The 72,089-nt window shown below is 38.2% G+C and overlaps 1 protein-coding gene across 2 annotated transcripts; it reads right to left on the reverse strand.

Annotated features, from left to right (window-relative positions):
* Nucleotides 1–25,144: 25,144 nt before the first annotated feature.
* LOC111920239 (uncharacterized) lies at nt 25,145–30,952 on the reverse strand. 2 transcript variants are annotated; one of them, XM_023915826.3, is made up of 7 exons: nt 29,759–30,952; nt 28,988–29,180; nt 28,519–28,583; nt 27,264–28,341; nt 26,840–26,994; nt 26,269–26,422; nt 25,145–26,028 (listed from the first exon to the last, which is right to left on the reverse strand). In XM_023915826.3, the coding sequence occupies exons 2-7, from the start codon at nt 29,136–29,138 to the stop codon at nt 25,472–25,474; spliced, it is 2,160 nt and encodes a 719-aa protein (XP_023771594.1). In that variant the 5' UTR covers nt 29,139–29,180; nt 29,759–30,952; the 3' UTR covers nt 25,145–25,471. The 2 variants fall into 2 exon arrangements, with proteins under 2 accessions (XP_023771594.1, XP_023771593.1); XM_023915825.3 differs by having other exon boundaries at nt 26,840–26,997; nt 29,759–30,951.
* Between the last annotated feature and the right edge of the window lie 41,137 nt (nt 30,953–72,089).

Below are 72,089 nucleotides of genomic sequence, written 5' to 3' on the forward strand. Positions count from 1 at the left end.
ACTGTCAGGAGGAAGGGATAGATTACGAAGAGACATTCGCTCCAGTAGCTAGGTTAGAATCGGTTAGAATATTTCTGGCCTATGCTGCTCACAAAAACTTTGAGGTTTTCCAAATGGACGTCAAGTGTGCATTTCTAAATGGAGAACTCGAAGAAACTGTGTATGTGGAGTAACCTCCTGGGTTTGTAAACGAAAAGTATCCAAATCATTGCTATATTCTGGATAAAGCTGTGTACGGCCTCAAACAAGCTCCGAGAGCCTGGTATGAAACGCTTACAAAATTTTTAAAGATGTCCAAATTCAAACAAGGTTCGGTTGACCCAACCTTCTTTCGTAAAAAGGAAGGTAACCACCTTATGATAGTTCAAATTTATGTCGATGACATCATCTTTGGCTCTACGAATCCCAGCTTAACAGCTGAATTCAGAAAGTTGATGGAGACTAAGTTTGAAATGAGCTCAATGGGTCCTATTAATTTTTTCCTTGGTTTAAATATAAGACAGGGACCCGAAGGCATCTTTATCAATCAGGAAGCTTACACGAAGACTCTCCTAGCGAAGTTTGGCATGATGGGAGACTCAAAAGTCAAAGTCCCAATGGCATTCGGCACCAAACTTACCCCTTCACTAGATAAACCGGCTGTCGACATCACGCTCTATCGTCAAATGATCGGCTCGTTGATGTATTTAACTGCTAGCAGGCCTGATATCATGTTTTCTGTGTGCTATTGTGCTCGATTTCAGGCTAACCCACGCGAACCTCACATGCTGGAAGTGAAGAACATCCTACGCTATCTCAAGCGAACCGCCTCCTTAGGTCTATGGTATACATCCAATCCAGGCTTCTTCGTTCAAGCCTATTCTGATGCTGACCTTGGAGGATGTGGGCTCGACCGCAAAAGCACAACAGGTGGCTGTCAATTTCTTGATGGGAAGTTAGTCAGCTGGCAATCCAAGAAACAAACATGTGTATCGCTGTCTACTGCTGAAGCGGAATACATTGCCGCTGCATCCTGCACATCTCAAGTGATTTGGATCCAGAGTCAACTTCGAGACTATGGACTCAATATGAAGAAGATCCCTCTATATTGTGACTCTGAAAGTGCAATTAGGATCTGTCATAACCCAGTGCAACACTCTAAAACCAAACACATAGCACTGAGGTATCACTTCATCAAAGATCATGTGGAAGATGGAAATGTCGAAGTTCACTTCGTAAGAACCACTGATCAACTGGCTGACGTCTTCACCAAAGCTCTTCCAGAAGCATCGTTCAATAAAATATTGCAAGGGCTAGGAATGATGGAATCAGAGTCAGTACCTCACACTACCTCTCAACCTCAAACATAAGAAGCGAAACCAACCGAACGTTCGGGTTCGGTTCAACCATCTCACTTGCTCATTACTTCAAAGGTAGTTTCTCAGTGCTGTATATTTCGTGTGCAAACTTTGTTTTTCTTTAAGTACAAAGTTTTTCCATATTACATTTCTAAACTCCTTGGTTTCATAAAAATTTTTCCAAAACCGAAACCTCCTGAAGGTTCGGGTTCGGTTTTTCAAAATTTTCCAGAACCGAAACCAACCGAAGGTTCGGGTTCGGTTTTTCAAAATTTTCTAGAACCGAAACCAACCGAAGGTTCGGGTTCGGTTTTTCAACTTTCTCCAACCAAAACCAACCGAACGTTCGGGTTCGGTTTTTCAATTTTTCCAAAGTTTTTTTTGAATCTTTTATATTATTTTTTTCTTTTTATATATCAAAACTCCAAAAATATTTTTTTCGTGTGCTCATTTGTTTAAGGGATTATATTTCATATCTTACTTAAGTGTCCCTAGAAGCATGCTGCTGTATGTGTCCCAAGCCTCATCAGATTTTGAATAATAGCCTTCATGACCTGGTATACACAAATCTTGTCTTCCCAATAAGGCTGACTCATTTATTCTAATCATGAGCTACCTCACTCTCTTCTCATATGAGTTCAGAGTCTCCTGCTTGGTCCTTATGTTCGCAGCAGAGGTACTGTGTCTTCTTTCACCATCCCCATAACACTTCTCCATAACATTCGTTTCATCACTGTAACCCTTGAGACTCTCAGAAACTACCACTGAGGTTTATGGTTACACAACATCTGTGTTTATGATCTTAGTTTCGTGCCACTACGAACTGAGTGAAACCCAAAATTCAACACCAACGAATTGACGGTGACCAATTAACTTGATCAAGTTTTCACCAATGAATTGACGAATGTGCCTTCATGGAATCTCAATTTTTTTTTTGCGTGATTCCAATGAAACTGTTACACACCATAACATTTCTTCCCATGGGATCCAACTTTATATTTTTATCTGAGATTTCTTATTAATCCAAACCACTACAAAATCAACTCAAACCTACTTGTTCAACAGACTACACTGGTCTCACAAGTACTTTGTTCATATTCGTTCTTATATCAAGAATTGAATTGATGAATCAAAGCGAAACCACCCTTAATTTGCCTTATTAAAAGAAGCCTTTCAACATTTATTAATAAATGTTTGATCGTAATTCAACGGGATTCCACACTAACACTTTGAGGTCTCTCTTGACCTTGAAGGAAGAGATTCGTGCCCGGGATCATCAGTTTCGTGTCATTATTGACATCACAGATTATCCTAAAAAGAGTTGCTTTATTTCTTTAATTTTTTTTACACTCTTTGCACGAAAATCCTAGATTTTCAAAAATTCCGTTACTAATTATTTTACAGGCTGGATATTTACTGGATGGTTACAAATGAGGTTGTGGTCGAAAATTAGCCACGTGGATCATAAATTGGAAACAGCCGTTTAAAAGGGGATAAGACAAAACGTTGCTGACTCGGCGGGAGTTAAATGGATAGAAATTCAAACGACGGTAAAAAGGAGGGCGCGTGAATTCGAAGCGGCCGCGCTTTTTCTGACACCTATTGGACGCGTGTGCAGTATTGAAGCGTCATCCATTTGGCATTAATGGCGCGTGTGGAAATGGAAACGGTTCCTCTCTCTGAACCGGCGCTTTTTGGGCGGCGTGATCCTAGGATTCTGACACTATCTCTCCTACGTGATCATCGCACGTCCCAACTGTCCCCGATCAGTCATTCCGAAAATCCGTTTCGTATTTCTATAAGAGATTTGAAACAATTTTTCTCTCTCCTATCACCTACTATAAAAACCCATCAACACCACCTTTTACCTCTTTACTGCCCCCATAATTTCCAAAGCAAAAATACTTCCAAAACTCTCTCCCGGTTATCTTCTTCTCCCAACCTACAACAATGGCTGAATCCTCTTCCATCCATGCTACCTCTCAGATTCTTCCAATCCGTCCTCAGCAATGCCTTGTGATTGATCTCAACCCACTGGCGTATGATTCTTATATGTCGCCGGTCATCGAGTGTCTCAAATACTCCCAGCTTGCTCCTGCATTATCACGGATTGAAACGGTGCCCATGGTGGCCTTATCTCAGGTCTACGCGACGGCTTACTACGACAAGGCTGTCGACAGGGTATTTTTCGAAGTGGCGGAACACAAGACGTCGATTTCTCGTCCCCGCTTCTGCACCATGCTTGGGTTTGCTGCTGACCCATCACGAGTTCACCTGGAGACGATTCCGGTTGGTATGCTCTACAACATGTTCTACAACATGGGCTACACGGAAGTTCTCACCTCCGTCGTCAGGTTCAAGAAGTCCTGCCTACCGCCCCAGTGGAATGGGTTATTTACAGTTCTCTTCAAGGGACTGTCAGAAAGGAGCTCAGGATCGGACGGGGCCAGTCGTCTTTTCCTGTCAATCATGTATGGGGTGTACAACGGGATCAATCTGGACTATGGGTTTGTCCTTTGGCAACAACTGATTCAGAGCCTCTCTTCGTCTTCCCGACACTCTGAGGTGTCGCTGGCCCGGTTCTGGATCTTGATCACAAGATGGGCCATGGACAAGTTTAACGTTCCCACAGCCGATGGGGTACCGATGTCTTCTATTGGTACGTTTCATACCAAGAAGATCATCGTATCCGATGCTTCCAAATTTTCCTTCATTGGCTCTATCCCAGAGTCGATGTATGCAGATGTGCCAACTGATAGCAGATTGATCAGAACGATCAAGGAGTTTCGCCAAACTGGTCCGAGGGAACTGACACCGGACATGCTGCGATCGATTCATGATGCCGACAAACCGGCGGCCAGGGGCAAAAAGGGTGACAAGGGGAAGCAAGTGTCCAAAGCTCCAAAGGGACCTTCTCCAAAGAAGCGTAAACAACAGAAACCTGCTTCAACCCCACAACCGAAAAAGAGGAAGACCCAACCGAAGCGAAAGCTCCTCATACCCTCCTCTTCAAGCGAATCCGAAGGTGGGAGTTTGGACTCTGAGGGCTCACAAGGAGACGAATCTCCACAACGAGGCAACACACCCCCTCGGTCCCCAACCCCGGAGATGGAACTTCACCAATCACCAGTTCCTTCCCCTCCACCCACAATACCTATTTCCATTCCCACCATAAACCCCACTATACCCCCAACCTCATTTCCTATACCCCCACCCATATTCACCACATCAACCGAAACACCACCTGTAACCAAAACCCCTCCTGTAACCGAATCTCCACAAACCGAAACCCATACACCACCACCACCCGAAACTAATCCCCCACCCACTCAACCTGAACCGACCAAACCCATAACACCCCCATCTTCACCACCACCTCAATCTCCAGAGGACGCCTCCGATGGCGATGATCAATACCTTGGTGGTGATCACATGAACTTTGATTCGGTCTATTATAGTCCGTTTCAAGTTCAAAGTGATGAGGAGGATGATGCTCCAGTGACAAAGAAGCATCTTCGCGAGCTCAACGAGAAGGTTGATCAACTTCTCGCCTCCTCTTCCAACCAGCAGTCCTCTTTATCTGAAGTTGCCCTTCAGAAGATAGTTGATGCCTTCTCCAGGGCTCAACATGATTCAATGGCCTCAGTCACTGCTGCGATAGACGCCTCCACCCGAGCCTGTGAGGCTGCGACCGAAAAAGTCGATAAACTATTCTCCGACGCTTCTGACCTGTTGAAGTCCCTGCAGGAAAGCGCCGATGCCACAAAGACAACTCTGGAACCGATTTTTCAGCAATTGGCCAAGTTCGTCTCGACGGAGTTGACTTCGTTCGCTACCCTCCGACAACATATCAGCGACGACAACTCGGCACTCTGTGCCTCCATTGATGCCCGCCTGGCAAAGCTACAAGAGGATCTTGCAGCTGAGAACTCTCTAATGGACGTTTTGGCAAGTAAGACAACTGCCCTAAAGGTGAAGAGCACGCAGCTTTCCAACTCTCAAGAACAACTGGAAGCTCTTCGATCCGAGAGGGAAGTCATAAAGACGTGTGTTTCGGATGTCCACGCTGCTCTATCCAACATCCTGGAAGCACACGATCCCATCCTTAATCATTCGGTGAGGCGCACCCTCGCTGAAAAGCTCTCCCCGGCCATGGACCTCTTAAGCAAGATTGAAGGCCTGCCGAGTTTCGTGTCCATTCCGAAACAAGGGGAGAGGAGAAGAAAGGATCGAGACCACCTCCTTCCTCCAAAACTACTCACACCACCGAACCACCCCCAACTGGTCATGCCTCGGGTTCGGGTGTGAAGAACAAGGGTAAAAACATAGCAGAGGGAGGAGATGAAGATGAAGATGAAGATGAAGACAAGGAGACCATTGCCGACATGTTGAAACGGAAAAACAGTCGCAATGCTGAAGATGATGCCAGTCGTGTGGCGCGTGAGGCTGAAGAAGCCGAACGGAAGCAAAAAGAAGCCCACGATCTCCTTGAGAGCCGAAAGCTGCTCTTCCCTGCCTGGACCAGGGATCGTTTGATAAAAGAGGCCATAGAAACTCCAAGCATACTATGGCTCGAGCCGGTGATATCGTTCGACTGCAACAACACCATCGATTCGCAGTTCGATATGCCACTAACTCGAAAGGCGTTCGTCTTCCACGTCTTCTCCAACATTTTTGAAGTCCCGCATCCGAACGATGAGCTTGACAGGGAGCTCATTGACTTCTACCTGGAGGCTGCTCGACCTCAATACCTTACATGGAGCGCCCAGAAGATTGTCAATGTTCGGGTGATGAAGCCTTTTGCCGTGGGGAAATTCACGAATGTTAAGTTCAAGCTTATTCGTGGATCTGCAAGAACTGCTCACATCATCACCCTGGCGGATCTGCCGAATCTGAATCCTCATGACTGGATAGTCTTGTACAATATCCTGCTGACAAACGAAGCCGAATATGGTCCCATCTTAGACCATGTCAAAAGGATGTTGGCTTGCTACATCATGGAGGTTGCCCAAATGGATCAGGAGGTCGCCACTGTTTTCAAGAAGAAACCGAAAGTAGCACCAGTGGGATCGGCCAGTGATCTAAACACAATGAAAATGGGCAAGATAGATCCAAGGCGAAACTCAGTGATGTTCACCAGAGCCGAAGGACAGAAATGTCTATTCGCTTTAGCTAACAAGCATCTTTACACCACTACCTGCTTGGAACACGTCTTATCAATCATCAAGCGGTGTAAAGACAATTCGGCTGATGACATCAAGTACTTCAATGATATGATCAATTGGTACATCCGGTTTAGACAGACCATCCTTTCAATAACCAAGTGTCTGTTTAGCACCGTGAAGAAGAAGGTACCAGCTTCAGCTGCCGGCCCAAGTAAGAAGTGAAGGTCTCGCTCCAAATTGACGCAAAGGGGGGGATTGTTAGGCTGGAGACAGTTTTTGATGTTGCGTCTTTTGGGCTCGTTAGATTAGCCTTGTATTCTCCGGTTTGGGCTTGTCCAACCGAGAGCCTTTTATGTATAGTATTTAAGTTAATGCTGCATGCATATCAGGTTAAGATTCAAGCTTTCAGATTTATGATTCCAGAGCTTCACGATATAGCTTTCTTGTAATCTTCCAATCCTTTACAGTTGATGTTCTTAATCGAGCTCTTCTAAGGATTTTTATTTAATCATTCGACACCATTGATTCAAGCTGTTTTGTTCTTAATATTGTTTTCTGCTTTGTTATTAATATTGCGTTCTTACTGTTTCATATTCATGTACTTGTTCAAGATCTAATCGATCTTCTTAGATTAAAGGTTGTTTAATCCCATCAATTTTGATTAAATTGGTAATTATCTTGCAAGAAATCTTGAATAAATCAAACATGGATAATTATGGAATTAATTGTTAATTAAAATTATTTGTTATTTGATCCTCCATGTATTAAATGTTTAAAACTTGTCCTCAAGTTGTGAAATTTATGTTTTGTGATTAAAAGTTTTAATTTAGACAATTTGAAATTCAAACCCTAGCTTTTTTTTTTAAAAAAAAGTTTAGAATACAACCCTATACTAATATAATATTACAAGATTAATATATATATATATATATATATATATATATATATATATATATATATATATATATGTATGTATGTATAACTAAAATGCTAGTCTTACCGTTAGTAGGCCTCATTCACGAAGCCGATCTATAAGGTGGGTATAAGGTTGCGGCCTATAAAATGACGCTTAATGGGTGTACACTCACACCCACCGCTTGCTTGATCGGTGGAGGGTCGTTAGCCGAACGGGTAGGATAGGACAGCCTCATCCTCTCATTAAAAGTATAATATGAAATACAAAGTAACTACATTTTTTAAATTTCCCAATCTTAGTTACTTTCGGAAAAGTGAATTGATGCAATCCCATGAAATTACACTTTGCACCCTTGCTAAGAAGTTAGTGGAGCGTGTGTGGTTTACCGGCACACTAATTGGTTCTAAGCAAATGTGGCAAAGGGTGATTCATTGTTTATCATAGTTCGATGGAGCGTGTGTGGTTTACTGGCACATCGAATAGGTGATCGTTACAATGAAGGCACCATGTCAATTTGCATGGTAATTCACACCCGCTTTGTGATCCTCGGTATCCCAGTCACAAACAAGAGGGGCATATCGAGATTTAAACATGCCATTGAATAGTGGCAATGAATCTCATCCAAACCTAGGAATTCTCAATACATTTAGGACTTAAAGTTATGGTTTATATGCTGGAGAATTAGTGAATCGTCATTCACTTACCTTCATATTATTTGCATGTTGGATTACGGCATCCCTTTTCTAATATGTAAATATTGTTGTTGGATCCTAGCCCTAATTTTTCTTATTGGGTGATAATTAGGGATTCATATTCTAATCTATCTTTGTCCTTTCTATTTGTAGATGTCGAACGCAAACAACGCTGCTGCTAGTTCTTTCACATTGATGAGCCTTTGTCAAAAGGTCACTTTCGATGGGACGAACTTTAGCGAATGGATAAGATACATTCGCACCATTGCTCGCTATGAGGATAAGGAGTATGTCCTCGATGAGAAGCTCAAGAAAATTAACCCTGAAATCGCTACTCCGGCTGAAATGACCGCTTTTGAAACTCACGTGCGCGATGCAACGAAGGTACATTGCATCATGATAGCCACCATGAACTCTAAATTCCAAAAGTCCTATGAGGACATGTACCCGTACGAGATGCATCAAGACTTATTGGAGAGATACCACCAAAACGCGAGACAAGAGCGTTATGAGATTTTCACTAACATGATTTCCGCTAAGATGGGTCATGGAGAGTCTCTTACCGTGCACCTGCAAAAGATGCAAAGGTATGTCGACCACTTTTGCAAGTTGAATGTTGACTTTGGGGAAGACCTGGCGATCGACATGGTGCTTCACTCTTTGCCTCCAAGCTATAATCAATTTAGGATGACCTACCACATGAACAAAGAAGAGGTCACCCTAAGCAAACTCCAAGGTCTCTTGAGGGTCGCTGAGAGCAACTTCAAGGACAAGTCTGTTGCACCAACTCCCAATCCACCCGCTGCTCCTGTCTTGGCCATTGGACAAGGAAAGGGAAAGAAGAGGAAGGATTCATCTAAGAACTATCGTAAGGTTAAAGCCCGAGATGGTGCCTCTTCTAGTGGGACCAAAGTTGATCCCGCTAAGCCCTGCCCTAACCCAAAGGAGGCAGAATGCCACCACTGCCACAAGATAGGACATTGGAAGAGAAGCTGCCCAGAGTACCTGCAAGCCATCAAGGAAGGAAAGATCAAACCATCTTTCGTAGGTATATACACAATTAAATCTAATGATTCGTCTCATGCTATTTCTTGGGTTCTTGATACCGGTTGTGGTTACCACATTTGTTCTAATGTGCAGGGACTAAGAAGAAATAGGGATGTGGAGGCTGGAAGAATAAATCTAATCATGGGGAACAGAAGATCGTCGCCTGTGACCAAGATTGGAGTGTATTCTTTAGTGCTTAGGAATGGTTTAAGTTTAGATTTGAACAATTGTTGCTATTCGCCAGAAATGGCTAGAAACATCATTTCATTTCATGGTTTGTTTAGACAAGGTTTTAGATTTTCTTTTAATAATGAGAATGGTTCTATTTTGGCTTATCTAAATGGTGTCTTTTATTTTGAAGCTATGCCATGTAATGGAATTTATGAAACTGTAATGATTGTTGATAACTTAGGAAATGATGTTTTGAACATTGATTCTTCCAATAGTATGGATAAATCATCCTTATGGCATTGTCGTCTTGGACATGTCAACAAGAAACGCATAGCCCAACTCCAAAAGGATGGAGTGTTGGAGTCATTTGACCTTAGGGAAGATTACACATGCGAATCTTGTTTGCTTGGAAAGATGACTAAGTCACCCTTCGCTGGCTCTTGCGAAAGGGGTGAGGGTCTATTGGACCTAATACATACCGATGTATGTGGACCGTTTAGATCAACCACGAAGGATGGGAACCGCTTCTACGTGACTTTTACCGATGACTATAGTAGATATGGGTATATCTATTTAATCAATCAAAAGTCAGATACTTTTGAAAAGTTCAAAGAGTTCAAGAATGAAGTGGAGAATCAACTGGGCAGGAAAATCAAGATGCTTCGATCCGATCGAGGAGGAGAGTACCTAAGTCTTGAATTCCACGATTATCTCAAGGAGTGTGGAATAGTTTCACAATTGACGCCACCTAGGACACCACAATTGAATGGTGTGGCAGAAAGGCGTAATCGAACCTTGTTGGACATGGTTCGCTCTATGATGAGTCGTGCTTCACTATCAATCTCTTTTTGGGGGTATGCCTTAGAGACTGCCGCCCATATCCTTAACCGAGTCCCTACTAAGAAGGTTGCCAAAACACCTCACGAGATGTGGACATCGAAAGCTCCCTCGTTGGCACATATCAAGGTTTGGGGTTGCGAGGCTTTCGTAAGACGAGATACTCACGACAAGCTCGAACCTCATAGTGAGCGCTGTATTTTCATCGGCTACCCGCAAAAATCCTTTGGATATATCTTCTATAGACCGAAGGACAATATTGTCTTCGTTGCGAGGAGAGGAGTTTTCCGAGAGTGAGAACTCATAGGCCAAGGAGCAAAGTGGGAGGTAAATCGAGCTTGAAGAGATTCAAGAGTCGATAGATGAAGGAACCTCCACCGCTGGCACTCAACCCGAGGAGGAAACTCCGGTTGAACCGATTGACGAATCCTTACCTCTTAGATGTTCCGAAAGAGTTAGAGTTCAACCCCAGTTTTATGGTTTTCATATTACTACCGAAGGGGACACGTATATTAGTGATGGTACACTAATAAATCTTGATGAACCTAATAGCTATAAGGAAGCCATGGCAGGCCTGGAGTCTGCGAAATGGAAAGAGGCAATGGATAGCGAGATCCAATCCATGTATGATAACCAAGTTTGGAATTTGGTTGATAATGTACCCGGACGTAAGACCGTTGGGTGCAAATGGATCTTCAAGAAGAAGACCGACGTGGATGGAAACATACACACATATAAGGCGCGATTGGTCGCGAAGGGCTTTACTCAAACTCCCGGAGTTGACTATGATGAGACCTTCTCACCAGTTGTGAAGATAAAATCTATTAGGGTGATGCTAGCGATTGCCGCATTTCATGATTATGAGATTTGGTAAATGGATGTCAAGACCGCTTTCCTTAATGGAAAGTTGGCTAAGGATGTTTACATGGCTCAGCCAGAGGGGTTTATGGATCCGAAGCATCCGAATAGAGTGTCTAAGCTTGAGAAGTCCATTTATGGACTTAAGCAAGCATCTCGCAGATGGAATCTTTGCTTCGATGAGAAAGTCAAAGAGTTTGGATTTGTACGAAGCGAAGATGAATCATGTGTATATGTCAAAGCCAGTGGGAGTATAGTAAACTTCCTTGTTTTGTATGTCGATGACATATTACTCATAGGAAACGACATCCCGACTCCGCAGGAGGTTAAGTCCTGGCTCGGGAAGTGCTTCGCTATGAAGGACCTCGGAGAAGCTTCTTACATTTTGGGAATAAGGATAGTAAGAGAGAGAAGTAAGAGACTGATAGGACTTAGTCAGAACACTTACTTAGAGAAAGTACTAAAACGTTTTAGTATGAAAAACTCGAAGAAGGTAGAATTACCGATACAAAGTAATGCCAAGTTGAGTAAGACTCAAAGTCCGAGTACCGAAGCTGAAATAGCAGAAATGAGCCGAGTACCATACGCTTCCGCAGTTGGCTCAATCATGTACGCTATGACTTGTACTCACCCTGATGTAGCCCTTGCTTTGAGCATGGTTAGCAGATATCAAGGGAATCCTGGCAGAGCCCATTGGATTGCGGTGAAGAATATCCTTAAGTACCTTCGGAGGACGAAGGAATGGTTCTTATTCCTCGGAGGGAGTGATGACTTGAAGGTGCGAGGGTATAGTGACGCCAGCTTTCAGACCGACTGGGACAACTACCGTTCACAGTCGGGCTGGGTCTTTACCCTGAATGGAGGAGCAGTGACTTGGAAAAGTTCCAAGCAGGAAACTATAGCTGATTCAACGTGCGAATCAGAGTACATTGCAGCGAGCGAAGCGTCGAAGGAGGCAATATGGCTGAAGAACTTCATCGGTGATCTTGGAGTTGTACCTGCCATAAAGGAGCCCATGGAGATTTTCTGTGATAATGAAGGAGCGGTTGCCTTGACCAAGGAACCGAGGGATCATGGTAGATCTAGACATATTGACAGAAAATATCACTTTATTAGACATCTTGTAGAAGAAGGACAACTCGTAGTGAAGAGGATATCATCGGAAGATAACCCAGCAGATCCGCTTACGAAGGGACTGAGTAGGGTTAAGCACTTGCAGCATGCTAGGAGTATTGGGCTAAAGGATGATATTAGCATAGATTAGATAGTATTAGAAACATGTAATAGATAAATGTAATTAACATTTGATGATTAAATAAAGGAGTTTTATTTATGAGTAATGTTACTGTCTTATGTTAATTGTTTAACTATTGTTTCATTTTGCATGTTTTGACTTCCAGAATAATTGAGTTTATTAAGAATAACCGAATTATTCAAATTGTCCACAATCGTTCATATGTTGGAAGTAGAGATGAATGAAGATTGTCGTGAATTGGTGTGTGGATTGTCTAAATGGTATTAGACATAGCAAAAGATTGATGCGACGTTCATGAGTGCTTATGAACTGGTTTTGAGCATTGGAACAAACTCGTGCTTGCTGGAATCACCTTATGGAATAAGATATAAAAGGGTGATCGCAAGACGATAATATCATATAGTCTTAAAACCTAGATATATGGTTTGTTATTTTTTAATTGATTGTACATTGATAATGCGAAAATGCATCAGTAACTCGGTGTTATAAAACGCATTGTTGTATATAGTTGATTAATGAATAAGTAAATGCATATAAGTCGAAGTTTATCTGTAACTTTTATCCTAAGAAGGTAAAAGCGATATCTCAGCCGCTCGATGATTTGATTTGACTTATGTGTCGGGCCCAGTCAGAACTGAATTGATGTGTTCGATTAAGTTCTATGTCGAATAAATCAGAGATCGAGAAACCTAAATGCTTGACTAATCATTCCATAGAATTGTCAGCATGATATCTAACAGAGGACTGTACGATCCCTTATCTAAAGGACAAGATTGATTAGATCAGAGTTTGACAGCGTCTTTGAGAGCTAAGATTGCAAATCGAATAGTACTTGTGCATATAGTTACTAGACTTATCCAAGTGGGAGACTGTTGGAATAGTGTCTAAGGCTGCAACTATATTAGGCAAGTATTTGACCCGATTGTGCATGGTCCTTTTGGGTTGCCTTCACCATAGCAACTTGATAGGATGATTTATTATGAGAGCATAAATATTATTAATATATTATAAGAATAATATAATGAATAATAATATTGTTATTTGATTAATATAAGTTATAAATTAATTAGTATTAATTTGGTGACTTAAAGAGATTAATTAAATAAGAGGGTATGAACTGTCAATTGTTTATTAGTTACACTTTAGACTGTAAATTCTTAAGGGATAAGGGATGGACGGATTCTAGGGCTTAGGATAGCTCAAAATCGTCCAAATCTTATCTAAGGCAAGGATTTGGATTGCTTTAAGGAAAGATTATCCAGGTAGGGTTTAAAGGTGAAACCCTAGGAGTCTACAAGTATAAATAGACCCCTTGAGCAAGGGAAATCGGCAGCTCTTCTAAAGAAAGAAAACCCTGGCCGAATTTCTTCCCTCTCCTCTCTCTCAAATCATCCTCTTTGCTAGTTGGTGTTTGTAAGCCATTAGAGGAGTGACAATTGTGACTCTAGAGCTCCAAGACAACAAGATCAAACAAGAGATTCAAAGGTAAACTTCTAGATCTGATTTTGTATTGTTCTTATACCTAATTAGTTATTAGAAGTCTTGGATTCAAAACATGTTTAATTAGAAAACCTAGATCCAAGCATTAGGGTTTTGCATGCGCACATAGGAAAGTTCTTATGGCTAAAACCCATCACCTCTTGCTTCTTGGTGTTTGTAAGCCATTAGAGGAGTGACAATTGTGACTCTAAGCTCCAACGATAACAAGATTCAAGCTTCCAAGAAAGAGGTAATCATCTAGATCTGTTTTGTCTTGTCAATTTCGAATTGTATATCATAGATCTAGGATTAGCAAGTGTTGGATGAAAAGCATGTTCACTAGAGAAACCTAGATCCAAGAAATAGGGTTTGCATGTGCACATACGAATGTTCTTATGGCTCAAACCCATAACATTTGGATCCCAGTGCTCTGGCTTGGGGTCGTTCATCGAAAATGCTATGTTGAGGATGTCTTGATGGTATACCGTCGTGCCCGTGTGCTGGCACTGGCGATTGCTACATGAGTGGGGCCCTGTGATGGTAAGTATCTCGACACTTTTTTCACGATCATTTCCCCCATCCTTTTGATTTTTGGGTTGGTGTTTATGATGGGTTTTATGCATAAGAACAATCCTATGTGCTCATACAAACCCTAATGGTTGGATCTAGGTTCCTCTATTGTACATGCAATATATCCAAGACTTACAATCTTAGATCTAACATATTATAAACTGAAATTAGGGTTTGGAACATACCTTTGATTGTTATATGGCAATAACAATCAATTCCTTGCTTTGATTGGCCTTAGAAAGCTTAGTGCCTCAAGTGTTGCACCTCTAATGGAGTCACAAACACCACTAAGCAACTTGGATGAAGAGGAGAAGAGAGGAGGCTGCCCAAAACGTCTAGAAACACTAAAGGAACTCTTTTCCACGTTTTTGGGGCATAGGGGCCCTTTATATACATGTAGACTATTAGGGTTTTCAACTAGGAAACCCTAATCTGGTTGCTTAAGCCCTAAGCAGCCCATGGACTCCTTTAACATATCCCTTGGATGATTTCTAATGGGCTTCCCATAGAATTCGTCCAACCTATATTTTATTAGGTGATCCATAGCCCAATTATAATTATCTTATAATTACAACTCCAGTCCCCTAAGTTTAATTCATCTCTTTTAGCCACAAAATTAATTATCAATCAATTCTTGACTAATATTAATTAAACAATATGATTTCTCCTTTAATATATTATTCTTATAATATATTAATAAATCATAATTAAACCTTTCTCTCCTTAATTCATCCTACATATTGCTATGGTGAAGGCAACCCAAAAGGACCATGCTCATAATCGGGTCAAGTACATACCAAAATAGTTATGGACTTAGACACTAATCCAACAGTTTATCCCCACCGAATTTCACCATGAGGTCTTTTTCTATGTTGACTATATTTCCCACTAGTTGTTTCTCATCAATCTTCCGCTTCAATACTGTGCACTCGTTGGTGTCATGCGTTTTACTTCGATGATACTCATAGAACTTGGTCTTTTCTTTGTTCTCCTTTACTGGAGTCTTATTGATTGCGTGGACATCATTGTGACTACTCATTCTATCATCCCTGTTGAATGGTCTATACTGCCGTGACGTGTGCCTGGAATGGCAGTTATGTCTCTGTTGGTTTCCATCTTGCCTTTCTTGCTAGGCTGAGCTTGGCAGGGATCTTGGAACTGTTCCTTGCATCTTCGTCAATAGGGGTCCAGGGAGCAGACCTTGGGCAAAGGTGCTTGTCACCAGGAACTCTTCATGTCCTAGGACATTCAAGGTAGCTAGCGTGAATTGCTCGTAATAGTCACAGATCGATTCTCCTTCTTTTAGCTTGCATGCCATAACGGAGTTGGCGTCTCCTTTTCCTTTCCTCAATTTCATGAAATTGTTGAGGAAAAGGTATATCAGCTGCTCAAAACTCGAGATACCGCCTGGCCTTAGAGACTTGAACCACTTGCCTGCGTTTCCTATTAAGGTGCAGGGGAAATATGTGCAGGTGAAGCGGCAATCCATCTTAAGAGATGTCATCGTCCATTCGTAGTTGTCGATGTGTTCGTCTGGGTCTATAGTGTCGTTGTACTTTGGCATGTTCGGTATCGTTGTAATGCGCAGGATCTCGTACTATAGCAGTTCATGACTAAAATTGGAGCTTGCGCTTCGCGGGGGGGGGGGGGGGGTGTCCTTGTATAGATACGACATACCACCATAAGCCATGTGTTTTTGCATCTGATATGGGCTCGCGTACACCTGGTTATGCATGGCTACATGCGAGATGTACAGTTGATGCTGCTGTAGGTTTGGTGGCAATCCAAAATGTTGGGTTGCGTATGGCCCTACTGGTGGGGCATGTACGTGCTTGCTCCGGCATACTGTTGTGTACGGGCTGAACGGTTGAACAACTGTCATGAGGGGGTTGAATTCAGGTGTTACCGAGAACTGAACACCGGATCCATAAGATCCGGATCCATGACTGGTCGAGGTCTTCATGCTTGTTACTTACGGCTAGGCCTGGCAATTGGGTTGGGTTCGGGTTGGCGGGTCACGGGTTGACGGGTTGGTGGGTCAGAAAACATAAACTCAACCTAACCCATATAGTATATGGGTTGACGGGTTGGCGGGTCATGGGTTGGTGGGTTGGAAACCTCAACCCAACCCAACCCATATAACCTGTTTAAGTATATGGGTTCGCGGGTTCACAAGTTAATGGGTCAAACCCAACCCATATAACCCGTTTAATAAATAAGCAATACATTTTAAAAAATGAGGTTTTTTCAACATAAATTCATAAAATGATTAAAGTAATTAACATAAAAATAAGGTTTTCAACATAAATACATAAAGTCAATAACATCCAAATAAAAATGAAAAATGAAAACATTCATAGAAAGCGGTTGTGTTCTTTGTTCGTGACTTGTGAAAATAACGAAATGTACTTTTTCTTTTTCTGATTAACGTACCCCAAATGCAAATTAGTCACATACAAATACGGAAGGAATACAATGATACGAAATGTTACGAATACGGATGGAAATCAACTTTCATTAATAATTAAATGTATCATATTTTTTTAAATGTAATATATATATATATATATATATATATATATATATATATATATATATATATATATATATATATATATATACGGGTTGGCGGGTTGACCCGCGAACCCAAATAGATAACCCAACCCAACCCATGAAATAAACGGGTTGGTGGGTTGACGGGTCAAAAATCTCAACCCAAACCTGTCTATTTTCGGGTTGGATCAGTGTCAGGTTACGGGTTGGGTCGAGATTCGCCACCCCTACTTACGGCTGAGACAATGTAGGGATTGAACTTGGTGTCTGTTGTACAAGTTGGTTGAAGATCGATGATTGTTGTGCGAATAGCGGCACATGAGATAGCCCTTCCATGGTGGTGTGTGGGTGGACCATCGGGGGATATTGTGGCTGCAGTTGAATGGTGCCGGAAGTTTGCGGGAAGGATTGTTTTTGCGAGATAGGGATCTCTGTTTGTTGCGTTGCGATGATCTATGAAGTTGTGGTTACGATTGCTACTTGTGGAGTTGTGCTGGCTGTTGGGCGCCATAGACTAGCTATGTAAGTTGTCGCCGTTTTAGCTGCAGAACTGGATTGTGTCTATGAGACCGGTGTGCAGTTTGAGGCATGTTCCTCCTGAACGGAAGTTTTCCCGCCATCAAGTGACTGCATTGGACGCAACGGGCTTCTTTCTGCTGTTCCTGATCTCACTAGAATGTCACCTGCCATCGTTGCTTTCTGGGTTTGCATCGTGGATGTATCGTTCTAGAGATACGCATGGATGGCGCGAAATGTTGTGATATTTTGGAGAGCAGTGAATTGGGACTGTAGGTAAGATCCGTGCGGGTATCTTCTCCTGATATCATAGTACAAAAGAGAGAAGTGATCGTTAGTCGATGTCCGGGAGGAGTTCCCAGGACGAAGCTCCGACGATCAAGTTAGTATGAGATCTGAGAGAGATTATAGTAGATCACAACAAAAAGAGAATTCCATCCCCTTCTTCGTGAGGAAGAAGGGTCCTTTTATACATGTTCGAGAAGCGTGTCCCTCAACTGATTATGTTGAGCATTCTTTCGTGAAGTGCGACGTGGCAGACCCATATTGGAGGGTCCTCCGTCACGTATTTTGCCTCATTCCCTCATTGGCTGGAAGGAGATCTTTTAATTGTTATGAAGATCGTCGCTATCGTCTAATGGGCAAGTGGGACTCTTTTATTGGTCCCACGTTTTCCAAGATAGAACCTCCAGGGAAAGGGGTTATGGCGTGGTTCTGCACCTTAACCGCCATATCAGTGATCTTTGCGTTGGCGAAGGCCTGAACTTGGCTTTAGACTAGGTTCTAACCAGGCCAAGCCCGGTGTTAGTTTTATTTCTTCTTTTTTGAGGTTCTTTGAGGGATACGTTAATAAGCAGCAAGCTCCGCATGCGAGGTTCAACACCTTTACCTTGAGTCACCTGGCTTCTCATCCCGACTCCATTATAGCAGCAAGCACCGCATGCAAGGTTCAACACCCTTTCCTTGAGTGCTTGGCTTCTAAGCCATGCTCCATCAGCGGCATTCTCCACCAACAAGGCTCAAAGGATTGCAACCTTCTCCTACATGATTCCACGCGATGCTCTCCCGTGTGATGTATCTACGATGGCTGGATGCTATTCTCGATCTGCATGCGATGCTATCCCATGTAACATCTCCATGATTGTTGACTGCTATACCCAAGCTATTTCTTCTAAGCCGCACAACATAAGTCACGTATTGTCGCGCATTGTAAGTCGCGCATCATAAGCTTATACCACTCTTAACACCATGCTCTTGGTGTTTCTTCTCTCATAATTATCATGGTTCTCTCGTGATAGGATGATCGATAAAGCATTTTCCATATTACATTCTGACCTAATGAGGTTATTCTCCAGCAAGAAGGTTATCACGATAGCAGCGCTGCTACCTACAACCCTTCAACATCTCTGTTGCCTGGCCCCCAACGACGACCTTGTTGCGCATTCCCTACCTATGGCCTCGCTGCTTATACCTCAACATCTCAATTACCTGGCCCTCGGAAACGGTCTTGCTACGCAACCGCTACATGTAGCCTCGCCGCATATCCCTCAGCATCTCTGTTGCCTGGCTCTCGGCAACGGTCTTGATGTGCAACCCCGACTAATAGCCTCACCGCTTATCCCTCAGCATCCCTGTTGCCTGACCCTCAGCAAAAAGCTCATTGCATATTTCCTACGAATACCCTCACTACCTATCCCTCAATAATTCTATTGTCTGGCTATCGGCAATAGTCTCACTGCGTGACCCTCGCTAGCAACCTAATTGCCCAGCTCTCAGCACATTTACCACCTATTATATGGTCAACAACCTTACGGATTATCGGTTTGACAGCATCCATCTCGTACAAAGATTTTTGCTACTTTATCGTGCATTGACATAACAACCTTGCCTTATTCGTCATAATTTGATCCGGCTACTTACATTACCTACATCAAACTGGGGGGAATCCAAATAGGTGTATCCTAAGCAAGAAATACCTTCAGGACGGTAATCAATGTTTACGTAAAGCATACTATGTAGATGGTTATCAGTGACATCCCATTTACACATGAATATATCAACAACTGTGTCGGATAACAGTCTCAGGGACTAAATGGTGAGCTTACGCTTTTTAGTTACCTTGGCCTGAAGCCTTATTGACATCATTGTCGCATAGTAGCCCCACTCTGCATAACATCATCAGCAGCCTTGCTCTGCATAATGGCAGCAATGGTTACGTTGCGTCACACCAACCATACCACACTCCACTCAATGAAAGAATATCAAGTTTGCTCAAGCTACATAAGCAATGCTTGGCTCATTGCACAACACCACGATCTCTCATAGATGAGGTTCGGTTTTTCCTTTTACTCTTTGATGCGTTAGTGCTTTGTCTAGTCCGATCTGATTGTCAGCAATCCAATCGCATCAGACTATGGGGACTTAACGACGCACAATTTATTTGACCAAATCTAGTCCAATGTCATTGTCCGTGTACCAATCACATCAGACTAGGAGGACTTGATGATATATGGTCCACTAGCATGGCCTAAACATCTCTGGTGCGCCAGCCTTGCCTAGCGCTCCCTTGCTAGCCTTATTGGGGACTCCCTTGCCTGGCGCTCCTTTGCTAGCCTTGATTTCCAACCTTGCCTGATACTCTCCTGCCGGCCCAACCTGGCACTCCCTTGCTTGGCGCTCTTGGTGCGTGCCCTCTAGCCTTGCGTGGGGCATGCCCGTCGGCCCCTCCCGACGCCTCTGGGCGGCCTTGTTCAGCTCCTTGCTAGTTGGGCCTGAATTGGGTTGGACCAAGGCCTGACCTAATTCCCTTTGACCTAATTGTCCCATATAAAGTGAACAGTATCTCCTCCATGGAGGGAGACTCTCTCCTCGGTGGCTCGGCCGCTTCCGTAGTCTCCGACCGGGTGGCTCAGCCGCCACCATCCGCCGTCAGTAACCATACACTACCCCAACACCAATATGGTTCTCTCTAGCTAAATAGAACCATCTCAAGTCTACCAGATGACCTTGTCTATTGTGACCTCGCATAGTACGAGCATATAATTCGAAGTTTATCCATTCCTTTTGCCCTAACGGGAAAAGCGATATCACTAGGCCCCTCAATGATTTGATGATGACATCTAAAGCGGTTAGCCAAGCCTGGACTGAATTGATGTGTTCAATTGATAGTCTGATTTCAGTCGTTATAAATCGGAAATCGAGAAACAAATTTTGGACAGAGAGATTGATTATAATCTATGTCTGTAGAATGGAGGAATATTTGATCACTTATCTTAAGACTCATATCTGACTAGGTCAGAGTTCGACAATGGCTTTGAGAGCTACAATTTGCTAATCAAAATTTGAAGTTATACTGGCAACTATAGTTATTAGACTTATCCAAATGGGAAACTGTTGGATTAGGTATCTAAGCCCATAACTATAATTGGTATATACTTGAATTGATAATAGCACAGTCCTTTTAGGTTGCCTTCATACTAGCAACTAGACAGGATAACCTATTGGGAAAGAGGAAGAATTTATTATTTGATTAATAAATTGAAGTGTATGATTTATTAATGTATTATGTAAATAATATATCAAATAGAAATCATATTATTTAATTAATAGTTAATTAGAAATTAATTGGAATTAATTTTGGGATTAATTAAATTAATTAAATGTTTAGGGGCTATTTGGTTATTGATTGATAGTTGAGGAAAGAAGATCTAGAACCCTTCCAATGAGGCTTGGACGAAAATCTTCTAGAGAAGCCCTAGAATTTTCGTCCAAGGGCTTTGGAAGGAAGGGATTAGGGCTTGCTTGGTCCTAAGCAAAGCAATTAGGGTTTCCTACTCTTAACCCTAGTTCTGGCTCTAAGTCACCTTATTATATAAAGACCTATAACCCTTGTTATTTTTAGCCACTAGAAACCCTAGAGAGTAATAGCCGAAAATTGGAGCTTCCTCCCCCTCTCATATCTCATCCTCTTGCTAAGTGTGTTTGTGATCCATTAGAGGTATTACACTTGTTATACTTGCTCTCAAGCTTTAAGATCTACAAGGTTTTAGATTGTTGTTACTACATAACAATCAAAAGGTATGTATCATAATTCTTTATTATGTGAATTTCGATTATATATCATAGATCTAGGGTTTGCATGTTGTTGTTCATATTGAGGCTTGAGACTTAGCTATTAGTGACCGTCTATGAAGATGGAGATAGCATGGTATGTAAATAGATGCTTGAACCGTTGGATGGTCAAGATTGAGCACTAGAGACCGCACAACAAGTTACAACCCTTAGAGGTTCCCATGTAGAAATGTTAACATATCACCATGGTTTTCATCACCAAGTTGCCGAGGGCGTCCAAGGGATTTGACACTATTTGGTTCATTGTTGATCGTCTGACCAAGAGTGCCCATTTTCTCGCTATTTGGGAGAGTTCTTTAGCTAGGAAAATGGCCGATGTGTATGTACACAAGATTGTTGCTCACCATGGTGTGTTAGTTTCCATTGTATCTGATCGTGATGCCCGATTTACTTCTCGATTTTGGCAGTGATTTCATGAGGAGTTAGGTACGAGACTACATTTCATCACGACTTATCACCCCCAGACTAATGGTTAGAGTGAGTGGACCATTCATATGCTCAAGGATATGCTGAGGGCTTATGTTATTGATTTCGTAGGGAGTTGGGATTCCTACGTTCCCCTAGCTGATTTTCTTACAACAACTATCACTCCAGTATTTGTGCACCATCGTACAAGCTTCTCTATAGGAGGAATTGTCGTACACCAGTTTGTTAGAGAGATGTCGACCACAAGTTTATGGGGAGGACTGAGGTGTTCCTCCAAACGACATAGCTCATCCATAAAATCAAATATATATTACAAACGGCCTAGAGCCCACATAAGAGTTATTCCAAAAAATGACGATCTGAATTAGAGTTTCATGTGGGAGATATGGTTTTGCTAAAGGTATCACCCTGGAAGGGTGTTATATGCTTCAGGAAGAATGGAAATTTGGGTCCCTAATTTATCAGACCGTTCTGAGTAGTGGCCAGAGTAGACAAGGTGGCCTATCGATTGAATCTGCCAAAGAAACTTAGTCAGACTGACAACACTTTCCATGTTTCTCAGCTTCTGAAGTGTATGGATGACGATTCAGTGGTGGTTCCATTGTGAGAGCTTGCAATACCTTTTGTCAAGATCCAGTGACAGTATCGGAAGGGTTTCGAGTGGACGTGTGAACTTGAGGCGGAGATGCATGAGTATTATCCAGATTTATTCGCAGCATTGGACTTCGAGGACGAAGTCTGATTCAAGTAGGGAGAATCGTAACACCCAGTTCAAGTAATCATTTGTTAATTCATTAAACTAATTTTTGGCTTAAACCTAGGTCACAATGTGAGAGCTTGCATGTCACGTCGTGACGTGGCGTCTTAAAAGCACACATGACTTTAGGACTCACAATGTAACCACTTATGGGTCACGCCATTAATTTTGCTGCGAGCCAAACCCTAATTTCGAGGATTTTTCCCGTATTTAAAGGAAGTGAGAGCTAGGGTTAGCCCACCTTCAGCCTCCATCACCTCTTAACACTCCCTCTTGAAACCTTAATCCTCCATAGCTGATTTTGAGATCCATTTGGGTGTTTTCTAGCCAAGAAGAAGGAGGGATAGATATTTGTGCATCAAGTCAACATTCAAGCTTCACCATTATCCATTTTCATACCTTCTGGACCCTTGTAAGCTTCCAAGTTCAATGCTTTATGAGTCTATAAGCTTAGATCTAGGTTTTGATGCACCATCTTTCATGTCTAGGATTGATTTAGTGATGGGGATCCATAAAGTTGCCAACTTTGTGGATCTGTAGTGTCCCTTTGATGAAATAAGTGTTGGATTTGAAGTATGGTTAGGTTTTAGGACCCTTGCATGAGATCCTAATCGCATTCTTCCCTTGTTTTGCCCTTGCTTGTGTTTGGACATGCATGTCCAAAAAGCTACGATTTTATGGTGTTCTAGGATAGACGAAGCCTTCTAGAAGGTCTAAACTGTAAGGCTTAATGTATTAAGATCTTATAGCTCATTTCTGTCTAGAGTGTCATCACGACGTAAGCACTCGGGTGTCACGACATGACTCTGGAAGATCGTGACTATTTTTTTTTATTAAGGTCATGACGTGACCAATAAATAGTCATGACGTGATGACTAGCTGGGTGAATTTTGGATGTTGACTTTGATCGTTGGCTTTTGACTTTGACTAAGTTTGACTTTAGGTCAAATGGAGTGATTTGAGTAGTAGATTGAGGCTCGGTCACTGTTTATTATATAGGCGACTTGTAGAGCCGGTGCTTGGAGCTGTGATCAGTTCAACTATCTTCCAGACTTTGAGGTGAGTTTTTCTCACTGTACTCGTGGGTCGAAGGCACCAATACCAATCCACTAGGTTGTGTTATGTATCCTGGTATATAGGATGTTGCTATACTGTAGTGATCTATTAGCATGGTAGATCCATATGAATACCTATACTTGTTATATGTTTATCTGTTACATATGTCAACATAGTGTAGTTGAGTTGAAGCTTTACTGCTCCGTGCTATAAACCAACAAACCAAGGGCAATCCAGTATGATGACTATGGACCTGAGGGTAATCTAGTACGATGACCTAGTGTGCAGGGCTATCCAATCTTATAACTGTCGGCCCGAGGGTAATCCAGTCCGATGATTGAGGGCCCAACATGAACGTTTGTATATGTTTTATTGTGTGAGGTATTTTGGGGTAACTCACTAAGACTTACCTTACAATTTGATTTCATGGTTTCAAGTACATCACATGATACGGGCAAGGCGAATGCGTGATTGTGCACATCATCCTTGGATATTTTGTTGATTGATGATTTTGGGAAACTCTGATTCTGACTATGTTCTTGAAAACAATGTTTTTATATGATTTATGGATTATTAAAGGGTTTTAAAAATGAAAGTTTTTATTATGATTTTTGAGATGTTACACTCTAACTCATTAAAATTTTCAAATATCTATATTCGGTTTGAGCTTTCTTTATACCATTTCCCCCCTCAAGAACTCTCCTTTTGAACACACGCATTCAAGCCTCTTCGAAAAAAATGCTTAGTCTGTTCATTGTTCATAACCTTGATTCACATAATTGCCACATAACTTTCACTCCATTTACATAATTGTCATCCCTTCAACTTGATTTCTACAATATACCATTTAGTTTACAAACATATTGAAATTGTAGGATTTCCAAAATAAAAGAACACTTAAGATTTCATCAAAAACTGTTTGTATAGTTTTAACAAACATATTTATCCAATAAGAACATCATAAAATAATAGTTTTATAAATCGTAGAAAAATACAAATATCACGTTAACGATCCAACCAATTTCCCTTTACCTCGATTTCCACTGACCCATAACGATATTCCCACTTAAAGTCGTCACAACCAAATTTTTAATACAATCATTTCAAATATAAAAATCACCATATACATCATATCCAATTTATTTACACTTCCACTGTTAAGGTTCCCAAGACACAATATCTAACTAAAATCAAACCATATACAAAACATTATGTTTGCTTGCTTTTATAAAATTATTTGCCGATTCAAAAAAAAATATACAAAACATTGTATAACAATTTTTTTAAACAACGTTCTACCTAAGGTTGAAACCTGCAAAATTCGACATGAGAAGGTTATTTTGGTTATATTTATACAAACTTACAAGAGAATCAGAGGTAAAATTCATAACAAAACAAATTATACATTCAAATCGTTTCATATCAACATACTAGTTTCATTTTCCTTTTCCTTCATGAATATAAAAATAAAAACTCTCAAGCATTATTTAGTTGGCATGGGAAATCCCATTTATATAGTTTATAACTACAAACTATCATGTCAAAGTAACCAATAAGAAAATATATATCAACAAACAAAAAAACCAAAACACACACACACACTCAAACACACCAAACTCTACATGATCACTAATGTCATTCTAGTAGTTAGAAAAACACCAATAACAAACCTTTTCATGATTTTATCCCAAATTTTTTCGTGGTGTCAACTTTCATAATCGATATAATCATCAATTAAGTCCAAAAGGGTATCGTCCATAATTTCTTCAAAGATTGAATCATCGATTTCAAACACTATTTCTCGAGAATAGGGTCGAAGATCCATCCATGTTCTTGAAATCCCCAAATCTTTCTTTACAATATGATCCAAAGATAGTGGATAGTTGCTTCTTTGATTCAATTCAATTCTTTCCCATATTTCATTTATCAAATCCGCGCCTTTGGGAACCGATTGAATTCTTATTTTGATGAAATCGAGGTAACAGTCGCACACCTCCTGGAGAATTTCATTGGTTGAATCGAAGAGGAGTAATTGGTCATGAGAGGGTCGATTGGAAAAGATTTCTACTTCGTGGAATAAAGATGAATCAAGTATTTGGAGTGATGAAAGCCATCTTTTTTCAAATTCATCCCAGTTGAGATCGGAAGCTAATAGAACGGCTTCAATGTATTCAAATGTGGATTCTTGATTCTCAAGACAATTTCTTGAACACGTTTCTTGATCTTGAAATTGAATGCAGAGTGGTTTGATTGCAACATCGACTGTAAAAGTTTATACCAATGTTAGTTTAGCAAAGAAAGTTTGGTAACTCAATGTTTCTTTCAATAGGGAATGAACTTTAGTCATAATAACAACATATTTACGTTTATTTACTCATAATCTCAACATATTTACATTTTCTTTAGTCATAATACTATTATAGGTAAATAAATGTAAGGTAAAAATAAAGTACACTGCTTATATTAGTAGCAAGAGCAAAGTAAAAAAAGGTGGTTGCTTACCATATCTAGAGGTGGTGTTTGCAGGGCTGATTTCATCGTCTAAAAATAGTGGCTCAAGAACAGATACAGGACTTGGTCTCAATTTTTCTTCTGTTGAAAACTCATTTTCTTTAATCTTCATTGGAGTTGAAAACTCATTTTCTTCAAGTGAATTCTAGAAATTAATAGAAAGAGCGTTTAATTAATGGTGGAAATTGATGATATAATGGTGTCGAATTTTATAAAATAATTGCGTAGTGTTGGTCAAAGCGGACCGGGTTGACCCGTCAATACTTTATTGTCCATTGTTTTTCCAGATTTTATAATGATTTATTCGTTAAAAGTAGGGCTAAATATATGAAATGTCAAACTACTTGCATTTATTGGTGTATTACAACATCATATCTTTATTTTTTTTCAATTACACCATTGTACTTTCAACTTTTTTCTTATTACTACAATATAGTTTGAAACATCTACCCATATGTTTAACGTTTTCATTTTGTGGGGCCCATTTATAAAGCAGAGACAAATACCATGAAATCAGGGATAAATTTTGAACTATAAACATAAGTGGAAATCAAAATATTACCGATGTCGAAAATTCAGGAGATCTTTCTTCATCCAATACTTCAACATTCTCACTATGTTGTTCATCATTTGCACTTTCTGAAGAACTACATTGTTCACAAAAAACATCCATGACTTCCATTTCTTCTTGGGTTTGTGGTTTTTCAATCTCTATGGCTTCTACAAAAGAACCAAAACCAAATGTCAACGCCATAATTCTTTCTAATTTTAGCAATGTGATGAAGTTTTCATATACTTATTGGCAACAAAATTTATTTATTTTACCCATAATAACAATGTATTTACATTTCTTTACCCGTAATAGCAAGGTATAGACAATATATTTTAGTTTTTTACTCATAATAACGTCATATTAAATATTGCTATTATGATATAGAAATCAAACTACTTTGTTATTATGTGTACGTTGCTAATTTCCACATTACCTTCTGGATTTGAATCTTCTATTATAGAACACGGGTCACCTTCCACAAATGTATCAAGATTAAGTTCATCATGAACTTTCAAATTTTCATCAAGATTGGAACTATTCACGCATGGTTGACTCTTCTCATTGACTTCAGTATCCGAAAGAATCTTCCCAAGAGTTCTTGGTAGCCTCTCCATCATCAACTCTGCATCATCATCACCATTGCTTAGCATCTCTGATAGATGTTTTTTGGCCTCAAAATAGATCTTTGATATATGACTCCTGACATCATCATTTTCACTCAACTTTGAAACCCTTTTTTCTACTCTTTTAGCAAATCTTTCGGTATAAAAATGGTCTCGATTTGGAGAACTCCATCCACTACTTGCTTCAACACTTCTTTCACCACATCCCGGTTTTGATTGCTCTTTTCCCATCGCATTTTTAAACCGTTTTTTAATTTCCATAAACGAAAAATGGGAAATGATTCTTTCACTATGAACATTATTATCAGCTTTTAATCGGTTTTCTAGAGAATTCGGCTTCAAAACCACAATTCTACTTGAACTCAAAGGGTTATTAACATCATGTGACTTGCTCCTCCTTCTAAAGAAGTTTTTGTGTTTACGATTGCTCGGCTCGTTTTCTAATGAGATTGACCTCGTCATTGACTTTGACTTTGACTTTGACTCTTGGTCTTGGTTTAGCAAAAGTGGGTTTTGATCTTGAAGGAGTTTTAAGAACAATTCTTTGTTTGAGGTTAACATTTGAAACGTATCCATCAAATCTTTTGAACTTTTGGTTTTCTCGTGATCTTCACTAGATTTTTCATTCATGAACACTTCAATTGCTGCACTTAGTTTCTCTTCAACAAATGAAAAATTACGATTTTGCCCTTCATCAAGATCATTGTGGCGAGTCTGATAAATCATCAAGATTTCTTTCATTATAGCTTCAAGATCATTTAAAGATATGTCTGATGCTTTTTCTGTTTGATCTGTGGAATCTTGCTCACTGATCATTTCTTCTTCCATGAGTTCCTTCACACTTGTCTTTGTAGCATCAAGTGTTGAATTCTTGCTTTCCCCAGTGTCCTAAAGTTTAGACAATAAACCGAGCTCATTGCATGTAAGAATTGTATGGATAATCAAAAACCAAAGAAAACGAAAATAAAAACAAAAAACATAATATAAACATGGATTAATAATGTGCCGATATCAAGAATCATCGTAATTTTGCAAACATTCAAGAATATTATATTATATCCTCACCTCAATGCTTACATGACTTTCTTTAGAATCCGTGATCAAATTCACTTCAGAGGTAGATTCAGAAGCTATGAAAAAACACAAGAATCATTAGTAATATAACAAGAAAAAGTGTGTTTGGTCGTAACTAGAAATAAATTTCGAAAAAGTTAAATGCACATTTATCAAAATCGTTCCTAATTTATGATACAAAGTAGCTTTTTATACAAAATATGCAATGAAGCTTCATTTTAGAACCAAAAAATGCAATAATTAACTGGTAGCCTCCGGTTGAAACATGGTTGCATAATTAGTAGAAATTCAAACATTTTTGCATAATAAATAATTTATAGAATGACACTTGATTGTTTTGCATATTTCATCTAAAAAACCACTTTGTTGCATAAATTGGGGAAAAAATGAAACGTTATTGCATAAATTATAGAATACAATAGTGTGTGTGTGTTTTTTTCTAACTAAACAAGATGCTTACCAACATTATCTTTGATCACGAGCTTTCTATCTGAAAGTAACCTTCTAGTGGTTCGACCATGGCGGAAGTCAAGGAGACCAATTAATCCCCACATACACCCTGCTTGATCTTTATTTTGTTGTGTGTGAAGTCTTTTTGATCTTTTTGCCATTATTAAATGGGAGTTCTTCAACTTTGGCTAATGACACTCAGCCTGATATATATAAAAAATAAAAAATGCATCGAATACATGAGGATGTGAAATTAAAGCCTTAATGCTATGATGGTATTTACTATTTGTATTTTTTTCCTTATTAGTACATAATACTTTGAAAAATCCACCGTATTATAGTAGTGAAATTAGTTTTTGTTTTTGGATGACATGCTACAAGCCTATGATCTTTTTTTTTCTTTTTGCATACAATATGTTGAATAGGAAAAAAATGAAAGTAATAAACAAATAAATGGATGTACATTAGTATTTGAGAAAATGATGGCATACTTAGGGATATGGAAGGAAACACAAAAAATGAGGGCAAATTCGTGTTTTTTTTTTTGTTTTTTTTCATTAAGTAAAAAAGAAACACTCATATATAATTATATATCTTATCGGATTAATCTATAGCATACCTATTGGCTCTTTCTTAAATTTCCGATTGCATTATCATCTTTGTCTTAAATTTCACAATTAATCAAATAAACATGTACTATATAATGAAGGCAACATACAACATGACAAATGAAATAATGAAATCATTAATTTACAGAAGGCAAGATTTTGATTGAAAGTACCTGAGATTTAGAGGTCTTTGATGATAACAAGAAGAGCCAAACAAGAACTATGCAGCTGGCAAATGCTCTTTAGAGAAAATCAAGAAATTCTAATTTGAAACACAAGCTTTACAACAGAGTAAAGTTCAAGGAAGTGTAGAATTCTTTAGGTGGCAAGGAATCATAACTTTTTTTCCACTTTTTTTTTTCTTCTTCTCTTTTTCTCTTTACACCCTCAAATAAAAAGATTCATATTCTTTGTTGTCAATTTCACTCTAAACTTTTGAGAAAATTACAAACTGGTTTTCTTCATCAAGGTGATTGGGTGCCGAATTACTTGAAGAATTTGATCATCAACACCTTAGAAGACATGCAATCTTGCCTTTCAAGAATTTGAAACCCCCCAATTTTTACCAAAACCCAAAAATCTTGAAACTTAATTCAATTTGGGTATTTTAGTAAAACCCAATCACATCAATGTGATTGGAAGTCAAATTACTTGAAGAAAGTGATCACCAACACCTTAGAAAACATGCAATCTTTCCTTTCAAGATTCCGAAACCCTCAAAAAGTCAGCAAAACACAGGGTTTAAAAAGTCAACATTTTCTAACGAACCCATGAACTCTGAAACATAATTCCATCTGGGTATCTCTTATTTTCAATCTTTTTTCATAAATTTTCAATACCCAATCGAAGTTTTCTGTAAATGTGAGGAAAGACACAATCTTTATGCTTCAATAAACCTTATAATATGATGAAGATAGCAAAAACGTGAGAGACCCATATCACCATATGGATTAAACACGAAATCCACTCATTATATACACAAATTCGGAAGAAATTTGTAATGGCGATGTGACTATGAACAAACAAAAACGTTAAGAAGAAGGAAGAACAACAGGCTACCTCACTTTTTTTTTTGCCATTTTGTTTCAAGGTAAAGAAGGTGATGGTGATGGAAATAGAGTGAGGTTTGGAAGAGGAAAGTAGACACCTAGTTTTTGCATTGATGAAGTGGGGTCATAATTGATTCATCACCCTCATATAGACACTGAATACACGCTGAAAATACACACATGGAAGTTTATGAAAGAGAAAGGAAGCTTTGTACTAAAGTTTCCTATGCTTTTTTCTCTTGTTGTTTCTGCAGTTATTCCATGTTTGATCATCATCAACACCCCACCTGTAACTCTGCCATATATCACAGTTCACAAACAACCACGCTCATATTGTTTTATGTATACAGGGGGGGGGGGGGGGGGGGGGGGGGGGGGGGGGGGGGGGGGGGATTGACCAGAGTTGTTTGGTACTATCTTTTTGTGAGGGTGGTGGGGCAGAAATGGCCCGTTGGTGTTCTTTAATAATATAAAGGTTTTATAAAAAAAATATATGTTTGTCTAAAAACATATTAAATTGTAGACAGTCCAACTACCGATTTATCTCATCTTCATTTGTCTTACTCATTCTTTCTTTAGATTTTTATATGTTGGAAAAATATAGATATAATATATTCGGGATTTTTTTTTCTAATGTAAAGTTATATGTTTTGGGGGGTAAAAATTAGATCAATGGTTATATTAGGTTGTATGATGAGAATAAATAATAATGACATTAGGTTGATAACTTGATGTGTAAGCATTTGGTATTTTATTTTCTAATGTAAAACATTAAAAGCTTTTATTGGTAGTCAAACGTTATCATTAAATTATAGTTCAAATCAGACTTTATTTTAATTAACTTTAAGTTAATGCAACAAGTAACTTAAAACATTTAATAACAAGTAACTTATAATCAAATTATTAAATATTTTTCAATTAAAACAAATGTAGAAATCATACTAACCAAATTTGTAGGATTTATTGATAAAAGAAAGTTGAATAGAAATGGAAAGTGTAAGTAAAACACATTCTATTTTTTGGTAAACTTTTGTTGTACTCGTTTAAAACGAATGATGTTGTTCTTTTTAAAAAACGGATTAAAGTTAAACTACATAGAATACTGAATTAGTGTTATCTTGCAGCAAAAAAAAAAAAAAAAAGAAAAAAAAAAAAAAAAAAAAAAAACTTAGTGTTAATGATTTGAGAGGGAACAGATTATGTTTAGTGTACATATTTAGCTATTTTAATTTTTATAGGCAGTTTATCATTGAACTTTCATATCGTGTTAAAAGAATAGAATTATGACCGACTATTGTACGTTTAGTTTGTTTTCGACAACCGTTACATCTCCGGTCATATTTTCGGTCGAAAACAATTTTCGGTCATCTTCTTAGGTCATTCTTAACCTGTAAAACTTTAAATATGGGTTCCCAAAATGGCGATGAACACAATGTAGATTTGAGGTTCTTGTGTCCGATTTTTCTAGAAACGATTTTTGATTTTTCATTTTCGGTCATTTTCGTGGAAACAAGTTCTTGCTCTATACTTCGTGAGTTCTTGGGTTTGTTTTTCTCGAAAGAAGTTCTTGGTCTGTGTTTCTTATATTTCTTCTTGAATTCTTGAGTTTCAAAAAAAATGATATCGCTTTGAGTTTTTGGCGGAAGAAGATGACCACATGTAAGAAAAAACGAACAACAAATGGATTCCAAGCTTTCTTCATCTATCCTTCCTGGTTTAAAAGATTTCAATTCATAATGGCCACAAGCTTAAAATAGGTTTCTATCCTTTTTTATCACACTTTTTTCCTCCTTTTATCAAAGTAAAAAGACGAGAAAACAAAAGTTGTCCCTAACACGAGCTCCCTTCAAACAGAGCTCCTCAGTTTGAGAATCAAAACTTTGAAAGTCCTTCACCCTTACAAGTGATATAATAAAATAATTAATCAATAAATTGTAAGCACAAACAATATGTTATACCAATAAAAATCACATGAAAGCATAACAATAATTTAGTCAAACACATAATGCTTTAAAAACATGCAAATGAATATAAAATATTAAATACGCCAATTGAAAGAACATGATACCAATTGAAATCATATAAAGTTGAGAGTATACCAATTAGTAGAACCTATGCAGTTATCGCGGTAAAAAATTCAATAGCGGTCACAAGCCGCTATTTGAGATCGCGGTTATCGCGGTGGTATAGCGGTGATATAGCGGTTTTTAATATTACTTATAATTTATAATTTTATATTATATTTATATAGAATTTATATATTTGAGTATTAATACTATAAGTCTATATAGAATTAATATCATCAAACCTAAAAATTTATAAAAAAACACAACATAATATTCTATTATAGTAATATGGAAACTAGGTAGTGTCAAAGTGTCAAATAGAGTTTAACTGCATTGCATGGGTTCAATATCATATTACTAGGTCTTGGTTGATTTAAGGAGTTAAGTCCCAAGTCGTAGCGTCATAGGTGTGAGTCGATTTACAAAAAACATTAATGAAGTTTGACCATAGCACCTCAAGTCTTCATGAGTACAGAAAAAGATGAGAAAGAGAGTTATTGGTAGACGTGGTTGGTTTGAATGCATTTAATTATGTTAGTTGTTCGGGATTTCTAAAATGAAATTGTAATGAGATCATTGAAACTAGCTTTTCATTTGACAAAGTAACCAAATGGCCCAAAATGTGAACGAAAATGGAATAGCGCCCGTAGCGCCGCTATAGCGGTTATTGAAATTGCGGTAAATAGCGGTGAATAGCGCCGCTAATAGCGGTACCGCGAAATGAAAACGCTAAACTGAAAATAGCAGTTCCCGACCTCCGCAAAACGCTATAGCGCCGCTATAGCACCGCTATAGCGCGCAATTGATAGCTTAGAGTAGAACAATATTATATTGAAATTGTTACAGATATAGCATAAGAAGTTAAGGACATTACTAATATAGATAAGAGGAGATTTAGAAGACTCAATCCGCTCCATGAATGGTGCACACATAATACACATAAAGCACAGTTCAATCACAAAATAGCAAGAACACATTTAAGATGGACTAATTTGTTAATGTGTCACACGATGATTGAATTAATTAGAAACTAGTAATTAAGAGAGGGGTTAATATGTAACTGTTTGGACTGGATAGTTAGGATAATTATCTAGTAATCTAAAAAATTATTATTATAAAAATAATGGATTGTTTGATAGTTGTTGATTGAGTCATATCTGATTGAATCAAAGTCGGATCAAGTCAGATCTAGTAAGAAGCATATTAGGAGCTATAGCACTGAGCCAGACCCAACTAATTGTACTATCAAACAGTTTGAATCTGACCGAGTCACACCCAACCTTTACTGTATCAAATAAGAGGCATATCAAACATTCCTTAAAACTTAATGGATAAGGTTTATGTGACAACTCGAAATTTTCATTCGGTCAAACCCTAAAAGTCAACCACTTCGTATCATAAGTTAATGTCATCATTTCTTATTTTTAAGAAAAATAAAGTTCGTTTGATTATTTTAATATTATTTTTAAACGAACATGTGAAAGAAAGTGTCGTCTCGGGTTTTGAAATTAAAAACCGCAAACACCTCGTGTTTTAGAAGTTCGCGGCCAAACTTTTAAGTTTGGGTCGAAAAATCATCCAAAAATCGTAAACTCATGCATAAACATGAGTTTACTCCCCAAGACTAATCATTCTTGAGTTTACTCCCCAAACACCAAAAGAGTAAACTCCAAAATATCCTTTCAAGTATCATCCTTGATTTTGTTCTAGATCTTCAAACTAGTAAGTGTTCTAACCATTTCAAGTTGGTTTAATACTTAATCTAGTGATTGTATATCCTTTAATCCATTCATTTATGTGTTTTGACTAGTTTTTCCAAAACACCAAGAACACACACTAGTGTTCTTGGACTTTTAGCTCAATTCAAGCTTCCACAATGTAAGTACTTCTATCCTAGAGTCATTTAAAGCTAGCTATACATGTTTATACCAAGGAAAAGTCCCAAGAACACCAAGTTAAAGGTGTTCACGGTTTTGGGTGGTCCCAAAACCGTAAACACCAAGAATAGGGCCAAAGTGGTGTGTTAGGGTGCCTAGATGCTTCACAGTGCCTTAGGGACTTGTCTAGATTCATCCTTGATGAGTTTATCACACAAAAAGCACCAAAATCATACATTTTTATGTGTTTACGGTTTAGGGATCTCCCAAAACCGTAAACACCCCAAATGATGTGTAAAAGTCCCATAAATGTCCCATGGTTGTTCCTTATGCCTAGAATCTAACCTAGACTAGTGCCATGATTGAGCTAAGGACTTGAAAACCCCCAAATACCAAACTTGTGAGTTTAAGGTAGTAAACTCATGAGTTTAAGGTAGTAAACTCATGGAGAAATGGTCCTTAGACCGTAAACTCCATTTAGGAGTGTTTTGATGCCACACAACACTTCCTAAGGCTAAATCATGAAGTAGGAATGCTTGGAATAGCTTACAAGACTCCAAACCAACAAATGGTCAAAAGGTTAGGAGTTTACGACCGTAAATTCAAGGGGTGTTGGTCCTTAGGGAGTAAACTCATTTTAAGAGTGTTCCTTGAACCCCAATCATACTAGCCTTTCCCTACAACACTTAGATGCACTCCTTAGCACTTATAACACTTATACAAAGTGTTTGTCATGTCCTAGAGTGTCTTGACTTGTTTATTAGTTGTTTAAAGACTAATTGTTTATATACATATGTCCTCATATGTAATTAGGATCTTTGTGCGTGTCTAAGTCTTCACTTGACACCAAGCACTTATCCGACACTTCCTTCCGATCCACTCGCAACAGGTGAGTTCATACCCCTTAATCAATGTTTTAACTGTTTTTAAATGTTTTATGGGGGGATACAAGTAGAATCATGATAGTTATTATATCAATTACATGTGATTGATAAGCAGGATTCAAATGATTGGCTACTCATTAGCCGTTTTACCAAACAGTTTCCTTCAAATGATTTTTATAAACACTTTATGTGTTTAAAACCCCTTATTACACTGTACATTTTACTCTGTATGTTTCATTTCAAACTTATTTACAATTGTGTTTCAAATAAATGTTTATTTATACTTAAACTGTTTTATCAAACCCATGCTTCCAAACCGTTTTATAGATTGACATCAAGTCGATCTTTTCTTAGATAATAGTTATGTTCAAAGGTTTTACAAAACTTATTTTATGCTTTTATATTATCAATTTCATGCCTATATATGTATAGATATATAAGAAATGTTTAAAAGACTTAGGAAGGCTATCCACCCTATTTCCTTTTCGCGCTTGAGATGTGGTCTGGTGGTACATCGGGTACCCGTCCGAAGGTTGTTTAAATATTAGTTATATATCCTATGTACATATATAGTCATAAAGGTCCTTCCAGTTCATCCAATGCCCTTGGGTAGCAAGGGTATACATCGATGTTCATACGTACCAGTTACATTACTAGTAAGCTACCATATGGGTAGTTTAGGAAGATACTAGAACTATTACTAGAACGCGATATCATACAATGAGTCAGTTTATTCATGAGTCAATACTTGCTAGATAGAGAGAACATACATTACATCTAGTACTCACAGTACATTACTATACCGGCTAGATAGAGAGAGAACACACACATTACAGCTAGCACACATAGAACGATTAACAATACATTACATATACATGAATACGTTGACAAAATTGTGATCCACTGTATCGGAGCATGCCTTCAATGTCATGGCCTGAGTTGTAGCCAGAGTCTCTTGGAGGGAGAGCGTGAGTTTGCGTATAGATCTATACTGGATTGACTGTCCTACACCTTGCTGCTAGCTACAGCCGGACCTGCAGGTCTGCGGGTGCCAGACGTCATACCTTTTTACGACCTACATTTGTCGTTGTTACCCAGTCGATAGTATGGTACAATTAATCACATGATGCCTTAATATAAATCCAGTTTAAGGTAGTTAGTACAGCAGTAGTTCCTATAGCACTACACTACAATACTACATTAATTTGCCCTTTACATATATTTAGTGATCTTTTCACTTAAACATTAAATGTAAAAACTATATTTTGTTAATGATAGTTACACTTGGGAAAATTACACACTTTTACAAGAAACGAACATTTAGAACAGTTAAGTCTTGGTAGAAGACTACATTCAGAACATTCGGGTCTTGGTAGAAGACTACATTCAGAACAGTCGGGTCTTGGTAGAAGGCTACATTCAGAGCATTTCGGTCTTGGTAGAAGGCTACATTTAGAACAGTTAGGTCTTGGTAGAAGACATCCTTATATAATAGTAGGAATCATAGGGATTTCTAGGGTTTTTCAAACATTTACAGTTGTTTTACAAAACATTTTTATACTTACAGTTCATATACATTTTCAATACTTACAATTCGTATACATACAAATACTTACATACAAATTAAGACACTAAAATACTTATGATCTCACCAGCTTTAAAGCTGATACTCTCTTTCAAAATAAATTGTATCCTCAGGTCAACCATAAGCAGGTACCGATGCAAGGTTCAGAGAAGATGGTGTTCGTTCAAGACTCATCTTTCATTTTGTTTATACTTTATTGTCTATTATAATTTGACAGAACACTTTATTAAAATTATATTATTAATGCAATGGATGATGTTGTTGCTTGTTTACTACTTTTCATTGTTGTGATACTGTACATGACGTCCTCCGCCCCAGAACGTTTCCGCCGTTCTTGGTTTTGGGGTGTGACAGTTTAATATTTTGAATATATCAAACTTATCTCTTAAAATCTCTCTCTCTCTCTCTCTCTCTCTCTATATATATATATATATATATATATATATATATATATATATATATATATATATATATATATGACTGTTCATTTGAGATTCTATAAAAATAGAGATATTGAGATTCAATCTCAGTCATATATTTCTCATTTGCTACTCTAACGCTCCAGCGCACCAACAACAGTGGGGTATCCCTAATCATAAATAATTATATGACAAAGATATAAAATTATATATGATTATACATGTTTATACATATATGCTTATATCTATATATATATATATATATATATATATATATATATATATATATATATATATATATATATATATATATGTGTGTGTGTGTGTGTGTGTGTGTGTGTGTTCACAGATTGAGTAATCATATATGATTATGATGGTTGGTGGAAAAGGTTGCGGCGATATAGGCGACGAAGATGGCAGTAGAGGGGTCAGTTGGTGGTAGTGGTGGTGGTGGTGAAGGTGAAGGTTGTGGTGGTAGGGAAGGTGGCAGAGAAAAAAGGAACGGACGACGCTGAATAATCATTTATGATTATAACTCTCCCGCCACGCTAGAGCAGCAAATGAGAAATATGTCGTTGAGATTTAATCTCAAGATCTCTATTTTTTTGGAATCTTAACAGAACCTATATATATATATATATATATATATATATATATATATATATATATATATATATATATATATATATATATATATATATATATATATATAGAGAGAGAGAGAGAGAGAGAGAGGTTCAGGTGTTTTAAGTAAGTATTGTGTTATTGTATGCATAAATGTGGGCCAATCAAAATTTAAAATAAAAATAATAATTAAATAATTAAATAAGGGTAAATAGTTAATTTGATAATTAGTTTCCACAAATAATATCCTATAATTATGGTAATCATCACAGTTGCCTGTATCCTATACAATCAAAGCACTCATAGTTTTATTGTTAGCAGCTGACTTTCTTTTCTTGATTTCCTCCAGTCGTCTCAGGAGGCTCGCTTCCTCATCATCCACATCTGTCTTTTCTGCCCTCTTTTTCAGCATACAATCTTTGGCGAAGTGATTCTTGCCTCCACAGTAATGGCAATCAAATCCTGAGTCTCCACCAATTTTTAATTCTTTCTTGGACTCTTCTGACTTCGACCCTATCTTCGGTTCCTCCTTAACCTTTTCAGAGCTGTAACTTCCCTGTCAGTTTCGGTTCTTGTTGGCTGGGAACTTTCTTTTAATGAACTTTCTAGGATTGGACACCATCAGGGCATACTCTTCACCGGTTAGATCGTAGTCAGCAAGATCTAATTCCTCTTCTTCTTCAACAAAAATTTTCCCTTTAGAACAAGGGCTAATGAACCCAAACTAGAAACCACATTCGTTTCCTTAGACAGTGCACTTTCATGGGATTTCAAAATTCCCACCAGTTTCGCGAGAGAATACGATTTAAACTATTCACGTGCTTTAACAGTGGATACGACAGCCATCCATTCAGGTCTTAGACCATTCATGAATGTAACCTTCTGTTCAATAACCTTCCTTTCGATCCCATGCTTTATCATCTTGCTTAAGAGATGATTAAAGTGATCAAAAGCCTGAACTAGTTTCTATTCGGGCTTCTGTTTGAAATCACCAAATTCAGAAAGCAAAAGAGTTTTAATCGAATGTTCCAAATCTTCATCAGTGGAATACAATTCTTTTAGCCTGTCCGATATCTCTTTAGCAGTAGCGCACGAACTCACCAAACGGAACGTATCTGACTGCAAGGCAAACCTAATCATCCTCAAGGCCTTGATGTTGCATTGAAACTTTTCCTTCTCGTCTTGAGGAATATCTTTTACATCATTCACTAGCTGATTATACTCCTTTTGAGTTTTAACAATCTTTGAGGTGCTTGAGTGAGCGAATGGGCCAACAGTGATAGGTCTACGATGGTGCTGAACTTGAAAATAAATTGGCGGTAAAAAGATGCCAGCCCATGAAAGCTCCTAATTTCATGAATTGTTTTTGGTGTGGGCCATGTTGTAATTGCTTCAATTTTAGACTCGTCCATACGGATGCCTTTCCCTAAGATTAAGTATCCTAAAAATAAAACCTCTGGTGACAAAAAGCAACACTTTTCACGATTAGCATATAGTTTCTGGTCCCTCAAGATAGTAAATATTTGTTTAAGGTGGATAAGGTGATGTTTGAGATCGAGACTAAAAACAAGAATATCATCAAAATAAACCACAACGCATTAACCAATAAGCGGTTTAAAAATATGATTCATTAACCTCATGAAGGTACTTGGGGCATTTGAGAGTCCGAAAGGCATAACCATCCATTCATACAACCCGTCCCTTGTTTTAAAAGCAATTTTCCACTCGTCACCGGGCCGCATTCAAATTTGATGATACCCACTTCGTAAATCAATTCTAGAAAAAAATTGTTGCTCCATGAAGCTGATCTATGAGATCATCAAACCAGGGAATAGGGAACCTATACTTGATTGTGATTTTGTTAACAGCTCGACTATCAACGCACATCCGATACGATCCATTCGCCTTAGGAACTAGAAGGGTCGGAACTGCGCACGAGCTCATACTCTCCCGGTTAAGACCTTTGTCAAGGAGCTCGGTAACCTGTCAGTGTAGTTCTTCATATTCTTTAGGGTTCATGCGGTATGCGGGTTTGTTTGGTATGCTTGCTTTGGGCGTGAAATTGATACAATGTTGAATATCTCTAACGAGGGGCAATCCTACGGGAATGTCGGTAGGGAAAACATCTTAAAAATCAGTTAGAAGTGGTTGAACTTCGGGTGGAGGGGATTTGGTTTTTGGATTGGCTTCGGTGATGATCATAGCGAGGACAAAAGGTGGCTTCGACGCCCGGGTGAAATCTAAAAACGCTGATCTGTTCAAAACAAGGGCTTCGGTTCCGGTTTCACGTGTGTCGAGGGGAATGAGCTGAACATTTACACCCTCCTTCTTGAACGTATAAGTATTGAGGAACTCGTCATGACTTGTACGCCTATCATATTGCCACGGCCTCCCCAATAGAATGTGGCATGCATCCATCGGAATAACTTCACACCAAACTTCATCTTTATAACGAGAACCAATGCTAAATTGAACAAGGCATCTTTGATTAACTTTCACAGCATTCCTTTTTTTAAGCCACGTCACCTGATAGGGTTCGGGGTGTGGCTCGACTTTTAATCCTAACTTATCCACCATAACCGAAGCTACCATATTCTCACAACTTCCTCCATCAATGATAATAGTACACACTTTACCTTGTACTGTGCAGCGCGTTCAAAAAATGTTGTTGCAGAGCTAAAGATTATCGTCGGTAGAGCGATTTGGGTTGGTGCTTAGGACCCGCTGAGCGATGAGGGTCTCACCCCTGACCGGGTAAATGATTTCGGTATCAACTGCTTTTGAATGGTCATCCTCTGTATCGTAAGTAGGTGGTGTATCTTCCGTGAGGGTGACGATCTGGCTATTCGGGCACTTCCGCACAAAGTGGCCCAATCCGCCACACTTGAAACATCGTGGTGGCGCACAAGAAGAAGCAACAGATGTGTTAAAAGATGTCGATCCTTCAGTTTTATTGGCACTAGGCCGGGATCCAGCTGATATTACCGAAACTCCTTTGGGGTTCTCAGTTCTGGTCGTGTTTGGCCTAAGCGTCACGGTCCTTCCTTTTGCTTTGAGTTGTTTTTTCCACCTTTAATGCTAACTGACATACATCATTCAATGTATAGTAGGATTGTAGAAGGACAATGTCTGCAATCTCGGGCTGTAAAGCCCTCAATAAACGCGCAATAATCTGCTCCTCTTCCTCTGTTACGCTACATCTCATGCGTAACCTGTCAAAGTCATAAATAAATTCCTCAATAGTGGTTAACCGTTGAGATAGGTTATGGTATTCCAAGAATGCTTCCTGTCGAAAGTTGGGAGGGAGAAACTTTTCACGAAGGAGTTTTTTCATCTTATCCCACGTGCTAATCTTAGACTTGCCTTCTTGAGCTTGTTTCTTCTTTACATGTTCCCACCATAAAGATGCGTATTTACGAAGTTTAATTGCCACGAATTTTATCGTATCATCATCAAGAATATCCCGCAAATCAAATACGCGCTCAACTGTTTGCAGCCAATCAATGAACATATCAGGTTCAACCTTCCCATCGAACTCAGGGACATCAATTTTGACCCTTAAGTTGTGTAAGGAATCACCTCCTGTTTCCCTTCTTGTAAAAGGGTTTTTCTGGTCTTCTCGACTAAACAAGTTGCAAAATGGATTGTTAGGGCCGGCCCCATCATCCCAGATGAAAGGGTCAGACTCGGTGTCTTCATCGGATTGTCCGCCTTGCTGCAGTTCAAGGTCCCAGACCCTTTTCTGCAAGCGTTCGATCTCCTCGATATCACGTGGGTTCTCGACGATGATCCTTGTTGCCTCTGTTGGCGTTTCTACGGGGACGTCCATGCATGCGTGCTCCACGATCGCCCATAACGAATCTTGTTGAGGGCTCTGATACCAACTGATGCAATTTTCCTTGCACCCAAATCGGATTAACACAGAGAACAAGAAACTATGGCTGAAATCTTTGAGATCACTTTATAATAATAAAAGAACCAAGTCTCACGAAGGAAAAACAGACAATATAAAGCCTATCTCAAAAGAAGGAAGTAGGAGATAACTTTGGAAAGAAGATAACCAAAAAAAATCAAATATAGGCATGAAATAAACTAAATAGGAAAAGATTTCAGCTGCACCTTAGTAAAATCCCACGTCTTGCCTAGCCACTTCCACGGACCGGGTTCTCTTCTCGGATCGGGCTTGTCATACCGGGATTGCTTGGACCTATTGCATCACTAATTCTCACGACATGAGACACGATTTTTGGTAAATATAAATATCCATTAGCATATCGACTTTGGGGAGGTTGGATCTGATTTCCTAGAGTTATAATCAAGTTTAGAGGCTAGAAAAGTGCGAAAAACACCTTTTGAAGGGAAAAACACCTTTTGAAGGGAGCGATTGTTTGAAGATTAAAACGCTACATTCGGTTTGCATTAATTTAATCATGTCAATTTATTATGAACTTGTGTGTTTACTTTCAGATATGAGTAGCTAAATTAGTAGACTTTCGTTTAGCTAGATAAAACTTTGAATCTATGGCTTAGTTTATTAATTTATGGATTTTATAAGTTGGTTTTGTGCATGTGTTGATTATCATTACCTAACATGTTAAAGTTTGTGACTTTGTTGCTTTAATCCAGGTTCTGTGTAGCTTAGTGACCATTAAATTACATGAACTTGTTACCTAGTAGTTTAGTGACTATTAAATTTCTAGAGCTAGGATCGACCAAATCTTAGATAAGTGATAAAAGTAACTAATTTAGCTGTGCTAGAGAACATAAATTATGACCATAATTGTGTTTTCTTAGATAAATGTTACATAGCCCATCTATAATTAATAACTAATTCTGTGTTTTGCTTATGTATGACCATACAAGGTAGTTCATGAATTAGTAAAAAGATTAGTAAATTTGGACTTGAATTACTAATAGAATAATAATTGGTGACCAACTTTAATAATCCATAATTAGTAGCTAACCATAGAGGAGAAGTGATTCGAACTAAACAGAAGTGTTTTTAGAATATTGATTAAAACTATCAGTTAATTGTTAAAGTTTGTCTGAACTTATAAAATCAGATAAAAACCAATTTTAACTTTTGCTTGTTTTAGGTTAACTTTTAGTAATTAGGTTAATTAATTAAATCCGTTCTCTGAGTTTGATACCTGACTGTTTGTGCTATACTATTTGTGAAAACGTACACTGCCTTTAGTCGAATAGCTAGTTAGATAGTTGGTAAAACTAGTAGGTGTAGTATTTCGACACATCAACAGCTGTGTCATTAGGCAAACGACGGACTTCATGCCTATTCCTTGGGACAATCCTTAGGAATGAATGAGTGAATGATAAATGATTCTTAGGATAGATCCTTAAGAAATAAAGAAGATAATGATGATAGATAATTAGGATGATTGTTTAATGATTAAACATAATTATATTATTATGGGTTGAAAACCCTATGTACTCACCAAGTTTCCCAACCTGACTCACTCAAGTTTATTTGTATCACAGGTGTCGATACGAAGCTACTTTACACTGAGAGATTAAGGAGATGTAGATCACTAGTGTAAATGAATGTAAGGTCTTTTTATGCTTATTTTTCTGTATTGACGATGACATCCCAAAGTTTTAAAAGAAATGAAATACATTTATTCGAAAATGCTCTGATAACACATTTATTATATTTTTTTGGGAACAAATTCTGCAATATTTTTATAAAAAGGGTATTCTGATTTTTTAATAAAGCATAAACAAATCGATTTTTTCTGACAATAAAAATAAAGATGTCACAGCAACCAATATGACAACTGATGCATGCATGCATATATGTATCTGCAGTTCATATGACTACTGAAGCCTAATGCATAAGTTCTCACGCTTTTTTTATATTTGGTCCTTATGTTTTACATAAAATTAAAAGTTTAGTCTAAAATTTAAAATCCTCCATAAATTTTCTAATTTATTTTGCTATAATTTTTGTAGTTTTATAAAATAATTTTATATGAGACATTGAAATGCAAACATAAGGACGATAATATACGAGTCTCAAAATTCAAAGTAAATTTATGATTTTTGTTAAAGCGTATTGGCATCAACAATTTAATTTACTCTATTTAAAAATACTTGGTTATTAATTAATATTTTTTAAAATACTTTTCAATAAAGAGAAGTTATAAAAATTTAGAAAAATTGATCCTGGTCAAGAAAATTAAATAACTGATATGACCAGTCCAGTTTAATATGAATGTACAAGTACCAAATTGCCATCCTTAGTTTAACTTTGGAGTTGGGGAATAGGACCCACAAGTTATGAGGCTTAAATTGTGGGCCCGATCTTCTTTGGGTATGTGGGGCTTCTTTTGTTCTTGTGCTATTCCTTCGTCCAAGTTTCCCCTCAACCGTCGGTAGTCTTCTTAAGTTCTTATATCGTCGGCAAATATAATTAATAGTTTAATACCAGGTGCTATTGTCACGCAAAATAAAGTTATCTAATTAAAATTAAAATAGTATATATATATATATATATATATATATATATATATATATATATATATATATATATATATATATATATATATATATATATATATATATATATATATATATATGGGAAAAATGAATATACCTAACAACCTTATATAAGTTAGCTTATTTTTCGAAAATAAAACATTTTTTAGGCTGTGTTTGGCGTGCAACAGCTAGCTTATTTTTCGAGTTTTTTTATGTTGTCGTGTTTGGTAAGCCAAAAAGTAGCTGATAAGCTAGCTTTTTGAAAAACTACTTAGACTAGCTTTTTATGAGCTTTTTAAAATTTTTTCAAATACACCCCTTAATTAATTATAGAAATACATATTCTTACATATCCTTTTATGTAATTTTATATATATCATCTAGCTTTTCAGTTAGTTTTATCAAACGTTATTTCTTATCAGCTAGCTTTTCAGCTATCAGCTAGCTTTTTATTTAACAGCTAGCTTTTCAGCTAACAGCTAGCTTTTCAGCTAGTCCGCCAAATATAGCCTAATCTATAGACTAATTTGCTGTTATATTTATCATTATAGATACTCAATCTTAATGAAAATCTACAAATAGTATCCTTTTATTGTATTAATATATTATGATACTTGTTTTATTAATCAGCAGTGATATGTCTTTCTATGATATATAAATATTTTATTTGTGTATATAATATTTCAAAACATATTATTTATTACAATCAAACAAACAACAAATTATCTTCAATTATTTTACAGTATAATATTCAACAGATGGTGGGAGGATCAAGGATAATTAATTGATTATACTCCATGTCCACAAGAAAACAAACACCAAGTTTTCACCTTTCAACCGCTAAATAAACAAAGGTTCGTGTTTGATGGTAAGAAAAATTGTTTTATAATCGTATTTGAAGAAACCTATGTTTACGATCAAAATTTGGAAGAATTAAATAACTTAAAATTTGAAAGAATTAAATAACTTAATAAGCTTATAGTTTGAGTAACTTTTTAAAATTTTAGATTATAAACTTAGTTTATCAACGGCCGATCGATTTTTACTCATCTATTTTTGACGCACCACTTTGTCCCTGTATCTCGCTCGCCTCATGTTATTTGAGAGAATTCGTGACAACCTTCCAAAACTCAACATTTTTGAACGATTTCCTTCTATTTTCCGTTTGGTGTGTCTCGAGCGTCAATTTGAAAATGTTACCTCACTTTGGCCACTTTGATGTTGACTTTTTAAGTTTTACAGTTCGTTGAATTTCCTAACCATTTTGTTTATGTATTGATTGTGTGTGCATAGTTAGTATTTCGTAAAATATTCGCCACGACATGTTTTCTTGTGAAAAATGTTCATAATTTGTCCCCTAAAATGTTGCGATGATTGTTAATATTACCGGGTGCCATGTCCTCCGATATATTGACCTACAAATAGGCGATAAATTCTTCCGATTTTGTCCATGCTTGAACATTTTCTTGCCTTTTCATTTAGGTTGGGATGGTTTGGCTATGGGTTAGGTATTAGGAATGCATTTGACTTTCGGATCAGGTAATTGTTGGTTTTCGGAAGAAACGAAAGATTTGGTGAATATATACGGGCATCTGATTATGGCCCGTATAGCGATGTGGGAGAATTAATACCAAAAATGTTTAAAGTATGTGTGTTTGAACTAGTAATTCGAGATTGGTTTGGAGCATACGTTAGGAGATTTGTTGTAGGCAATTTAAATGTAAAAATGAATTGAAAAAAGTAGAAGGGTAGATGACTAAATGGAGTAGAAGGGTAGAAATTTGGTATTTATAGATGGTGAAAATTTATTTTTAGAAAAAATTGGCCGTTGGTATTGGTTGGGACTCACACCATCCTACAGTGAGGGTATGCTTATGTGTCTTATAAGTCAGTTTTATATGTGTTATATGTAGAGGTTGAAACATATATATAACTAAAATGGGTTGAATAATGAGTAAAAATCGATCGGTTGAATTGACCTAAAATATTTTTATCCCCAAATGTTTTGTACTTTTTGTCCAAGTGTTGGCAAGCCTAAATACTAATCCACAACAAGAGTGAGTCGACATACCATTGGCATTTCCCAACAACTACATGCAACATCACGATGACAACAACTCCCTTTAGTGGTGACATTGTTTATTAATGGTGGGTTGAAACTAATTTCATACTCATTTCTAAACTAACTTCAAACCTTGAGACTTAAATCTTATACCTTACATCTTATTTTCGAGTTCAATTTAACGGAGAAAATAAAAGAAATCGATAAAAATGAAAAGAAAGTAAACAAAAAAGAAATTGGTGTTTCTAAATTTAATTAATAAAAAAAATTAAAAGAAATACAAAGAAACTTTCCCTCCAAATTTCCTTCAATCATTGAAGGATTTAGAGAAAAATAAACAAAATGTTAATTTTCTTATCATTTTTTTCAAACATGAAAACACAAAATATAATTTTCTTGTACGTTCTTTTTTTTTTTTTTTTTCCTTTCTTCTCTTTGTTTTATTTCCCGTTCTTTTATTTTCTTTGCTAAAATTTGAGAACTAAACGTTAGTATTTGAACCAATAAATTTATATTAGTTCACAAATTGATTTTAGGTTTAGTCTCGGGATATACACAATTTGTTTCATTTAGTTATTATGTGTGATGTGATTAGGCATTTATTTTGTTTATGTTGGAAACAACATACAAAAACAAAATTGAGTTTATATAATAAAACATATTATTTAAAAATCGGCAAAAATCTATAATTATTTTAAATTTCTTTTTAAACTTTTTAGATTATAACTTTAATTAAAATTGGTTTTAACGAAAATGAAATGTTTAAATTCGTTTTAATAAATCGTGTTGACAAAACATATATATATATATATATATATATATATATATATATATATATATATATATATATATTATTCGTAACACTATCTATTTTTGTAAAATTAAGATTATATAAAATAAATCATCCTGAAATTTAAATATTGTCATCCAATTATTAGAACACTCACATGTGTAATTTTTGTATACCGATAAGATTAAGGGCCAACCATATTACAAACCCCAAGGTGAACTTAGTGTAGTGGTAAGATCTAAGCCAAATTTCATAATTCCTTACAAAGCCAAATTTCATAATTCTAAATTATGGAATTTTTTATTTTTCTACCGAACCTCCCCACTTCTTTTGGGGCGGTTCGGTAGAAAAATCAAAAATTCAATGGATAGCCTGGGAGAAAGTTCTTTCGAAACAAACAAATGATAGATTGAATATTGGAAGTCTTAAGGTTCATAACCTTGCATTACTTGGTAAGTGGTGGTGACGCTTTAAGGAAAACAAAGAGGATCTTTGGAAGAGTGTAATTATTGCAATATACGGAAGAGATGGGGGTTTAAATGCCCCTTCGAGGGCCAAAAGGAAAAGTTGCTACTGGGGAAACATTGCAATCCTATCAACAACTCTCTCAAAAGAAAACAAAGATTTCAAGGGGCTTTTCTTGGAATCTAGATCATCTCAGCATATCAAATGATCTTGGAATTTAGAGTCATCAGGGATATTCTCAATCTCGTCCCTAAGGAATCTCATTGACAGCTCCACGTTACCTAGAACTACTATCGAGTGGGATTGGAATAATCTTGTCCCTAAAAAAGTTAACATCTTATCCTGGAGAGTTGCACATGGTAGAATCCCAACTAGAGTGAACTTGCTTAAAAGTTGCATTAGTAATAATCAATTATGCGTTTTGTGTAACCAAGAAGCATAATCGGAAGAACACCTTTTCCTTAGGTGTAAAAGATTTGGTGGGTTCTGGAATGACCTCAAAGCTTGGTGTCGTCTACTTCCAGACCACATGGTATCATTGTCTGACCTGTTCTTTTGGAAGAGTGAAATGGTGTCTAGTAATACAGCCGAATTTCTATCATCCATTATACTTGTATACATTTGGGTAGTATGGAGCCACAGAAACCATAAAGCTCATTCGGACGGTCTAGCCTCTCATAACGGTTTGACAAATAACATACAAACTCTATCCCACCTCTGGATTAACTCCAGATTAAGGAACAAGTCTATTTGATGGAGGGATTGGTGTTTCGAACCTGTTAACACAAGTTTTTTTTTATCTAAGCTGGGGGGGGGGGGGGGAGTGGGGAAGGTTATAATGTAGTGTGTTTCTTGGTGTCTTGGTGCGTGCCAGCTACCGCCTAGTGTGTGTTTGGTGGGTATTTCTTTTCATTTGGGTAGAATGATTTTAGGTTTTTGGCTGCTTACTATAGCACTCATTTCGGTTTTCTTTGTTGTTTTATGTGGTTTTTGTCTCCTGGTGTAAGCTGGGGAGGGTGTGTGTGTTTTGGTGTGTGTGGTGTTTTTTTTCCTCCTATTTATTTCTCATCTGCAGGTCACGGTTATCCTCTTCGATTGATATTCAGCTTGCCCCTGCTATTAACTACAAATTGGCTTACCTAAATTATGGGTTCAGTGTTACAAGGCTTCCCAAAAAATTCAGTGCATTGTGGTGTATACATTCTTACATCAGGCGTTTCTTAAGACAACCACATGGTCTTCTTGATCTACTATTATTAGCAGCTTTACAAAATTACTGATGAATTAGATGATTGAAGTGTGGTTCGCCTTCACTTGGAGTCAATACCCTGATGCTATCTTGGACGATTTTACCCCTGCATTCCTTGTTAGATTTGTTGTGACAAGTCCTTTGTTTATGGTTCGTTTTTAGGGGGTGGAAACTCTTCGATGTTATGGTTTTTTGGGTTTCTATTAATTTGGTGATATCTCTAGTGCTAGTCTGGAGAGTCAGTTTTTCATTTTTCTAGCTTATGTTGGCATAAATATATAGTATAGTTGATATATGAGGCTTGTTTTCCCTTTTCTTCTTGTTTTTTTTAGTTTTTGGTGTACTTTATGCAGCTTTGCGCTATTTTTTTAGTACAAATCTTGCCTTTCCAAAAAAAAAAAGATGACTTAACTGAAACTTTGTTAAGACCTAAACTTGGGGAAATGATGAGAGTAAATATGTCGGTTGTACACCAACTTTTCTTTATAGTGCCATAAAAATCTAAAAGGGTGTTTGGCAAAGCTTATTTAGGGCGTGTTCAGCATGCATCGTTTGGGAGCTTCTGACTTCTAGCTTTTAAGAAAACATTAATAAAAAAGAAAAAGTTTTGTTCAGCGAAAGGTGTGTTTAGCTTTTAACTTAAACAAAATGCTCCAAAATAAAAATCTATATGGAGTAGCTTTCAACAAAACACTCCAAAATCAAACGCTATCCGCTACCCGTTACCAGCTAGTTTTGCCAAACACGCCCTTAAAGTAATATTTAACTTTTTAACTTATAACTTATTAATTTATAGTTGTGTCAAAACGAAGTTTTAGAAAAGTGTTTGGCTAAGTTTAAGTTTATTCAATGTTAAAACGATATAAGCTGATAAGATTTTTTAGTGTTTGGATATGTTTTTTTTAATAAATAATTTTTTTTATAAAATATATGATGTTTCAACAACATCTAAACTATTAAACCATAATAATGAGTACATTAAATCATATCTAATGTTTCAACAACATTTACAATGTTCCAACAATAATTTAGTCAACAATCATGTTACATTACACCATAATAATGAGAATACAAAATAGTTTCAAAAACAAATAAAACGCCATTGTGTCCTCGTCGGTTTACCCTAGCATATATATCTCTCCTGATCATATCTCGTACTGCACTCGTATACATATCGTCGTTTTACCCCTATAGCAACAAAATCTCGAAATAACTTCTCATAATATGTCTCATATATCTTCCAATTTTTTATACCTAATCATAGCATAATTTTTATCTCCCCGTATAATAAAAAAATGTCATTAAAAATTTCACTAAAAATAACAGGTTAATAGAAAAATAATATAATTATTACCTTTATTTTCTCTTCCCACCACTTCGGTGATGCTATGATTATTTTTCTCACGCTATCATATTAAATGTCGGATTCTAGCCTCATTAAACCGTGACATCCCCAAATTCATGGTCATTTTAAAAATATATATATTTCTACTTATTTAAAAATCAGAGTATTTATTTAAAGAATAATATTGCGGAATTTGTTCCCAGAAAACATGATAAGTATATTATCAAAGCATTTATGAAAAAAAATGTATTTTTATTTATATTAAAACTTTGGGATGTCATTGTCAATATAGAAACATAAGCATAAACAAACCTTACATTCATTTACATGAGTGATTTACATCTCCTTAAATCTCTCAATGTAATGTAGCTTCGTATTGACACATGTGATACAAATAAATTGAGTGGGACATGTTGGGAAACCTGGTGAGTACATAGGGTTTTCAACCTACAATAATAAAGTTATTATGTTTCATCATCACACAATTAAACCAATTACCCATCCCCATTATCTTCTTTATTTCTTAAGGATCTACCCTAAGAATCATCTATCATTCACTCATTCATTCCTGAGGATTCTCCTAAGGAATAGGCGAGAAGTCCATCGTTGCCTATGACACAGCTGTCATTGTTATCTATTAGGCACAACTGCCAATATTATCATTTAGGCACAACTGTCGATACTATCTTTTAAGCGCAGCTTCCAGGATTATGATGTTCTCTATTAGGCGCAGTTGCCGATATTATCCTTTAGGCGCAACTGCTAGGATGTTTAGAGTACATCATAGTTCATAAACATCTACAGGTTGTGACGCAGTTGCCAATGTTCATTTATAGGGAACTAAGTCCATAGCTGCCAATGTTCATCTATAGGGCACTAAGTCCATAGCTGCCAATGTTCATCTATAGAGCACTAAGTCCATAGTTGTCAATGTTCGTCTATACCAGCTTTCAACCCTCATCATTCATCTACCCATGTTTTACCCAACATATTCATAGATATAAAATACATATACAATTTAAATCATTTAAAACATGTATAAATCGTTCATCCGACATAGATATCAAGAACACAGATAATATGCACAAATAGCATGTAATTTATATTAAATACTTCATATGTATGTTGTAATGCCTGTGTTTACGGGCTTGCCATTTTTAGCATTGTAATAGTCTAGGTTAACCCTTGTAACCCGTTTTGAAATAATAAGAATGTATTATTTGAGTATTATGTGTTTTGTGCTTAATTGCTTAATTATGTGGTCTGATTAATTAAGAATAAAAATAAGCGTCAAAATTTAAGTGTAAAAGGAACTTAATATCTTTGGTTAATGTTGTAGTAGTTGAAACGAGGTTTCCGAATATATATAGAACGCCCAAATCTGACTTCGTATGAGGAAGTTATGATTTATCGAAGTTTCGACTTTGCGGTATGCAGCCTGAAATACTCGATTTGAGATCGAGCGGTTTTTAGGCGAAGCATTCTAAACGAGGATCGAAGGTCTCGTTGTTGGTATCGAAGCGATAAAAAGTTAGGCAAGAACGGACTTCAAACGAAAAAGTTATGAATTTATAACGAAAGTTTCTGTCGCGGCCTATTAAAAATAAATAATAAAAATAAAGTCGAAATTAGCCGACGGAGTTTAAACGAAAGTTGTAGAGCGTAGTCTCACCTTCGCGTGGATATAAAGAACGTCGAAAACGGAGTTCGTATGAAGAAGATATGAATTTCCGAAGTTTGATAAATAAATTGTATTTATTTTTAATTGAAAAATCCGGCATTATCCGAAGGGGGAGTCACCAGTCCGATCCGACGTACGCCCCGCGTACTCCGAAGAGTGTCGACACTTCGGATGACGCATGCAGTGACGATTTCGGAGGCCAGTACGCCCCGCGTACGCCTGTACGCCCCGCGTACTCCGAGGCTCCAGCCTCCTATAAATAGGATGCGAAGGCAGCCGAGTCTTTTGCCAATTTCTTCTCTTCTCTCTCCCGTTTTGCATCGTTTTGCATGCCAGAAATACCCCGAAGCCCCGGTATTATTCTCGATCCCCGAGGCAAGTCCGGAGATCCCGAAGATCCCGAGAAATGCGGTTCCCGAGCCGAAGCTCTGCCCGCGAGAAGTTTGATTTTTGTGAAGATCTTCCAGATCTGCTGAGGATTACTACTTATGCAAGTCGTAGTGCTGTCCGATCATCTTCTGATCAAGTGAGTGTATACTACCTTTCATAAACACGATAATAATACAAGTGCGGTATGAGTGTACTAAGTAAATTGTGGTTTATATGTGTGAGGGTGCAGTTACTTTCTTCTAACAAGTAACTATGAAGTATTTTATGCGATATACTTGTTATGTGTATATTTTGTGATTATATGTGTGAATGGATATTCACTTTATTCCATCTCATAGATCTGAATTGCTTGCTATGAAATACATGTTACGTGGGTATGCCTCATCTGTTATGTGGAATATATATTGAATGAAAATGATATACATGTTTCAAACTATGTATGAAAGTATATATTTTATCTACTAATATGTTGGGTAGAACATGGGTAGATAGTTGGTGTGTAATAAAAAGATGAGAGGCCTCGATGTTGTTGTTGTTGTTGATCTAGTTATTCAGCGGAGTATGGATAACGACCACGGACTCTTTCTAGACAGTCCAGTGGAACACTAGCAGGTTCATAACCTGTAGGTGTTGTGAACGATGTGTTCACCGGTGTACTCTATCCCCCTCATGGTTGCCTTTAGGATATCTATTGTTGAGGAAACCCCTTCGCAGTGATGTCCGTCCCGATGAAAATCCTAGATTAGGTCCCTTGAGATAGATGTTATTTTAGGGACGTAAAGTGAGGATAACGGGAATGGGTAATCGGGATAGTGATTGGTTGGTGAAATTAAATATAACTTATTTATTGTGGGTTGAAAACCCTATATGCTCACCCGGCTCCCAAGCCTGACCCACTCAGTTTTATTTGTATTACAGGTAGTGGTGCGAGGGCATAAGATGGTTGAATCATCAATTTGTTTTGTTTACAAGTCTGTATATGTATATATTTGTTGAATGACTTGTAATGTTATCGTTTATGCTTTATGGTCTGTATCGGAACATGACATCCCGAGTTTTGATTATATAATGAAAATGCATCTCTTGATGAAATGCTTTAATAAATATTATTTTATCATGTTTTGTTTTGGGAACAAATTCCGCAACAATTTTAAATCAAAAGGATTTACTCTGAAATTATTTTAAAAAGCATAAATGAAATCGGTCTTTACTGGACGTGATTTTGGGGATGTCACATATGTGTAAGATGAAAGTAACTATACACTTTCCACGCCAGAATAAACCACAGTCTTAGAGATTCCTTGGACTATTAGGTGTTCCACGAATACTATCTCACGCAGAGATAGTAGAACCATCTCCCGAGATAGTCCAACACTCACCCAGTGAAACCCTATCTCCCCGACCCTCAGGGTTTCCGTATCTCAAGCATCGTTAGTGCAGGTCCATTTTGCACGAGTTTGGGATAGACACTCTACAGCAAACCGATAACCATAGTCACGCAACCCACTCGACAATCCAGAAAGTATCTATCAGCCAGGTGACAAAAAACACGAAACCAAAGACCGCTCGAGATTTCTAAGAACCAACCTGAAGGACTACACTACCAGTACGAGAGAGAACGTTAGGAACTTCGGAATGGTGATCACGCCAGTGATGATCTTGCCATAGAAGTACACTATGTTCTAAGTACTGAAAAGCTATACCCTTCCGAGAGCGTAGGACCATCCAAGAATCCTCACGGAGTCATGGTCCAACCCTTTTCAGGCCGCTACTACCCTTGGATATACCACAGGATTCACACCCGATCGATCTGCTTCTTAGACTTGATATGTGATCTCCCGACAACACTCTTCGTGCCTCACTCATCTTGATAGAATCCATTGGGAACCCTAACCATGAGAATACACCTGTTGGAAACCCACTAGCTACACTAGACGGAATCCGCATCCCGTACGTGAGGGTCTGTTGGAATGACAAACACAGACCAGAGATCACATGGGAATGTGAGGGCGACCGTATAGGAAGTACTCCCTTACCCCTACTTGGCCATACATACCAACTTCCTTGCCTAGACCTGAATTTCGGGACGAAATTCCCTCTAACGGGGGGATGATGTGACAACCCAAGTTGTTCCGTTACATTTTCCCCGTTACCGTTAACGGAATATTCCAGTTTATAAAAGTTCCGTTAATTAGAGGTCGTCAATTCAATAGAAATTCCATTTGTTTTCACCTTTTATGCCGTTAAGTCGTGGTAAAAGAAAATAAAAGCACTTAACACACATATCCATTTATTTGGAAAATGTTGAGTTTTATTATTACGACCACTAAATCGGGTGCGACCAAAAGCCCCGTTTAACGGCAGTATCGGGTAGAATTCCACTGAGCCCCGACTCGAAAACCTATATAAAGGTGAGTGGAGTCCATTGGAGACTTTTTACACACTCTCTCTCTCTCTCTCTATACTCTCTCTCTAGACTCGTTTTCGCCCCGAATCCGCAACCAAACGCTTCCAAATTGTAAGTCCGTTTACCCTAGCTTATTCTAAACATATTGATTCATGTTTATAGCCCAAAATTCGGACTTAGAAGCTGTTAGAATGGAGTTTACGGCCTAAGCTCCTTCTTAGGCCGTAAACCCCTTAAACAAGGCCAAAAGACCCCAAACTTGTCCCTATAGGCTTGGAAATAAATTAAGGGAATTGCCTAGGAGTGTTTAAACATCAAAACACAATGATTTAGGGCAAAAATGAGAGTTTACGGCCCAAGCACATGCTTAGGCCGTAAACCCCTCAAAACCTTGTCAAAATGCCCCAAAAACACTCCCAAATCACCCTTAGGCTTCATACATAATTTAGGGACTTAGTATTTTGGGTTTAGCACAATTAAACACAATGAAATGAAAGGGAAAAAGGAGTTTACGGCCCAGGTGTATACCAAGTCCGTAAACACCCCTAAATGTGCCAAAAGTGTGGTTTTTGCCCCCCAAATAGCCTTAGACATTTACCATAAATACTAGGATTGAAACAAGGGCTTAAACACAAGAAATGGGGGGATAAAAAGGAGTTTACGGACCAATCTAGTGTCTAGGCCGTAAACTCCCCAAAACACATCTAAATGATGGTTTTAATCCCCCAAAATGGCATGACACTCCATTAGAAATTGCTAGAAAGGTAATAGGGGCTTAAAATTCCACTTAACTCTAAGATTGAGAGTTTACGGCCGTAAACTCCCATAGGAGTGTCCCTAGGCCGTAAACTCCTATAAGGTGCCCTTAGAAGCCTTAAAACCACTCTTGCCTTTTATGAAAAGTACTTAGAAAAATCCCATGAACTAGCTAGAAGCCTTAAACACCCTAGAACCCATCACCATGAGTTTACGGCCGTAAACTCATGGTGAGTAGTCCCTGGGCCGTAAACTATGTAATAAGGGTTTATTCTTGGAGAGTAAACTCCATTCCTTAGCCATACACACCCTTAAACGCTACCCGGGACACCCAAACACTTAACCAAAGTGTTTTCCGCTCCTGTGAGCGCGTATATTTGTTTAATTAGTATTAAATATGCTAATTGTATGTAAACATATGTTACCATATGTTAAATAGGTCATTGTGTGTGTTCGAGTCCTTGCGTGGCACCGAACGCCCAAACGGCACCTTCGTCGGACCTACTTACACCAGGTGAGTTCATACCCCTGAATGAACCTTTTAAATGTTTTAACATGTTTTATAGGGGGGAATACAAGTTAAACATGCCAGTTATCATATCAATCACATGTGATTGATAACCCGCATGCACAAGATTTTACCACTGTACACTGTTTTACCTAGTAGGACACTATAATGGTTTTCAATTGTTTCAAAACTTTTACTCATACTGTTTTATCTAAATTCATTCCAACTGATTTATGAAAGATTTTCCAAGGTTTTCAAACATATTTTGCAAAAGAATACAAATTGTGATTTTCTCCGGATATAAAGGGTTTTCATCAAATGTCACATCTTATAGACGCTTGTAGGGCGTCTGGTACTCTAGTTAGTATGGTTACGAGTATCCCGGGTTACCTTATAATTCACTGGCTTTAAAGTAACGGTATTTCGCCAGCTATTTACACTGTATGCTGGTAACTCATTTTCAGAGTCACACTGTTTTGATCTTACAAGACGTATCTTTCATTTGATACTGTCTGGGGTCTGTCTCCTCTGTTTTGACCTTACAAGACGTATCTTTCATTTGATGCTGTCTAGGGTCTGTATCCACTGTATTCACTGTGTTCACTATGTTCAGACCTCGCTAGACGTATCTTTCATTTGATATTGTCTGCGGTCTGTATTCACTGTTTTAGACCTTACTAGTTGTACCTTTCATTTGGTACCTTCTGGGGCCTGTGTCTCCACTTGTTAGATTGAACCAGGCGTGTCGTTCGTTTGATACTTTCCTGGAGTCTATGGTTCCTTGCCTTAGTCAGCAATCCACACTGCTGAGGCATATGGTATTCCCTGATGTCATTTGCTTTCCTCAATAATCAAATTCAGTATTTTGATAATGATAGCAACTTAGGGAAAACTACTTTTACCACACATCACTGACCAGTCTTGGTAGAAGGCTGCTTTTATTAAAGAAAATATAGGATTTTCTGGAAATGACTCTAATACACTGGAATCTCTTAATCTATTACTTTATTAAGTTATTTGAATGAAATGTCACTAAATGCTTATGAACTCACCAGCATTTGTAAAAATGCTGATACTCGCTTTTCAAATAACTTGTATTCTCAGGTCAGCAATTAGACAGGTACATCACCGAAGCAGTTGATGAAGATAGCTTAGTGCCATGCCGTACTTACTTATATTTACTTGTATTACTTCGATGAATTGTAATGTAACCATGTAAAACTATTACTATTAATGCAATGTTTTGTTGTACTTTGATTACTATAATGCATGTGTTGTGATACTTGACATGACGTCATCCACCCCAGAACGTTTTCGCCGTTCCGGTTTTGGGGTGTGACAGATTGGTATCAGAGCATTGTATATAGTGAGCTAAGTATATCAATTCATAAAAGATATACAACCTATAAACACAAAGGGATAAAACATTCTGACCAAGAATTATACTTTAAAATATAACCATATTTTACCAAAGTATAATAACATCCAGAATCTAAACACTCGAACAAAAGTATCACAAGAAGAACAATAATAAAAGTCTTTGGATGTTGAGCACTACAGTCAAACCTGGGTAGTTATGTAATCGTAAGTTGTGATAAATGTAACCTGATCAACTACATTTATCCGAGATGCGATGAACGTGTGCTCGGGAGTGATAGTGGTGTGCAACAGGTCTGAAACTTACCAACTAGGATTGCTAGATCCAAACATAAAGTTAAAATACTATAGGAGTATTTTAGAACGCTAAGAGATTCACACTAAACCTAGAATCATAATCCAAAGGTAAGAACCAAACAAAAATTAAAATACCATAGGGGTATTTTAGAATACATAAGCAACCTTGCGTGAATAACTAAAAAGATCCCTATTGATATACCTACAACTACAGAGAGTATACTCCCAAGTTTATATATAATAAGGATCCCATAGGCTAAGAATGTGTGGTTTCGCTCTATCTCCTTTTCCTCATTGGGATGTGGTTCTAGAGTAGTATCACATATTCGAAGGCCTATCGGATCTAAGCTATATATGATTTGTATACCCTGTGTAATCGTAGCAGGACCCGATATGGATCATACAGTGAAATGTTGATAATCTCTTACGATTCTTTAGACATTTCCATTCTCGCACGAACCCTGTAGAAAACCCTATCCACTTCAGTGCTCGGCAGATGAGTTGATTCAAACCCAGAGGAGGTTCATTGAGAAGATTTCCTGTTCGGAAATAAATGAACTAGGTCGAGACTATTGAATGCACCAAGTGCCCGTATTCTTTTAGGGACAGTGGTGAGAGATTCGCCTAAACTTCTGAGATTCCAGTCATCCATCATGAAGTGGTGACACCCAGAGTCGGAATCAGAAGGAAGGCGGAGTAGAAATTCAATATGTCCATACGAGAAGAGAACCCTAGGAAACTACCCGAAGGAAACCAACGCCGATTCCAGTCAAAGATACGAGGCAGACCGAGGGAGCCAATACATGGAACCCAGGAAATTGTCTTTTCCTCGTGTTCGTCATGCTAATACACCCATAAAATAATACAATTTAGTGAGTTAGTGGTTACACTACTCACGCTATGTGTTAGGAAAATCATCATTTCCCGTTGCCAGATACATGATTAGGGCGGATCCCCGCATCTCTATTGAGAGAATTTTAGCTATCTGCCCTTGTGAGCCTCTCTTTCCGCGGTTTCGTTCCGAACCGTTCTCAAATATCTCCAGTCCGGAGAGTGAAACCTTTCCCAGTATAAAGGTAACTTAGTAGGAACGACTCGCATCTTATGGCCTTTTTCGATACTCATACACCTACCTTGATTACCAGGACTACATCATAGGGATGTAGGTCGGCACTCAGACAACCAGTACCCAAGGCACGGGAAAAATTTATGCCTAATACGTTTAGGACAGAAATGTCCAGGGTTAACCATCGTCTCTCATTACCTTGTATTCCTTTCTGTGTAGGAAAACCATGCCACCGAAGAAGCGTTACCAGTCCACAAGCAAGAAACCCACTCTCTTATTCGATGAAGCTACGTTCCAAGCTGCAGTCTCAGCAGCCGTAGCAGCTGTCATGGCTCACTTGAATGCTAACACCGCCAATGTTAGCAAGGGCCCTGTCGGGATTTCCAATCCTGGCGATGGACAGCAGCAGCCGACACTTCCATACTCAGCCACCCAAGAACCTCCACTGAACCCACTAAAGAGAAAACTCAAGATAGAGGAGGGAAGTACCTCGGCTCAAGGACCTTCCGAAGGGCAACGAACGGAGGCAGTTTATACCCCTGTCAATCCTTCCCTCCCGATTTCAAGAAGACCATACCTAGGAGACCTTCCCCACTGCAGCAAGTGCAGCTACCATCATCATGGTGCCTGCCGGGAACTCTTATGTGCTAGGTGCAACATGAAGGGGCATACTGCTCGTGTATGCAGAACTCCGGTGGAGCGTATTGCATCAATCACCAATGTGACGACAAATCCAGTTTTTCGTCTATGTGGTGCGATTGGACACTTCAAAAGAGATTGCCCAACTGAAGGAAACAACAAAGACACAGAAGGAGCCTAACTCTACTGCTTAGGAAGAAGCACCAAGACACTAGGTAGATTTTTGGTACGTTTCCAGATCTCGGATAACTAAACTGAAAACAATAAAAGACTAATTCAAATGTAAATTCTTCCCAGTAAGGCGAAAGTCGCAGCACTGTTATAAAATTTAAAAATTCATTAGGTAAAACTATAATGGCTAAACATATACGTTACGACCATGTATATTTAAGATGGACAGACCTAAAGTGAGCGAATGCCGCCTCATTTCCTGTTCCTCGTTTGGTTGTGGATTTAGGGCGGGGTCGATCAGTCAACAGTCCTCCCCACCTTAAATATACATGACTAGTATATGTGAGGCGATTATAGAAATGCCTCGTGAGAATCCGTTCATGAAAAGGTACTCCACTCAGAAACACCTAGAACTCTCTATAGTTCCACGTCGACTCTATCGGTCCAAGTATCCGCGGTAGTGATATATAGGACGAAACCTGAGATGCCTAGAACTTGTGTGCCCGTTCGGCACATGACCCTATCGATCCTCACTTTATATCATGTCGGAGTGTGCCAACTTCGACGACTCTATTGATCATGGTTTGATTTCGTGCAATCATGTGTACACTCTTAGTGCTGTGTAAAAAGAACTTTCTCTGTAGCCATGTTGGCAAATAAAGGTTCTTCCGAACCTAAACCTAACACAAATAATCAAACCTAATGTGATCCGTCAATCGTCCCTCTTATCTCAAACCTTGCAAAGTACCCAAGGGAAGGTACCGCACACTGTTGACCGACCCCTCGTAGTCAGATAAACACCGAAGCGAAAGGCACCGCAGATACTCTAAGAAGACGACCACCATCCGAAGCATACTCCGTAGAATCCCCTGGGAGACCCTTCGCACCTCGCACACCAGGTTTGTGAACCCAGAGAATAGAACTCATGAGGTTGACCACTATAACCAGGTATACTGCTGGCATCCATCAAGTATTGGCGGTTAAGCCAAGCATGAGCTCTACCACAGACCTCTTCGCAAAACACTTTCACCCTATTCCATAACATAGGAGCCGGAGTCAAGAGAATCTCTGCGGGTTGAGCGAGTAAAGTTCCGAGTGATGAGACCCTATACCCACTAGATTTGACCTAGACCGAGAAAACTCAGAAACTTCGGAAGAGTAGCTGCAGTAGATACTCGCATTACTCAGGCACCCCGTCCACCCAGTTATAGACGAGCAGTGCCTATCATCCTCCACCCTCTTGCATGGAGGAAATTGTCGTCGCCCTGTAGACAATAAAAGACATTCTCTGAAGTGAACACTAGGATACCGAGAACCACAGGGTAACCTTCGTAGCCAAGAATACTTGGTCAAGTGCGAAAGTATTTGCGTTAAGTCTCATGACCCGGATCCCGAGGAGATTATAGACTTGAAACCAGCCCTGGTGTTAGTCGAAGGGTTATGCAGGAACATACACTTTCCACGCAAGAATAAACCACGGTCTTAGAGATTCCTTGGACTATTAGGTGTTCCACGAATACTATCTCACGCAGAGATAGTAGAACCACCTCCCAAGATAGTCCAACACTCACCCAGTGAAACCCTATCTCCCCGACCCTCAGGGTTTCCGTATCTCAAGCATCGTTAGTGCAGGTCCATTTTGCACGAGTTTGGGATAGACACTCTACAGCAAACCGATAACCATAGTCACGCAACCCACTCGACAATCCAGAAAGTATCTATCAGCCAGGTGACAAAAAACACGAAACCAAAGACCGCTCGAGATTTCTAAGAACCAACCTGAAGGACTACACTACCAGTACGAGAGAGAACGTTAGGAACTTCGGAATGGTGATCACGCCAGTGATGATCTTGCCATAGAAGTACACTATGTTCTAAGTACTGAAAAGCTATACCCTTCCGAGAGCGTAGGACCATCCAAGAATCCTCACGGAGTCATGGTCCAACCCTTTTCAGGCCGCTACTACCCTCGGATATACCACAAGATTCACACCCGATCGATCCGCTTCTTAGACTTGATATGTGATCTCCCGACAACACTCTTCGTGCCTCACTCATCTTGATAGAATCCATTGGGAACCCTAACCATGAGAATACACCTGTTGGAAACCCACTAGCTACACTAGACGGAATCCGCATCCCGTACGTGAGGGTCTGTTGGAATGACAAACACAGACCAGAGATCACATGGGAATGTGAGGGCGACCGTATAGGAAGTACTCCCTTACCCCTACTTGGCCATACATACCAACTTCCTTGCCTAGACCTGAATTTCGGGACGAAATTCCCTCTAACGGGGGGATGATGTGACAACCCAAGTTGTTCCGTTACATTTTCCCCGTTACCGTTAACGGAATATTCCAGTTTATAAAAGTTCCGTTAATTAGAGGTCGTCAATTCAATAGAAATTCCATTTGTTTTCACCTTTTATGCCGTTAAGTCGTGGTAAAAGAAAATAAAAGCACTTAACACACATATCCATTTATTTGGAAAATGTTGAGTTTTATTATTACGACCACTAAATCGGGTGCGACCAAAAGCCCCGTTTAACGGCAGTATCGGGTAGAATTCCACTGAGCCCCGACTCGGAAACCTATATAAAGGTGAGTGGAGTCCATTGGAGACTTTTTACACACATACTCTCTCTCTATACTCTCTCTCTAGACTCGTTTTCGCCCCGAATCCGCAACCAAACGCTTCCAAATTGTAATTCCGTTTACCCTAGCTTATTCTAAACATATTGATTCATGTTTATAGCCCAAAATTCGGACTTAGAAGCTTTTAGAATGGAGTTTACGGCCTAAGCTCCTTCTTAGGCCGTAAACCCCTTAAACAAGGCCAAAAGACCCCAAACTTGTCCCTATAGGCTTGGAAATAAATTAAGGGAATTGCCTAGGAGTGTTTAAACATCAAAACACAATGATTTAGGGCAAAAATGAGAGTTTACGGCCCAAGCACATGCTTAGGCCGTAAACCCCTCAAAACCTTGTCAAAATGCCCCAAAAACACTCCCAAATCACCCTTAGGCTTCATACATAATTTAGGGACTTAGTATTTTGGGTTTAGCACAATTAAACACAATGAAATGAAAGGGAAAAAGGAGTTTACGGCCCAGGTGTATACCAAGTCCGTAAACACCCCTAAATGTGCCAAAAGTGTGGTTTTTGCCCCCCAAATGGCCTTAGACATTTACCATAAATACTAGGATTGAAACAAGGGCTTAAACACAAGAAATGGAGGGATAAAAAGGAGTTTACGGCCCAAGCTAGTGTCTAGGCCGTAAACTCCCCAAAACACATCCAAATGATGGTTTTAATCCCCCAAAATGGCATCACACTCCATTAGAAATTGCTAGTAAGGTAATAGGGGCTTAAAACTCCACTTAACTCTAAGATTGAGAGTTTACGGCCGTAAAATCCCATAGGAGTGTCCCTAGGCCGTAAACTCCTATAAGGTGTCCTTAGAAGCCTTAAAACCACTCTTGCCTTTTATGAAAAGTACTTAGAAAAATCCCATGAACAAGCTAGAAGCCTTAAACACCCTAGAACCCATCACCATGAGTTTACGGCCGTAAACTCATGGTGAGTAGTCCCTGGGCCGTAAACTATGTAATAAGGGTTTATTCTTGGAGAGTAAACTCCATTCCTTAGCCATACACACCCTTAAACGCTACCCGGGACACCCAAACACTTAACCAAAGTGTTTTCCGCTCCTGTGAGCGCGTATATTTGTTTAATTAGTATTAAATATGCTAATTGTATGTAAACATATGTTACCATATGTTAAATAGGTCATTGTGTGTGTTCGAGTCCTTGCGTGGCACCGAACGCCCAAACGGCACCTTCGTCGGACCTACTTACACCAGGTGAGTTCATACCCCTGAATGAACCTTCTAAATGTTTTAACATGTTTTATAGGGGGGAATACAAGTTAAACATGCCAGTTATCATATCAATCACATGTGATTGATAACCCGCATGCACAAGATTTTACCACTGTACACTGTTTTACCGAGTAGGACACTACAATGGTTTTCAATTGTTTCAAAACTTTTACTCATACTGTTTTATCTAAATTCATTCCAACTGATTTATGAAAGATTTTCCAAGGTTTTCAAACATATTTTGCAAAAGAATACAGATTGTGATTTTCTCCAGATATAAAGGGTTTTCATCAAAGTTTCCCTGTTTCGACGTATACTTTTACTTGTTAAATACTACTGCTTCGCTTATACTTATCTTATACTCCTACTCTGTAACGCTTTCACTTATACTTGAAGTCACTTATACTGGATGGATGCTTATACTTATTCACACTCTTACTTAGTGATACGATTCTACTTCACTTATACTTGATATCGCCTTTACTTCACTTATACTTGATACGCTCTTACTTCAGTTATTGTCGTCTCTACTTCGCGATACGCATATAATTATTCGACACTCTTACTTCACTTGCGACCACTCCTACTTCACTTGTTAGACACTCCTACTTCACTTGCGACCACTCTTACTTCACTTGTTAGACACTCCTACTTCACGAGAATCACTTTTACTTGATACCCACTCAAGCGTAGTTAGATGTATGTCTGTGCTTGTATAGATGCATATAAATAATGGTTGAAGGACTTACGAAGGCTTGTCCGCCCTATTTCCTTTTCTTCGTTGAGATGTGGTCTGGTGGGATCGGATGTCCATCCAAAGGTCGTTTGATTCATTAGCTATATATTATGTACACAAGCATGGACATACGGGTTTACTTCAGTCAATTCAGTTAAGAGTCTCTACCTCTAGTTCAGCACTTACATTAGAAACTCACTAGTTGGAAGTCTATACCCATTATTTGGGATGCATCTTCAGGACACGGCCTTCTCCGTCGTCTAGTTGGTAACCAGAGTCTCCTGTAGGGAGAGCGGACATTGTGTGTATAGATCTATACGGGATTGACAACCCCGCACCCAGACTGCTAGCTACAGTCCCGGCCTACCAAGCCAACGGGTGACAAATGTCACATCTTATAGATGCTTGTAGGGCGTTTGGTACTCTAGTCAGTATGGTTACGAGTATCCCGGGTTACCTTATAATTCATTGTTTTAAGGTAACGGTATTTCGCCAGCTATTTACACTGTATGCTGGTAACTCATTTTCAGAGTCACACTGTTTTGACCTTACATGACGTATCTTTCATTTGATACTGTTTGGGGTCTGTCTCCTCTGTTTTGACCTTACAAGACGTATCTTTCATTTGATGATGTCTGGGGTATGTATCCACTATATTGACAGAACCCACTGTATTCACTGTGTTCACTATGTTCACTGTTTCAGACCTCGCTAGACGTATCTTTCATTTGATATTGGCTGCGGTCTGTATTCACTGTTTTAGACCTTAGTAGTTGTACCTTTCATTTGGTACCTTCTGGGGTATGTGTCTCCACTTGTTAGACTGAACCAGGCGTGTCGTTCGTTTGATACTTTCCTGGAGTCTATGGTTCCTTGCCTTAGTCAGCAGTCCTCACTGCTGAGGCATATGATATTCCCTGATGTCGTTTGCTTTCCTCAATAATCAAATTCAGTATTTGATAATGATAGCAACTTAGGGAAAACTACTTTTACCACACATCACTGACCAGTCTTGGTAGAAGGCTGCTTTTATTAAAGAAAATATAGGATTTTCTGGAAAGGACTCTAATACACTGGAATCTCTTAATCTATTACTTTATTAAGTTATTTGAATGAAATGTCACTAAATGATTATGAACTCACCAGCATTTGTAAAAATGCTGATACTCGCTTTTCAAATAACTTGTATTCTCAGGTCAGCAATTAGACAGGTACATCACCGAAGCAGTTGATGAAGATAGCTTAGTGCCATGCCGTACTTACTTATATTTACTTGTATTACTTCGATGAATTGTAATGTAACCATGTAAAACTATTACTATTAATGCAATGTTTTGTTGTACTTTGATTACTATAATGCATGTGTCGTGATACTTGACATGACGTCATCCACCCCAGAACGTTTCCACCATTCCGGTTTTGGGGTGTGACATCGGGCCCTGAGGGGGCATAACTTCCGAGCCGAAAAGCTCTTTTTTTCAGAGCCTTCTGGCGCTCCAGGGCTTTCCTCTAGTACTTAGAAGTTACTACAGGTTAGGGTAGGTTTAGAGAGAGGTTAAAGAGAGAGAGAGAGAGAGAGAGAGAGAGAGGTGAAGGTGTGAGTAAAAGAGGCAGCCTTCACATCCCTTTTATAGGCTCTGATCTGCGGTTACGCAGGGTGTACACTTGCAGGTACGCAGGGCGTACAAGGTTACGTTGGGTGTAGTAGGGGGCAGGTGTCAACCTTCGGATGGGGCAACGTGGACGATCCAGAGCCTAGTATCGCGAGATTGCGGGGCGTACAGGCTATGTACACGGGGCGTACCCTGTACCCTCGCAACAACTCATCCCGACTTCTAAATTCTGTAACTTTTTCATACGAGTTCCATTTTCGACGTTATTTATATCCATGCGTAGGTGGAGACATACTCTACAACTTTCATTAAGAATCTGTTACTAATTTTGACTTTATTTTTAAAGTTATATTTTAATAGGCCTAGGCAGGTAAAGTCCGTTAAAATTTATAACTTTGTCATCCGACGTCCGTTTTCATCTGTCTTTTTATCACTGAGCTCATATTAACGAGGTCTTCGATTCTCGTTTAGGTTGTTTTGGCTAAAAATTGGTCGATTTAAAATTTGAATTCCAGGTTGTGCACTGCAATGCTAAATCTTAGAAAAATCATAACTTTCTCATACAAAGTCAAATTTAGACATTTTTTTATGCATCCTCTCGGTTTAACGTATACTACGAATTTTGTTTAGATCAATAAGGCTAAAAACTACTTTATTATAAACTCGCTTTTTACGTCACACAGTGTCTTGTCGGTTTTGTCGTGGAACTTCGACATGTCATAACTTCTTCGTTATAACTCGGATTTCAGTGCTCTTTATATGTACGGAACCCTTGTGACATATAATATAACTTAGTTAAGATTATTTTTTCTGAATAATCTTTTATCAAAAAGTCATTTTTTTTACGCTTATCGTCTCTAAATTGACTAGCCCGAATATGTGGGCGTTAAAATTATCTCCCTTTTAGGATGATTACGTCTCGAAATCATCATCAAAACGTGGCTTGTATAATGACTCCGCATGTTATCTCTTCATCCTAGGTAATAACCATAACTCTTTAGTCCTTTCAAATGAGTATCTAACTTTTGGACTTCTTGACTGCTGATGGTGCCCAATCTTGCACCTGCTATTCACACTATGTTGGTCTTTCAATAATAACCTTCATGTTTCAAACTCGATCCTTATTGGATACTCCTGCTCCTTCTTAACTTGAGATAAGTTCTTTACTTTGATTATCATAACAAACCGATGGGTCACGTTCTATTGACCTCTCATCGTATGATGCAACGCTTAGACTCAGGTCTTTTAGAGTCAAATTCTGGAATCGAAGACAACTTCCTTCATGTTCTAATTTGATATAATCACATTATAACATGTAGAACTTCTTGCTACAAGTTTCTTACTTTAATGATGATCGCAATACTTCTATTAATTGCTTTGATTATCAATCTTCTAGCTTAAGTCAGATGCTACAACAGTCTTGGTTCTCTGAGCCACGTAGAATACATATTGTTGAGTCTAAAAATATGGTTTATACTTTTCTTTTCTTAGTTTTTGTAGTTTTCGGTCTAAGGCCGAAAACCCCTTGGATTTATTTGTAGCTTGGACCGAAAACTCATGTGTTTTCAGTCCAGTCTTTGTGTTTTGGGGATTGGGTTTTTGGTCCATATGAATGTGTGTGTGTGTGTGTGTATATATATATATATATATATATATATATATATATATATATATATGGGGAGCTAGAGTTGGAAAGGGGGGAGAACACAAGTGTAAGTGCTAAGTGTGTGTAAATCAAGGTGTTCTAGAGAGAGAACTAGTGTGTGTTTTTGGATCTTGTATGTTGGATCATCATTCTAATCATCAATACATCATAAATTCATCAAGTTCTTCTTCTCTTCCTTCTCCATTCTATCTTGCATCATCCACTTGATAGGTATTCCGCACCATTAAGTGGATCAGATTAATACGTCAAGCGATTTTGTGGGACTTATAGTTGATATCAGAGCTTGGATTGTATCAATCTAATTAGCAAGATCTAGAGCGTTTTTGCACTTTTTCTTGAAGGATTTTGTGTTTTTTATTAGTTTTGGACAAAATATTGGGGGTTTGTTCTTCGTGTTCTTCATAAAAACGACTTTTTGATCGTGTTTTGGAGCTAAAAAGTGAAAAATCGTTGTTTTTTATCGTAATCTGCGAGGGGTGGCGGCAGTTTGCGGTCAGCAGCTAGGGCATCCGAAGCATTTTTGGACGGAAACGATTTGCCGCCAGTAGTGTTTTCGGTCCGAAGTTCGTTTACAACCGAAATCCGGTGTTTGCGGTCCGAGACGGTTTGCGGTGGAGCGTCCAAAGGTTTGCGGTGCACATGTTCGCTTCGCATTTTTGGCCCAACAAGTGTTCGCTTCCGCACGTGTTCGGTCCAGTCCTCGTTTATGGTCCTCGCAGGTCAGTAGCCTCGTTTGCGGTCAGAAGTCTTGTTCAGCAGCGGATATATAAAAATCTTGGTGGGAGCAAGGATCGAACCCGGGTCTCTCACACACACAACCTACACCCTTACCAATTGATCTAGCATGCCAAATGTTTAACATCTTCCCTGATTAGTTCAAGTAGCTTCTCAATTTCGATTCTATTTTTGGATTTTTTTACAATTTTGGCCGAAAATCAATTTTTCAAATTTTAAAGTTTCATTTTCAACCCGAAGCTTTGACTTTTAATTTTTGACTTCCTAAATTGACTTTTCACCCTAAAAAATTGACTTTGACTTTCAAGTTTGACCTTTGACTTTAAAGTTTGACTTTCTCGTTTAACTTTCAAGTTTTCAAGTTTAGCTTTTCGGTTTGACTTTTAAGTTTGACTTTCAAGTTTGACTTTTTAAATTTGACTTTTAAGGTTGACTTTTGAGGTTTATAGTCAAAGGGAATTTTTGATAAACAATGAGTTCCTCAAACATTCCGGTCAATGAAGTTTCATGCTCTCAATCTTGTGAAGCTACAATTAAATTTCTTCGTGAACAAAATGATTTGCTAGAAAGGGAAAAATGAGGACCTTAAGTACGAAGGTTATACTCTTAGGAAAGGTCAGAAACCCATGAAAGAACAATTAGAGGCCAAAACTAAGGACTTTAGGAAACTTCAGGAAGAGTACAACAATAAATGTGTGAATTATGATTATGTTAAGGGAAAACTTACCGGTTTGAATGCTGAACTTGACACACTGAAAAACAAATTTGAAGATGCAGATTTTAATTTCAAAAAATTTGATGTGTCATGTAAAACAGTTGAGTCCATGATAGAGAAACAATTAACATTTAAAGAAAATCAAACTAAGAGTCTAGTGTATCACAACATGCCACCTCCTTTCAATGACAACTATAACCTACCCCTTGAGACCAACGAGGAAGAAATACATGCTGAGTATGGCCAAACCCCTGTACCAGCTTCAGTTAAGACTGAACAATCTGGGCCAACTGAGGGTATTGTGATAAAAGATACTAATGATTCTACTTCCTATGTAGGTAAAGTAGTGGAAGATGAGAACAAGGAGAACACTATTGAACAAACAAATGACTCCTTGAACTCTGAATCTGTTGCTTCTAGTCAACCCGTTGTTGGTAAATACAGGCCACTAATTCATGCTAAACAGAGTGCCTGTTGAAAGTGTGCTTGTGGGAATAATCAGAGACGAGGCAAGGGTGTGCTTCACGGGACAAGCAGAAACAAATTCCAAGTGAAGAAACATACTTGATTTCACTGTGAAACTCCTGGACACATTGCTAGAAATTGCCCAAATCGCGCATACGTTCCCTACTATGCACAAGGATAGCAGAACACGCCAAGAGGGAGATACCACAAAAGAAGCCCTTCAAGGTCACAATCACGCAATGGTGATTGGAAGGCACAAAAGGCCAAGAATCCAATTCCTAAGGTCAATAAGGGAATGCCGACCAAGAAGCAAAGCTCAAGAGATGCTCTAGTGAAGCCAAGACCGGTTAGGTCAAAGCCATCTCGACGGGCGACTTCAAGTTCAAAAGCAAGTACTGAGCCACCCATCCGATCGAACAAGAAATGGGTTAAACCCAACTACAGATGGGTTCCAAAGGTTCATTCTCCCAAATCACTTAATGATTCTAACATTTCTTCAGCTTCTGTTTGTGATAAGCAAGATATGTCATGGGAGAGAGTACCTTGCAAAGATGACAAAGGTCAATCCAGCTTCAAAATGGATTGGGTTCTAAAGACCAATTAATCCCACACTCTGTGCTGGAGCAGCTATGGAGGCATATCATTAGACTTCGGTTTGTTGGTAGTAGTTGTTCCAAGCACATGTTAGGATACATCTCTCAAATGTACAACACTCAGAACTTATTTTGAGAGTATGTGTCCTTTGCGGGAAAGGAAGAAAGGAAAGGATCACACATGGGGTTTAAGCTTAACAATGTGAAGAATTTTCGAATCTGTACTGAGATTGAAATATGCATGTTGTTCTCAGACCTTCTGGATGCAAATTCAATTGGTGACTTACGGTTCGAGTTTTCTTCTCGATACTCCTGAGTTTTCTCTTACAATGATTCGTTTCAAAGACATTTTTTTTATAGTTTTTCGTTTGTAGGTATTGTTATTGGGAAGTGATATGAAGGCTAGTGCTAAAGGACAACCTGAGAATCGTATAATGTGTTGGATTAATGTCTAAGTCCATAACTATATTTGGTATGTACTTGACCCGACTCAACATGGTCCATTTGGGTTGCACTTCACCGACACAATTTATATGGATAGTCTTTTGGGAATAGTATATTTATGATTTATATTAATATATTATAAGTTCTAATATATTAATATGGAATCATATTATTTAATTAGTATTGATCAAGAATTATTTTAGAAGTAATTAAGTGATCAAAATGAACTAATTAAATATGGACTCTTATATATATGGAATGGGCCAAGTTCATTTAGGTTGGGCTAATCTTTCATGGATAGTCCATGGAGTGTTTAACCCATGGATCATATGAAATGAAAGGTCATGGGTTTAACCATAGTCTCCACACTATATAAAGATGTCCTTGGTTGGTGAAATTGGCACTAGTGTGGGTACACTAAGAGGGCTAGTCGATTTCACTAGAAAGAGCCAAGTATCCATATTTTCTAAAGTCTTCCAAGGTGTTTTGGTGATTTGTGATTCCACTTGAGGCTTCCACACTATTAGGGCTAAGCTCTTAAAGCATGAAGACATCAAGCTACACCAAAAGGTATGTCATCTAACTAGTCTTTGTAGTATAGTTGCCTCATAGTATGCTAGTTAGGATTAAAACCTTGGAAAGTTCTTATTTGCATGTATAATAGAGAAAACATAGATCCAAGGTTTATAGGGTTGCATGTACGCCATAGGAGTGTTAGAATGCTCAAATCCCAACAGTGGTATCAGAGCCTAGGCGTGTTTTCTTGTTATACTTGCAAAAGTGGCTGAAAAATCGAATTTTTATGCTGTCTGCTCAGCAGACTCGCCGAGTCCATGGAGGGACTCGCCGTGTCCAAGGAAAAAAGCATCCAACTCGCCGATTTGGTTCATGCACTAGACGGGTTGGACCCCCAGACATCATATATTCGACTGTTTTGGCTAGAAATAGACTAGGAACATTACCTTAAGATGTTTTTGGACTTATAAACTTGTTTTTGATGTGGTAATGTTCATGCTAATCCAATTTCAAAGATAATTGTCATTAGATTCATGTTTTGTATTAACTTAGTGATTAGGCTAATTACATGAAAAAGTTTGATTTGAATTATCTTGTTGTTGTGAGTTGCTTAGATTGATAGAAAAGTTAATTGATTATGTGTTTTCAATTCATTTTAATCTAAGAGATGATTCTAAAATGTGTTTGTGTAACTTGTCCTCAAGTTACATGAAAGGTCACATTTAAGTTTCATAAAACTCATAAAAGTTGGCAATGGTTACAAAAAAAATGAAGAGTCTTTGTCCTCAAGTTATGGAGGTTCAAGAGTCACTTCATTAACTAATAAAATGTGTAACCTTAATTCCATAAGTTACAAAATAAAGAAAAGTTACATTCTTTTACTAGTTTAAAAGTCTTCCATAACTTGTCCTCAAGTTATGGAACTTGAAGAGTCTT

Source organism: Lactuca sativa, chromosome 3 (assembly GCF_002870075.4).
Source record: "Lactuca sativa cultivar Salinas chromosome 3, Lsat_Salinas_v11, whole genome shotgun sequence".
In the NCBI taxonomy this organism is placed as follows: domain Eukaryota; kingdom Viridiplantae; phylum Streptophyta; class Magnoliopsida; order Asterales; family Asteraceae; genus Lactuca; species Lactuca sativa.

What these genes read in the sequence shown, in the direction of transcription:
- LOC111920239 (XM_023915825.3), bottom strand. Translation starts at nt 29,138, where the DNA reads ATGGCAAAAAGATCAAAAAGACTTCACACACAACAAAATAAAGATCAA. An exon ending in CTCCTGAATTTTCGACATCG is followed by an intron (nt 26,423 to 26,839) that starts GTAATATTTTGA and finishes ATTAATTTCTAG; the next exon opens with AATTCACTTGAAGAAAATGA. An exon ending in AAACACCACCTCTAGATATG is followed by an intron (nt 26,029 to 26,268) that starts GTAAGCAACCAC and finishes AAACTTTTACAG; the next exon opens with TCGATGTTGCAATCAAACCA.